We start from the raw sequence: 72,089 nt of genomic DNA on the forward strand, positions 1-72,089 counted from the left end.
TTTAAGAGGAATTGATTCTGATATGAATCAATGAATTTTGATCAGAATATATTCTGATATATTCTTCTAATCTGTCCCCTTGTACGTCATGAAATAAAAGAGATGGACTTTTTAAAGCTAGTTTTAGCTGGTTAAAGCTAAGTTTTTCTAAAGCTATGACAATTGTGTACTTACTACATACATTAACTTAGATCCAAGAAAAAATAAGAAACCCTAAAAGGAGATGCTGCCTGTATTTCAGACTGCTGTATGATCTAAATATCCAAATAATATATAATGTACATTATATATCTATATAATATCTAAACTCCCCATTTGTTGTCTTGGTGAGGAGAATTTAAAAGTCTCAAAACAGCAATTCAGAGAGACTACAAAGATCATTCAGTCCAATTAAAAGCAGAAAGAAAGAAAGGTGTTGATACCAGCCCTAGCCAGATCCTAGATAGAGTTTCTGGTACAGGAAAGCTGTAAAAAGCTCTTTGATCCAGAGGAACCTACAGGCATTTTCTAGAGAATAAATATTTACACATGCAGCTGTAAGTGCCAAAATCCGATTGCCTTTTTCTCTTTCTTCTTATCTTGCCACATTTCTGAACTAACAGTGTTAAAGAAGAAAAAAGATTGTTGAAAAGCAAGATTTCCTACAAGCTGGCAGTAACAGAATAATGAAAAAAATGAGTCTCATTTTGTCAAAGTAGCAAGAACTTGGAAGAATGGATCTGCCATTCAAGAGCAATACATGATACTGGCTTGAGAACCATCTTCAATTTTAAGTAGAAATATCTGGATATCCACATATAATATATGGCTCTTCTCAATTAACGATCCTAAGACTCCTAACCTATGTGTCTCAAAGAACTTGGCAGAAGTTCTTAGAGATTAGCTTTCTGCATCCAGACAGCAGTTAACTCTAAAAGGAAAACATTTCTTTAACAAAAGCACTTTCAGTCTTTGAAAGATATGAAAAAGGAGTTAATTCTATGTTTCGGTAAGTTTTTTTCTTTCCTTTCCTTTTCTTTTTTTTTTTTTTTTTTTTTTCCCTGTTATCTGAGGTGTTCCACCCTCCCGCTCCCCCCTTTGTCCCCCCAAGCTCTGTGATCACGAAGTACATATGGGCTGCAGGTGCTTAGATTTTGTAATTTCTCTAACCTGAGGAAGATCAAAAATGTCCCTGAAATTTAGTTCCAGCTACCTTCTTTTCCTGAGCTTATGATTTGTTTTTTAAAGTCTACTATTTTCATATACTCATGCAATTGGGAAAAAAAATAAGTGGTAGTTTGATAGTTCTGATTCTGCTTGTGCTCTAAACCAGAGCAGTAGTGTTACAAGAGGGCAAGTAAGATTAAACTCAGCATTTCTTATGAATAGGAAGTTAAGAAGTAGTTCAGAATTAACCATAGAAAATGGCTAAATGCTTAGTTCTTTTGGCTATGTAAAATAGAACAGCTACTAGGTTTCTCTTGGTTTTAGTAGAAAGGCATTTGTGTAAAAAATATACATAATCTTCCGAAGGTAAAAGCACTCATTCAGTCCTTAGGGACAAGATTTAAAGCCAACATTTGTCTGTGTTTCTCCACTGGCTCTGTTCCTTACTGGCAACGTAGCTTCTCTTGAGTACTCAGTATTGTTTGATTTGAACTGCATTAATTTCTGGCTTCAGTTTTTGGGTGGAAATGCAGAATTCCTGGAAGGCTTGGAGACCAGCAGCAATAGCAAGCATCACCTGATATGTTATTATGCCAGATACAAATTCCCACTGCAAGCAGTTAGTTTCTAAGAATGCTGATGAGTATAATGAGCATTTGGTGGAAATTGCCTCTTTTTCAGCTAGAACAGCAAAATCAAAAAAATTTAAATGAACTAACAGTGTCTCAAAATATAATCAGAAATTAAACATTTTAAATACCTAGAGAGCTTCCTAGCCCTGTTTTATTTTATTTATATTTTCTGTAGGCTGGTTGAGAGTGAAAAATCCTCCTGAGCATGTCATTGCATTGTAAATTCTATTGCTTAGATTTTCTGATCACAGCTTTCCATTCTTCTCAGCCATGTCACAACCTTGAGAAATTATGGTCATTTAATCAGCATTGAACATTTCCATGTTCAGCCTTCAAGCAGTGATACCAAAATTCCTATTCACAGTGACAGATGAATTCACTTACTCCATTGCCTTCTACATAGTGGTAATTTACAAATCAGCTGAAGTTCACCATTCTCAGCAAAGCAGAATTTATATGCCCGATGATGTTCTAGGCTTTTTTTTTTTTTTTTTTTGGCAGTTTATAACAAACAGTTCAGTATCGCTGTAAAGCTGAAGATCCTGACAGAATAACAAAGGATTAAACTTCAAGATGTGACATAGTTTGCAGAAAACATTTCCCTGTAGAATGTTTAAAGTAGACAATCTGTGATCAGCCTGCACATATGCAGTACAACTTCAGAAGCTACTTAACTATCTGGCCTTTAGCACAATGGGACATTTCCGAGAAAAGCTTCTGTGACATTATGACTTATATAGTGGGGAACTAGCTACGATGCAAGTTTCCATTCTTCCATACTATGTCCCCTTAAAATAAATAAATAAAAGCTAGAAATGTGCTCCTATTATAAAATAGAAAAGAATACATAATCATAGAATGTTTTCGGTTGGAAGGTCCCTTAAGGATCATCTAATTCCAACTCCCTCGCTGTGGGCAGACCAGGTTGCTCGAAGCTCCACCCAACCTGGCCTAAAACACGTCCAGGAATGGGGCATCCACAACTTCTTTGGGCAACCTCAGTCTCTCACCACCCTCACAGTAAAGAATTTCTTCTGAATATCCAATCTAAATTTACCCTTTTTTAATTTAAAACCACTATTCCTTTTCCTATCACTACAATCCATGACAAAGAGTCAGGTTAGAGTATCTATACTGCCATGCAATACCAGTCTTTCAGACGTGGTTGGAAGTCTATCCATACATTACACCCACAATGAAGCATGGCTTTGGTCACTGCATGAAGATGTACTTAGTAAATGTAAGGATTTTTTTTTTCATGTTCTTTTGCATTTACAGAATACTCCTTGCATTCCTTCACACTGGGGCTTTGTGTGCAACTTAGTCATCTCCACCTACTTCTTTCCTTTGGAAATATCATATGATCAACAGAGGCCCTGGCATTACTGGACCAAGAGAAAAATGACAATAAATAAAAAATAAAATTCTGACTGGGCTTGGACTACCTATATGACCATGAATATTTATAGAACTGAATCTTAGGAGTATCCTTTTATAGTCATTGCATGATTCCAAAGGTCTCGTAATGATAAATGTAGGCAGTGTTCAATTGTGTGGGGCCAGAGGAAAGGAGGGTGTCCATTTCCAGTAGCTATGCTGCAAAATACATCCTCTGTTGTCTCATACAGAGAAAAAAATAAAATCAGTTGTTAAACTAAGATCCACAGTAGGCTGAAACATTCCTTGAGAAATTAAAGGTGGTGGTGCCTGACCTTGTAGAGCATAGGATTTAAATAAAGGAGCTTTAAGAGAAATGTCATATTTAACAAATAGAAGTTTAAAAGAAATTTAGTGGAGCATAGCATAAACTTAATCTTGAATGTTTCAGATGAAACAGTTTGTGCAAGGAAATGTTTCATTATACACTCTCTAAATGTAAAAGGGGATGCTTCCCATGCTTCAAATGGGATTTTAGGGTGGGGTAAGAAATGCCATATTTCTTGGTTTTTGATTTTTACCTCTCTGGGGAAAACAAAAAGATTCTGTGAGAAGCAGACTAGTTGGAAAGTGAGTATTTTTCATTTCCTTTTCAATTCTCCTAGTTCTAGAGATCTGTTCTGTTACTTCTGAAAACAACCAGTGAGAGCACTGTCATCTGTTCTACCATCAATACTTGGGGAAGGGGAGGAGTTTTCTATATTTAACTCTCTATTACCACTAATGAGAGCGAGGTGTGTAAATGCTACGCTCATCAAAAGGGAAGAATAGACCTCTTGGGGTATCGTAAAAAAATTAGGGGAAATTATATAATTAGAGTACGCATGCATGCATAATAACTGATGCAAAGGTATTTACTAATGCAGGGTGTATTTACTAATGCAGAGGTAGTTTGTTTTGCATAGGCATATATAACACTGAAGAGAAAATATAAATGTGATTGCATTTAAGACACTTCTCTGGACATTAGACAAGCTGAGATCAGTCCCCACTGTCTTAAAAAGGAGACAACATCACTTCATATAATCTCTTAGTGCGTCAGTCACATACAAATAGATATAATAACCTTTCCTTTCAGTCACACTTCATCTTTCTTGACATTTGAGACTGTCAGCTCTTTGGGATTTTGATATGTTTTAATACATGCAAAAAATAGTATATTTGCAGTCAAATGTAAAATAATCTAAATTAAGTATAAAACAGCTGTACCATTTAGGAATTTAAAATTGTTGAATGAACTTTGTATGTACCAGGACACTTGGTTTGTATTTTGGGGTTTAACTTGCCTAGAGTTTCTTCCAGAATTACTAATTTACATATGAAGTATTTGTCTTGCTAAACTGAACCAGTGGCTCATCAGGTCTCACATATCTTAAGTTATACACATAGGCATTTCCTAAAACAGCTGTCCAACTGAGTTTCACAGAAAAGGAATATGACAGGTTCATAAGAAAGTCCAGGTTGGAAAGGACCCCAGGAAGTCTCTAGTCCAATCCCCTGCTCCAACCAGGTTCATCTGTGAGGTCAGATAAGGGCTCAGGTCTTTGTCTAGTCAGGTCTTGAAAACCCCCAAGGTTTGAGGCTGCACAGCCTCTCTGGGCATCTTGTCCCACTGCCTGACTGTCCTTATGTGGGCAAAGTTTCTTCTTATATCTAGTCTGAGCCTCTGTTATTTCAGCTTGTCTCTTGTCCTCCAACCCTGCACTTCTGTGAAAAGTGTAGCTCTGACTTCTTCATAATCCTTGTCAGTCCTTGTCAACCCCTGTCATCAGTAGGCAGCTGAGAGGTTCCCCTGTGCATCCGTCTCTCATGGCTGAACAAACCCTGGTCCCTCAGCCACACCTGACAGGTCAAGTGCTCCAGCCCCTGTTCATCTTGTGGTCTCTGCTGAATGTGTTGTGGTTCATCATGGTCAATATTTTTTCTTTGTCTTTGCTACTGTACTGGGAAAACTACACAAAAATCAAGTACTGGAAAGTTTGATTATTTTTTCAAAACTTTTACAGGGATTCTCTCTGTTACAGATTCTTTGACAGAGCTAGAGTCTTTTTTTTTTTTTTTTTAAGAATTGTAAGAGAAAAGAAAACTAAGTAAGGTGCTACCACATTCTCAGATTTTAGAATGTGCCAGCCTGATGGAACTCAACAGAGAGAGGTGGCCAGCTGAAAAAAAAAGCAAATGTCTTAGTGGTATAAAGACACCTACATCATTTAAGGAGAGAAAAAAATAATGGGCTAATAATAATGTTACAGAAGCTTTGGAGAGGAAAAGAAAGTTTCTTAAACTTTTTTAGTTATATCTTTAAATTAAATTTTATAATTTGTGTGAAGCCTGTAGCCATGCTATAGTGAGATTAGATTGACTTTACTTTTTAAAAACAAGTTAAATAAGTAATCTCTTACATAACTTACTTTAAAAAATGCGAAATTTATGCAAAACACAGATACCAACAATGATAGTAACAAAAATCTAAGGTGTTAATAATTTTAATGAAATCCTGAATGCCAAGGGACTTCACTTGTATTTGATCAGGGAAAGTATCTGCAAAGCTAGAATTTAGCTGGAAGTGACTCCAAGGTGACCACTGCAACAGTTATGTAGCTATAGCTATGCTTCTATACTGTCTTGTAAGATGAAGAATGACATAAAAACGTATGCATTCACAATATTTACTCAGATTGTCACTTGTCTGTTTAGTGCCAAATCTGTCTATCTTATAGTCAGGATCAGCTGGACTACTTTGAATCTAACATGAGCTATCACTTGCACCAGAGCTTGTGAATGAGCTCAACTTTCAGAAGCACAAGGGAACCTGAAAGCTACTGTAAATATCTATTATTCCAACAGTAATAACATCAAATTCCTGAGTTGAAAAGACTATAATAAAAATAATATTTTTGTTCCAAATCATTGTTTTTAGATTATTCTCAGTCAGAATATTAGACACAGAAAAATCAAACCATCTTAAATTATTATCTATAGGTGAATATGTTAATTTACATGCATAAGTAGTTTATATAGATTTGTGCAATTCCAGAATGTAGTTAAAAAAACATAATTCTCAAAATGAAGCCGTGAGTTGCTCCACCAAGTATTATCTGCTTTGATGGCACTCAAAGTGGTGCTTGCTCCAAGTGGTCATACATAAGGTCATTTAAAGGAAAAAAAAAAAGAAACAAAAAAAAAAGGAAAGGCAAATTATTCTGATTTTTACAAGTGTGTCAAAAACAACAGCAACAACAACAAAAACTAATGAATTATCGAACTGGAACTTAGACCTAATATAATTTGTCTTGTTTTTTGTTCAGTGAGTGTCAGCCAGTTGAAAAAATGTGGAAATTAAAAGAAGTTTAAAGATCAGGATTTTCATTTTGTGTAGATTCTGATTTATTCCAGTAAACAACCCTTGACTAGATGGTTTAATAAACAGCTTCCATGTTATTTACATCTGCCTGCAAACCTTAGCTATCCTATGTTTTATCACTTCTTTCTCTATATAAAACTGCTGCTTCCAGATGACAGTCCAAATTAAGACTTACAGTAACATATAAACAGAGATCACATTAGTTATTAGGTTACATAGTTTCTTTCCTTCCTTTGTAAGATTATATCAGCATTTGTAGGAGAAAGGTGACTCAATTGTATTTAATAATGGCTCAAATATTTCTCCTCTTCCTTATCAACATATTTCTCTCTTCATAAAAACACTTACTTCCACTACTGTGTGTAATCTCCTAAGGCCTTAATTAACTTTCCTTGGCCTTGAAATCATTGGTTTGGTGATTTCAATATTATTTTTCCAAGAAGCTTTTGCCTAAGTGCTGACTATTCTCTAGAAAATAAATATCTCACAGTGCAGTTAACTGAGGGAACATAATGCTGCTGACCAAATGAATTGCTTGGTTAAATTATATTGTTTTTATTGTCAGTCAATTGCATTAACCTCAGATCTTTCCAATATTTAATAGTTAAAAGTGTTGGGATATTCAGTGTCCTTTGATTCTTTTAACAGTTGCTTCATGAAAATGCTTTTCCTTAATAATTTTAGTTTTGTTCTTCAGTTACAATATTCTGGAATTCAGTCTTGTTGTTTCATCTAACACCTATCTAAAGATGCTAGGATTAGGCAATTAGGAATCTTTTCAAACTCCTTTTTCCTGCTGAGATCTTTACTGAACAATTCTGGAGATTCATGTCTACATGAACCAGATAATCAGTTTCATAAATAAAATAAAATAAAGTAAGAATAATGTAGACCTAAAGGGATGAAATTTTAGTGTTCTTCTCTAACAATACTACTTTAACTATCTTTCTACTATTTTTTGAAATAGTTTCAGTAGCCATTAAATACTGGTAGTCAGCTGAGGAATTAAAGCAGCTCAGCTAACTCTACTTGTGTCCAAGCCCTTTTTACATGAAAACATTTTGAATCACAGATATGTTTTGAGTGTTTCATTGATATGTTTTGCATATTTCATTCTATAATAAAATATTTCATTCAATAACAGAATCATACAACATTTCATTCAATCATAGAATATCCTGAGCTGGAAGGGACCCACAAGGATCATTGAGTACAACTCCTGGCTCCATACAGGACCACCTCAAAATCAGACCATATGTCTGAAAGCATTGTCCAAACACTTCTTCAACTATGGCAGGATTGACTAGAGTAATGGCTTGATTGCCAGTAATTTATTGATTTACAACATTGCTACCTAACCCTAGAGGATTAAGGAACTGCTTATGGAAGCTAATCTTGTGATTGCCCAAAAAATTCTAGGGAAGGGTAATCATGCACACAGTTTTAGTATTCTGCAGGTGCAAGACATTAGGAGATGGTATACCTTCCAACAGGTATACAGCTACAAAGAACTCTTGACTTGAATTTAATCGTTGGAAACCTATTCAAGATTTTTACCATATTATTTTCAGATATCGCAACTATTATTTTATCACAGGAGGTAAAGACTGAGATGATGAAAATCTGTTCCCTCAGTGTAATATTTCATATTTGCTGAGGAATTTCTGTTGTCTTCAAACACATTATAAAGAAAAATGAGGTTGCTTCAACTCCGTTAGAATACACTGTATGCTTTCTAAAAGTAAAGGTTGCAAATTATATATAATAAATAAAGTAATTACATGAAGTTGTCTACAGAGGGTGGAAGATCAGGTTCAAGACCATCTAATGAACTGGAAGCTGTACAAGTCCATATGACCTGATGAGGTACATCTGCAGATCCTGAGGGAACTGGTGGATAAAGTTGCTAAGACACTATCCATCACATCTGAGAAGTCATGGAAGTCCGGTGAAGTTCCCACTGACTGCAAAAGGGGAAACATAACCCCATTTTTAAAAAGGGAGAAAAGGAAGATGCAGGGTACTACAGGCTAGTCAATCTCATCTCTGTGCCAGGCAAGATAATGGAGCAGATCCTCCTGGAAACTATTCTAAGGCACAAAGAAAATAATGAGGTGACTGGTGAAAGCCAACATGAGCAAAGGGCGAATCATACCTAGAAAATATGGTGGCCTTCTACATTACACTGTAATGTAGGATTACAGTGTAGGTGGATAGGGGATGAGCAACTGACATCATTTACCTGGACTTGTGCAAAACGTTTGATACTGTCCCATGTGATACCATTGTCTTTAAAATGAAGAGACAGGCATTTAATGTATGGACCTCTCAGAGGATAAGGAATTGACTGGTTGGTCACACTCAAAGAGTTGCAGTCAATGGTTCAATATCTAGGTGGAGACCAATGATAAGGGGTGTCCCTCAAGGGTCTGTATTGGAACCAATATTGTTCAACATCTGCATTGGCAACATGGACAGTGGGATTGAGTAAAACCTCAGCAAAGTTTCCAATGATGCTAAGCTGCATGGTGAGGCTGACACGCTGGAGGGAATGGATGCTATCCAGAGGGACCTTGACAGGCTTGAGAGGTGGGACCATGAAAAACTCATAACGTTCAACAAGGGCAAGCATGAGGCCCAGGCAATCCCAAACACAGATGGAGGCTGGGCAGAGAATGGATTGAGAGCAGCCCTGAGGAGAAGGTCTTGCAAATGTTGGTCAACGAGAAGCTCAACATGAGCAGACAATGTGCACTTGCAGCCCAGAATGCCAGCCATATCCTATACTGCATCAAAAGAAGCGTGGCCAGCAGGTCGAGGAAGGTAATTCTCCCCATCTACTCTGCTCTCTTGAGACCCCACCCAAAGTACTCTGTTCCTCTCTGGGGCCCCCAGAACAAGAGGGAAATGGACCTGTTGGAGCAAGTCCAGAGGAGGACCACAAGAATGATCAGAGGGCTGGAGCACCTCTCATATGAAGACAAGGTGAGGGAGTTCGGGTTGTCCAGCCTGGAGAAGGCTCCAGGGACACCTCATAGCAGCCTTCCAGTACTTAAAGGGGGGATAAAAGAAATCTGCAGAGGGACATTTTACAATGGCATGAGTGATAGGACAAGGCATAACAGCTTTGAACTGAAAGAGAGTAGATTTAGATTAGATATAAGGAAGCAATTCTTGACTATGAGGGTGGTGAGGCACTGGAACAGTTTTCCCAGAGTATTACTGTGGATGCTCCATCCCTGGAATTGTTCAAGACCAGGTTGGATGGGGCTTTGGGAACCCTTGTCTAGTGGAAGTTGTCCCTGCCCATGGAAGAGGGGTTGGAATTAGATGATCTTTAAGGTCCTTTCCAACCCAAACTATTTCTATTATTCCATGATTCTAAGTTACATTACTGTAAAAGAAAGTTAAGGACTGTTTATGAGGCAATCATACGCTACAGACTCTCCCCAACCTTCCTTTTTTTTTTTTTTTTTTTCAACCTTGTGGAAACCACAGGAAGTAACACTGACCAAAATGACTGTTATCCCTGAACTTTCTTATTTCGTACTTAACTGGTTTTCAAAAGAAAAAAATTCCCATAGTAATGTCTAATATACAATACACAATACAACACATCATTTTAGGATTCTTTATTAAAAGGTTAGTTTAATTGGATAAAAAGGGAAAAAAAAAATCACAGCCTCAGTTTAGGATACTTGGACTCTACTCTAAAGTCTGAAATAAATGAATATTTAATTCAGCCCCTCTTCCTTCTGATCCAGACACTTTTTTTTAACAAACTTGTGGTTGATAGGAAAGCTTACATGTCAAGTTGCTAATGGAATTACAGACGCTCTACATAAATACTGAAAATCTCATGGCACTTTTTGTTGGACTTGCACCATTTCCTCTATCTTGTACTGCAGTTGAACATATGAGATGGCTGATGTCCTTCACCTTACAGATGGATGCCTTCCATCATGTTCCTTTTACTTTCTTTATGACTTACTCTTGGTGATGTAACACAAGCTAACCTTTCAGATCAATTTGGCATGATGTCCATAATCTTAATCTTAGTGTTTTCAGCTATGTCAAATACTTCTTAACTGATACATTTGCGCATCTGAACTGAACTCATCCACATGAGGAATCTGGATGTCAACATTCCTAGTGCTGACTGCAGCACTCAATCATGCAGACAATGCCCATTGTAGATTAGAAAAAAAATCAACTGATCTTTGTTTCCTTCCACGTTTTTTTTTTTATTATTATTATTTTTTCCCATTCAGCTTGATAATGTTGTTCAGAGCTGAAGTTTCATGTTCTTTCTTTGGAATAGCCTTTTAAACTGAAAAATATTAAAATTATCTGTTTCAGAGAGAAAACACATGCACAAGTAGGACAGTAAACCAGGATTTTCATCACATAGCTGGATGGAGTTCTGTGTAGCAAAATTGACAAAATAATATTTCTTCAAAAGTGTGTGTTAGCCCTTGGGGTGTTGGTTGTACAATGAGGAAAATGTAACCTCAGGGAGCAGAACTATATTGTACACATATGTAATGCACTAGAAGTGAAACAGCAGAGTGACAGCTCTAATACATGCTGGAGGGCAACATCCTACAATGAGAATGGAATTGCTCTGTGTCTAGAATTCCAAAAAAATCAAATAGCTTACTATTTTGTGACCATGAAAATCTCATCATTTTTGTTGTTTTCCACTCTATCTTTTGCACATATTTTATTAAAAATGATTTACATTCATCCTGGATTAGCCAGAAGCCAGTTAAGCTCTAGACCCAGATAGAAAACTATTGACAGTTCAGCAGAGTACTCTTATAATATAAAGCAGACTAGAATATGGTGTTGTTGCATTGCTGTGCAGTCCTAATGTTTTTCCTTTTCTGTTTCTTCTTACTTTCCTATATACTATATATACCTTTATTTAAATGCTAATCTACTCATGCAAGTGGGCTATGGAGAAGAAACTAAGATATTCAAACTGAAGGAGAATTAACTTTCATACAAGACTAATACTTGGGTAACCATCATTAGAATGAAGATAACACTCCGTTGAGTGGTTTTTGGAATGGCTGTTCCAAATATAATTTAAGTTTTCCTCTTGGAACAATTATTTTGAAACTCTACAATTACAGGAACAGCACTGTAAAATGTGTCAAAGGAATTTCTTTTGAAGCGTACATTTAAGATTGCTATTAATTTCTGTGTTGTATCAACTTTCTATCAGATCTATGTGTGAAGACTTCTGCTCTAAGGATGTGATATCCAAAATGTAAGGCAAAAGACATTAGGGAGATGCTGAAGAGGAAAGGGATGCACAATAAATAGCAAGGAACATCCTTGTAGGTGCTACCTTGCTTAGGTCAGTTTCACACTTGCATTTAAGCAAAAGTCCAGAGTAAGTAATGCCTATCAACTTTACTGCAGTGTGCAAGAGAAATCAGGATCAGAATGTAACTTGATCTTTGAAAAAATTCACCTGCAACTTGATGGATTCTTCTGTTTTTCCTTTACCTACCTTTGTACTAAATATCAAGGATGATAACTGAATAAATACATTAGTTAATTAAAGCTTATTCATGTTAAGAGCAGTTCAGCAGCAAAGGACAGTGTTTCAGGATTCTGACTTCCTGGAAAACAGAAATCTGAAGTTCCCAATTTATTTTCATTGACTCCATATTATTTTTAATAGACTGATAATGTGTTGCTGAATGTTTAAGTGTTCAGAAATGCAAATCGTTATTTGATGTTCATTTGTAATATGATCTCTTGATTCAACATCAACCTATATGGCTGTTAATCTCTATGGACTAAATTCAACACAGCGTATATAGGTCAACAGACAAAACGTCCACTGAAATCAATAACAAAAATAATTTACTATGGTATAACATGTCAGTCTGCATTTCACTTGCTGTTACGTGATTACACATGTACACAGCTGCTAGCCTCATTTACTTGTATTGTTTTTGACTGTGCAATACTTACTTATACATCAGATTTTTGAAGGTGCCTACTTTATCCTAGTGTTAAGTTCCATTCAATATTTATTTGTAAAATATGCTCCAAAGAGTTACACTTCTATGCCAGGCTCGGTTGGTTTCTTTTTTTTTTTCTTTTTTTTTTTTTTAAATATTACAGACCATATCCTTAGGTCTATGAAAGCTGAATCTAGAATAACAGCTATAGGGATGGAGTAGAAGAGAAGCTGGCTCCATTTTCAGGACTTGAATGCCACAGGCAAGATCAAAAGCTTTTCTAAGAATATGGGATCCATTCAGTCCAATCAATCCATTCCATACAGTTCTGTAGATCCAGACTTTGAACACTATGCAGTCCAAGCAGTTTGTCTCTTGGGTCTGAATGAAGGAAAAGTTTGCCATTATGTCTAACACTGCAATAGTTAATCTATATTTTTGTGCTTAGGTCTTAGAGCAGAAATGAAAACTCAGTCAGATCCCTTAGATACCTAAACCAGAACTTATTCTATATCCCAACCTTCTTCTGGAAGGCTGGAGATAACTACCCTGAGGGGTCTCAGAGAGGAAAACAATTTACCACTTCACTGAGAGGGCTGTGGATATAAAACTGCTACACAAAAGTCAGGCACTGCCACTAGCAGCTGTGCATTCATTGGCAATAGCCGTGAGGCACTGGTTTGCTCCAAATTCAGTGAGAGAGTTGTGACCTGTGTTTACGCATACAATTAAGGGATTTGGGTGTCATTCTACCTGCTCTCTAGAGCCCAGTCATGCCTGGATGAAAGAATTGTCTCGTTAGTGTGGTATCGTTCAGACCTTCAGGAGTTAAATGAAACTGGGAAGTGGGTATTGTACAGCAAGTTGCATGTATTACTACGTAATTCCTGGTTTAGGTATTTAAGTTTTGTGGGTTTTTGTTTGTTTGTTTATTTTTGGTTTTGTTTGTTTTATTTTGGTTTTGGTATTGCTACTAGTGTTTGAATTGAGACCATTATTTACAAATAGGAGCAAAATGTATACAAAGATTTAATTTACGTGCACAACATATTTATGGATGTTCTCTTTGGAAGGCATTTTTACTTCTACTCAGTTTATAACCAATCTTTTTTAAGCAATATTCCACTGAAGTTATCAGGAGACTTGTGTGGGGTATATATACTGGTGAGAGAATAAAACAACAGTGAGAAAGTAAATAAAACACTGGAAAGTTGTCTGACCAACTTCAAACCTGGAAACAAAACTTGGATCATAGCTGGTTCTTATTTTGTTCAAATCATTTCACTAATCCCTTTAAAAATATAAATCATTCATACTTAAATATCTAGAGTTTTGTCTGTCTTGCTAATGTGCTCTATCAGGAAACTGTTAAATCATTCTGCTATAATATTGTCCTGGGTAACTTTGAGAGCAATGTGAATTTAAAAGAGGCTGATGGTCAAGGCTGTCTGAAATGCATCCAATAACCACAGAAATGAAATTTAATTGAGGCAAACACTGGAGTAATGTGTTAAATCTGCTAGGCTTCTCATTATAACACCAGGTAAAAATTTTCCCCTGAGCATTACTTGGTATAAGATTTTTCAGGTTTAAGGGAAAGAAAAACATTCAAATGCTCAACATTTTTTGAATCACAAAAAAATTCAAAAAAAAAAAACCTTTTTTTAGCTTACACAAATATTTTTGTTATTATTGTTATTATTAGTATTGTTATAAGAAAGAGCTTCATTTTTTGAAAATAACTTACTGGAAGTAAGTAGTCCTAACCAACCTAAGTTCTGGTCTGGTTGAGGACTGACGTAAGAAGTCAGATCTGAAGAGATGAGGGAAAGTCTGATATTTCAGTTCTGTCCTGGTTTCAGTTAGGACAGAGTTAATTTTCCTCCTAGTAGCTGGCAGGGTGCTATGTTTTGGATTAGGATGAGAACAGCGCTGATAACATGCTGATGTTTTAATTGTTGTAGAGCAGTGCTTACACCAAGCCAAGGACTTTTCAGCCTCTCTCTGTCCTGCTAGCGAGCAGGCTAGGGATGCAGCAGAAGCTGGGAGGGGACAGACCCAGGACAGCTGACCCAAACTGGCCAAAGGGGTATTCCATACCATCTGACGTCATGCTGAACAATATATAGGGGTGGCTAGCCGGGGTGGAGGGGGGGCCGGCTGTTCGGGGATAGGCTGGGCATCGGTCAACGGGTGGTGAGCAATTGCATTGTGCATCACTTATTTCGTACACATTATTACTATTAATACTATTATTATTATTATTATTGTTGTTATTCTTTTCCCTGTCTTAATAAACTGTCTTTATCTCAACTCACAGGCTTCACTTTCCCGTTTCTCTCCCCCATCCCGGAGAGGGAGGGGGGAGGGTGAGCGAACGGCTGTGTGGTGTTTGACTGCCAGCCGGGCTAAACCACAACAAGTTCATATTTATTCAGTCTTTCAGGGTACAGATTGTTTACGATTATATAAGTAAATTCTCCACCAGCATTTGTTTGCTGTCTGCATCTCTTGTTATCAGGAGTAGAAACATTTCAGGAAGAATCATCATCTGACAGTCATAAGCTCACTACTTGATTCTATGTTTTGAGTACAGCTAGCTGAGTCTGTGACCTTTCCTTTCTCCCCAGCTGAAATCCATGTGTTGGTCTGGTCCTCTGCCCAGGTCTTCAGGTGGAAAGTAGCCATGTCCTCTCTTGCCTCTGAAGTGTGCCAAACACTGTAATGGGGTGGAAAACAATCCTTGTGGTCTGAGCAGTAGTGCTTTTAAAACATTCAACTGCTCTGTGGGCTACACAGCTACGGAAATGACTAATGTTACAAATGGCTGTTGCGACAGCACAGAGGGCAGTATATTGCACTTACTGCAACAAGATGAAGTATAAACCACAAACCACAAATCATGCTTATGATTTGAAAGCAGGTGAATATTCTTCTGCTAGAGCCCCAGACAGATATAAAGGATGAAAGGTGGCAAGGTCCTCTATGCTCAGTGAAGAGTTGTCTGGTCTGCAAGCAGAAAATAGAGAATAGAGTTGACTTCATTGTTGTTGTTTTGTGGTTTTGTCCATCCTCCTCCTCCCTTCCCCCCTCCCCCACCGCCCCCCCCCCCAAAAAAAAAAAAAAAGAAAAAAAAAAAAAGCTAGAGGGCAATACTCAGCTGCTTTCTGCAATTTTTGTGGAACTGTAAGCACTTGGCTCCAAGACAGTTCTGGGAAAAGAATTGTTGAAAGAAAGCTTTCTCATATGGTATTTCTCTAACATGGACAGAAGTAGAAACTACTGTAAATTTTATGAGAAAAAATATTCTGTGGTGATTCATACCCCAAAAGTGAAGACCTACATATCAAAAAGAGCCTTTAGGTATTTACTCACTGGGAGCTTGATTCTCAGGCACTCTGGTTTTGCATCTGTCTTCTTGGATAAGGCGTGTGGCAGCTTCCAAAGTGGGAAGTAAGCCAGCAATCCTCAGCACCTGCCACAACAAGATGTTAGGACTCGTTAGGACTCTGAGCAGCTCTAAGTCGTCTCTAATTTATATTCACAGAAAAAGCAGCTCTATACAGTGTGGGAAATGGAGGAACCTACTTTTTTTTTTTTTTTTTTTTTTTTTTTTTTTTTGTTACAAATAAGGATCTGTTCCCTGAATCTGTTGTTCACAGTTCACTTGTCTCTGTAAAAATTTTATGCAACAGGTGAGGAAACTCAGGCAATTAAATGGGAATATTGATAATATTACTAAATGCAGTGCTATCTCCTTTGAAATATTTTGATCCGTTTTTTGTTATCAGATTTCTGCGCTCAAACTCATTTTGGAATTACCAGATAAAAGGATAGTAAAATTTATAAAAGCAGAACAAAAGCACCTGGCAGAAGCTAAAGGATAGGAGATTTATGTTTATATCTAGAAGTGGAGGGAACCAGAGAAACACCAGTGATTTATAAAGCCTACTCAAGTACAAGAAGCAAAGCATATAAAATATCCATGAAAACGTTTATGGGAGACATCAGAAAAACACTGTCAGAGAGCTATGGCTATGAGAGTCAACACATTGGAGAAGTGGGAGCAAGAATGCCACCAACTGTTAAAATAGAATTTGGAAGGAATTACCCATAGTGATTTTTCTAAACAGCAACAAAAATAATCCTATGTTCTTGGTTATTTGTTGATAAAAACATTTTAGAAAATAAGAGTTTAGGAAACCTCCATTACTTATTTGAGATGTTAGCAGAAAGTGAGACGATCTCAAGTGCATAAGATAATTAGTAGGAGCTTCTAGAAGTGAAATGGCAGAAAATACTTCAAGTCCCTCAGCAATACTGCCCTTCATTGAAACTTATGAGGACAACATCATTGTAATAAGATCTGAAATGCAGGAAAGAAGGAAGGGAGCTGCTGAGACAAGGCTACTTGTAAAGGATGGGGAAACCATTTCCTCCTGTCAACAATGTGCTACCTTCAATGGCTCTGCTGACTCCCACTGCAAAGTTGAGAGGTCTTAAACTGAAGACAATCCCTGACTGTTCTATCTGCTGGTAGTCAGCACAGATCACATGCACTGTGAGCACAGATACACGGTATTTTTACTTTCCAAAAGCAATATAGGATAGTGTCCTGAATACTCAGGAAGGTATTCAAAGAACACCCAGCAGAGATGTCTGAAGTAAACAGTTGCAAACAGAGCTGCTTGAAATTTTTCAAAAACATTTTTAAGTAGATGAATATACTTTATGTAACACTGAATATGTTCACAACAAACTACAGTTTTTCATCTTTTTGTGTGTGTGTGTGTGTGTGTGTGTGTGTTTCCTTCTTCTACCCACCAAGTTCTAAAAAGGAAAGTTTATAATAAAGAAAAATTATGAAATCAAAAAAGGAAATGTTCACAAAGTCACTGAAGATTAAGACAAAGATTCGTGAAAAACTAATGAGACAAGATTGGTAACATTTTAAAAATAATTTATTCACAATATTTTTTTACATTTTTAGAAATGTCAAAAACAAACAATGACAACAACAAACAAAAACAAGCAGACAAAAAGTCCAGCTTTTTGCTAAAACATAAATGCCTAAAATATTTTAACTGATATACCAATTGAACATTGATTTCCAAGGTAATGTTGTTACTGTATTTTAGAAATATGTGTCATCCCCTCATAAAAAATATCCAGATAGTTTTGAAATGTTTCCTAAAGAGTGATTCCCACAGTGATACTAGTCACTTGCCTGCAAATAAATATTTCCAAAGCCTTGGGGCTATTCCATGCCACAGTTTGAAGACTCATTCTTTTTCCTGGTCTTTTTGAAAGCAAATCCTTATGTACAGACCTAATGTTTATACACCATGGGTGTCTTTTATAAACACCTATAGGACCAAATTCTACCCCATTTATTTAGTGTCTCTCCATTCCCTCCCCATACTTCCATTATTTTTTCAATCAAAGAGACATTACTGGATGTTAATAAAGGCAGAATCTGGGGCTTTCTTTTCTAACAGTTATGGAAACTGAGCTACTTACTTCAGTGCTAAAGAGTTGTGCTTACTTCAGTGCTAAAGAGCATAAACCTTGAGTTTAGTGTGTGCATCACAGCAGCAAGATTCAGCTCTTATGAACCCACATTACTCTAGGGAGGATAGTAGATCTTAAATCCTCTCTGTAAAAAGCTGGTGTGACAAATATTTTGTCAATTGGTTTAATGTGTATTAAAATAATATTATTGGTTTATAGTAATAAAAATATTAAACCACACTCATCCTTCCCAAGTTCAATTGAATCCCCATAAAGTTGGAAATCTGTCAAACTGAAAATTTGTAAGAAAACACCTTTTACTTTAAATTTATAAAAAATAATCTCCTGCCCTACACATTTGTAAAATTTTAAATGAGTGCAATTTGTATACTTAAAAAAAAAAAAAAGTTAAAATTGAGTGAAATGTACCATGGTTTTCAATTGCTTTCAATTACCATTAAACCTTTCTGAGAACAATTTGCATAATGTTTCATAAACATGTAGGCAGATTAACCTTTTTAGTTAATTTATTCATTAGCAGTAAAAATTCAAAGCACCTCTTATGAGAAAATAATGTCTTGCTGTTAAATTACATGGAAACAAAGCATTTGGGACATAGTTGTCTAAGTTCTCCCTGTGTCAAAGCACAAAATAGTGGAGAGAATAAAGCTTTGCCTGTTAGCAGAGTGTTGATTAAATCGCCTGTTTGTGAACAATTAGCAGTATTACAAGATTATATGAAGTATTAATTAGAGATGGGTTAGAAGACTCCTGCGTGGAGCAGTTATCTGCAAATATGGGGGAGGAAAGAATGAAAAAGGCCATGAATAGACAGAGAGCTGCTTGACCCTTCCCTGCCTTAAACCTTTTATAATCTCTTACATCCTGGCAATGGAAAATGTGGTAATTTAGTACTATTTTTTTTTCTTTCAGTTTGTGGTCCCTTTGCACATTTGTAACTGGCTGCTTAAGATAGAACGGAGTGGCCCACATTCCTTCCTCCCATCCCACCCGCTCCTGCCATGTGGTCTCAGTCTTTCATTTTAAATGTGACTGAATGAATTCTTTAAATGTTACATCATTGTTCATATGTGGGAATGAAATAAGTGGCTGAAGTTTGTACACTTATGTGGCAATTTACTAGCCAGGTTCCTGAGGCATTTTCTGTAACAGGAGATTAAACCCTTCCTGTGAGCTGGAATTGAATCATTTGAAGATTGACCTTAAGTAGTTGGCAAGTCTATCACTTTGGGTAAGATTATACATTTGGTGACACAGGCAAGGACAGTTCTTAGGGGGCAACTGATTAGCTGATGAGGATAGTCAAAGCTTGAATGTGTAATTTGACAGTTTACAATAGCACCTACCCTTATATCTCCTCATTAAGAAATAAAATCAAAAGTTTCTGTACATACAGACTGACCTCAGCCCAATGTGCTCTCTCATATGTAATCCACTGTCTTTACAGTGTATCCAAAGCAAATATGACATTACATTCAGTGCCCCTATCTTTATTTTCTTTGTTTATATACCTAAGTGTCAATATTTAGATAGAAACAGATGTCTCAATCTAGCAAACACAGCTCCGTTAGTGCTACAATAACTTCACATTTTAATTTTCTGCACAATCCAGGTGATATTTTTACACTTTTTCATTATCTCTGTATAGTTTTACATCTGGAAGGCATATACTGATTAAGATTTCAAAGTTTAGGAAATTCCACACACCCTTGTGGTGACTTGTAAATACAGACTATACAGGCAGTATGAGAATGTAAAAACCTTTAAGTGCACAAGTACAAAGAAGTATTAAATTACTTACTACTAATCATTACCCATGATACTCTTACACTGTTGTCATGTGCTGGTAATGGAATGTGGTTGACTTAACTGATGTAAGTCAACCACAAAAGTTGCTACAATCTTAAACAAGTCTCTGGAAAGGGCTCTTGAAAAATAAATAGATTCTCTACAGAAATTTAAAACAGATAAAATAAATAAATAAATAAAATGAGAGAACATATAAATATTATGTTTGCATTTTTTAACACACATTGCTAACTGCTGAAATAAGCTTTCAAATAAACATAATTTGTAGTACTAAGGAGAAGAATCCTGAACACTGTTCATATTTATAAGTGTCTTAGAGTAAAAAACTCTTACCACAATTACTGAAGAGTAGATTCAAATCACAGGTGAGACTCAGCTTAAAACTTATTTAACTTTTATACTTTCTACTTCAGATCAGTTTTGTCCTTATTTAAGCCATGGTCTGAACTCCCATTATTCCTCAGCCCAAAAGGAGAGAAAATACTTTCCCAAGGCAAATCTGTCTTGCATAGGATTTGTGTTCCATTATACCTCTACACTGTAGTGCAATTCAAGGATGGAGCTGAGACTCTGCCTTCATGTTATATCCATGCCTTGGTTGCAGAGTAATGTGCAACTGTTGTTCTTGGATAATAACTGGAGATTGCTGAACAGCCTCCAGTGTAAACTAAGATAGAGACCTACCTGTTCTCATATCACTAACATGTAGCTAACAGGTTGCTCAGAGAGATTGTATAGCCTCCATTCTTGGAGGTTTCTAAGACATTACTAAATAAAGCCCTGAGACACTTGCTTTGATCTTATAGTCAACCTTGTTTGAACTAGAGACATCCAGAGACTTTATGATTCTGTGATCACAAGCCACTTCCAAGAAGGGCAAAAGAGATAACTGACCAGCAAAATAAATCAGGTACTTTCATTTAACAGAATGAGGAGAGCTGTTTCACCAGGTTTAAGACCTCATTAGACTTGATTTTGTTGATGTCTGTGAGAGCTGCACATATGGTTTAAAGAAATCAACCACCACCACCACCAAGAAACAAAAACAAACAAAAATTAAAAAAAAAACACACAAACAAAAACAAAACAATCAAAAGCAAATAAGACTCTTTTCATTTGATACCTCCCTGTGCTTGAACCTTTCCTATCATTTTTGTTTGACATAAGAATGATCATGTTGTTGCTGTTAACTACATATCATTAATAACAATTGAGCCAACCACACTCTGGAATACACCAAGCACAACACAGCTAGCCAGTTGAGGGATAAGATTGTCCCCCTCTACTCTGCATTAGTGTGGTGTCTCCACAAGCAGTGTGGAGTTGTGGGTGCCACAGTACAAGAAGGACATAAAACTATTAAAGAATATCCAAAGGAGGGCAACAAAGGTGGTGAAAGGTCTGGAGGGGAAGACATATAAGGAGTGGCTGAGGTCACCTGGTTTCTTCAGCCTGGAGAAGAGGACACTGAGTGGTGACCTCATTGCAGTCTACAGCTTCTTCACGGAGGGTGAGGGGGGAGGTACTGAAATCGTCTCTCTTGTGACCAACAATAGGACCCGAGGGAACAACATGAAGTTGCAACAGGAGAGGTTCAGACTGGATATCAGGAAAAGGTTCTTCGCCAAGAGGGTGGCCAGGCCCTGGAGCAGGCCCCCCAGGGAAGTGGTCATGACACTGAGCCTGCCGGAGTTCAAGAAGCCTTTGGACAGTGCTCTCAGACATATGGTCTGATTTTGGGGTGGTCCTGTGTGGAGCCAGGATTTGTACTCAATGATCCTTGTGGGTCCCTTCCAACTCGGGACAGTCTATGATTTTATGATTCTATGAGCTAGATTGTGATAGAAGGACATTTATTCCTTTTTTCTTGGTATTTCAAATAGCGTTTTGCCTCCCTATCTTTGATAAAGGTGTACAAGTCACTCAGCTCATGGACAGGTAGCAGAATGGGGGTTTAGTAATAGTATAATTAAAAAAAAAAAAAAAAAAGGTAATACTCTTGCTCCCTGTACAGACTGCCAAAGCCTGGTTTGTGAGAATGATGCAGTTCCAAGCAATGCTAGGGAAGCATACAAGTTTGGACGCTGGCAGAGTTAAATAGAAACCCATCAGGAAAACAGGGGTTTGTATCTTTGATAGATAATGCATTAGGGGAAAAACAAACAAACAAACCAAACCAAACCAAACCAAAACAAAAAACACTATGAGAGACTTGCTCTGTGATTAAGAATTAGCAACCAGTAAATGTAAAAATAAAAATAATCTGCCATATTCAAAATCACTATGCTTATTCTGCAAGAATGTTAATGTAGGATGTGCTTATAAAGAAAATACTGAGCTCTTCTCATATACACCTACGAAGGTGGCCAGACACCCTCTCTAGGCTAAAGGGATATTTCACTGGATGTTTTCACCAGGTAACAGATCTGTGTTCATCTTATATCTATATCAGACACCTCATTCCTGACAAAGTGAAGTAGCTGAAGCAATTACCTCAGACATGATAATAAATTTCAGTGATATGAACCCTGAATATTTAATGAAGGAATAGTTTTATATAAAGCCTGCTTCAGGAATATTTTGCTTTGACTTTCATCAAGAAGTCAGTTTGAAAGATCACAGAATGTTGAGGTCAGCATCAGATGAGGTCCTGATCTTCCTGACAGGATCCTACCCTGATTGTATCATTAAACTCCCCTAAGGAGCAATTCATATTATAACTGTGGCACTTTGTTTTGTTATGGGAATGGAACTGGAGTTAAATGGAAAGCAAAGCTCAGCTGTCATTAATAAAAGGGTTAAATACAGTGTCAAATGGCAGAAAAAATGGCTTAAAACACTAGGGGAAAATTTATTCTAATTTTGAAGAGCCTGCCCTGAACAATTGCATATCCACCTTGACAGGAAAAGCTTCTTTTAATGTCTCCTCTTGGAGTAGCCTCCATTATTCTCCATCCGTTAAGCATAAATTGTAGGAAATTAGACATGTTTCAGGGGTCATAAACTCATTTCCCTCCTTCAGCAAGTATAGTATAAAGAGTTTAAGTGTAGTGTAAACTAGTGTCTATTTAATTCAATGTCAATTTATAAGCATTATAATGAGTCTGTTTATTTCGATGTTCAACTCCAAATGGAGACTCCTCCTGTTCCCCAAAGAAAACACAAATTCAAAAGTATATTTGGATAGGAAATACCAGTATTTAAACAAAGATTTTTTTTACAGACAACACTGGAGAAACATGATGGAAGTACAAGGAAAGAGACGATTCTGCTATCATAGATCATAGAATCATAGAATCATGGGATGGTTTGGGTTGGAAAGGACCTTTTTTCAGAACACATTAGCTTATTAAATTTCAGCAAATATGGCCTTTTTGGTTAAAACAAGATGTATCTTGTGTGCCACAGAATAACTTACAGTTCCATGGCCTGTGCACTCAAAGGGTATGCAAATCATTAAAATTCAGTCTCTTTATTGCCTAAATAAACCCAAAACCTGGACAGGAGTCTCAGTTTTGTGCTCCAAAATGCTCTAACTCTTTTGTTATTCTGGATTGGCATTGTACCCATTGGAGTTGCTCCATGATATATAAATAGGTATGCATTATTAAATATTCATAAGGGAAAGTAATTAAAACTGTCCTCTATATCTTTGATGAGCTTTCCTGTCACTGGACCACAGAGCAGTTATTAATCATGTTGTCCTATGGGGTCATCTTCAACAACAAGTACTCAGGAAGTCTGGCTTTTGTTGTATCCTGGTGGTATAGCATACTCACAGCTAGTGCCAGTAAAACTCAAGCAAGCACAGGTAGGACTTCAGCCCAGACCTTCCCTGAATTTTGTAACTTTATGTTGAACCGGAGTACTAGTATTTAGCTACCTGATAGAGTGGCTGGTACAGGCACCTGTCTTAATGCCTGTGCATCCAGAGCTGGAGAGATGCACTTAACTACATTTCTGTGGAGTGGTAGAATCCCTTGCTTGTACTGGGATTTTCATGAAGTTAGCCAGTGATATAAAACTATACTTTTAAGTGCCTAATTCTCATAGATATCATGTAGACCAGTTCCTTGCCAGACCAATTCTGGAATCCCAAAGATTACTGGGTAAAATGGCTTCCTGCCTTCACAATTTAATAACTGATTAGCAATTAGTTCAGATGTTGCAGTAATATATTTTATTCTTGATAGATTAGACTGCTTTTGGAAAAATATATAAATATATGAAAACTTAAAATTTCCAGAAGGTTCAGCAGACAAAATTATTTCCTTTGAAAATACATGCTATAACATGTTGTTAAGTTTTTTTCCTGTCATACGAAGTTCTTATTTTTTACTCATTATACTTAGAAACATAAGCTCACAGTTCAGGTGCTTAAGCACAGAGATGCTGCTTATAACTGCTTGTTAACAGCACACACATATAGAGTAGTGGCAGACCAATCTGGTGGGCTGCACCATCTTCTTTTGGATTATTTATGTATAATCTGTATTTTGGTCTACCAAAACTGGAGTAAGGAAGTAGAAGGAAAAACATATGCACCAAAACAAACAAACAAACAAAAACACTATTAGGAAGTGCAAGTTGGTGATATTGACACGGTCTAGCATGTGGCTTGTTCAGGGAGTCTTTTAAGCAAAGAGCCCTGTGATTATTATGACGTTCAAGCTTCTCTCTCATTTCTGTCTGCCCTCTCCATCCCTTCTCCCTTCCTCCTGTTCTTTCTTCTTTTCTCCCTTCTTCTCTCTCATCTCTTTCTCCCTCTCTCCATCATGCCATTCTGTCTTTCCATCCCCCATAAACCTTTGAATTGTCCAGATAGGTGACCCACAGGTTTTCAGTGTGAGACATGAATAAAAGGAGAACTGTGAGCAGCCACCAATCTTAAGGATTTCAAAAGCAGTGGAGGATGCTCTCTACCTAGCAACAGACAGCTTGAAAGTTTAAGGCTTCAAACACACAGTTTTAGGGTGTTTTATGTCTGTTTATCTGAGTTTTCTAAATAATGATATATTTAGACGGTACAGTTTGATCAGGCATACCTATCTTTTTATTATGTGGTAGTCACTGTTTCTTGGTGATAGTGTTTTATTTCACTGCTTCCTCTCTGTAGGTAATTCTTGGGTTATTAACAGATGCTATAAAATAGTGTGCGTGTGTGTGTGTGTATTTTACTCTTGCTTTTTAACAGCATTGAGTGAATTCACCTCTAAGGATTTCTAAAGTGGTTTAACATTCCACTTCCATTAGGAATAACAGCATATTTCAACAGGAACACTTAATTATTCTAAAGTTTTATTTGGTTTTATACTCTCTTTATCTGTCATGTAGCTATTTTATGCTTCTTCCACTTATGTGAATTTAGACTGTGTTTCTTTTAAGTTTATATAAGCACAGAATAAAAAAATACTGAAAATAGCCATTAGATTAGAGTGCTACATCAATGTAAAACTTGGTTCAGATGTTACCATAAATGAATAAATGGAATCTGGCACTCGGTGAAGCAAAAGAGATGGAATATAGTAAGTCACTGGATGCTGAGAATCAAAACAGCTCAAGTATTCATAGTACAAATACAAAATTAAGAGTGCTGAGCTCTCTGAGGGAAATGAGAAGGGGGCTAATGTTTTATTCTTCCATTACTGAGTGAAAATTTACATTATTATTAATAGGCCAACTTGAGCATTTGGTTTTAAAAATCCCTCAGGAAGAAAAAAAAAAAAAAAAACCACAACACTTTCTGTAATGGCAGTAAGAAAGAATATCGGGAAAAAGGTAATAGCATGTGGATTCAGTTCTAAATGCTGAAAGCATAATGCTGAGAATAAAAAAATCTTCAGTTATATATAAAATTCTTCAGCTACGTTTAACACCAGAGCCATTTTTAACCATGAGTTCATTATTGTTAAAGAGTACAAGGCCAAAATCTTGCTTGATTGAAACAGTTAAAAAAAAAAAAAAGTGTAAAATAAACAAATAATCCTAGTATCTACTATAGGTATTAATGATCAATATTCTGTTGAACACGGAGACTTGAAGACAGATGAAAAGGACCTAAAAATGAATTTTTCTTTATACCATATAGATATGATTTCTCATATTCAACACTCAGCAACAGAGCCTACATAAACTGCTTTCTTTTACTTTCATTTATGATTGTGTTTTTTTTTCTCACCCTGAAAAATTTACCCAAATTATCCATTCTTTACTTATGTAGGGATGGGTATTGGCTATAGTTCCTTGTGGCAGGATGCATTCTATGGGTAACGTGAAATAAGCAGAGAGACTACAAATTCAAGGCATGATTATGGCTTGCAATTTTCTGATATTTATTTTCTGAATTCAAAGTAGTAGTTTGAGGACCACCAAAGCTTTGCAAACACAGTAGACTAGTGGCCCATATCCCTGGCTTAACAACAATGTGTAACCAAAAGAATGCACTGAAGTTGCTTTCAACCACAGAAATCCCAAGCTAAGCACAACAGAAGCAGGTCTGGTGACATCTGTGACACACTACTGAAGATTAAGAACATATCGTGAGACACTTTCTTATACTGAGGAACGTTTTGAGAGTCACTCTGCCAAAAATAGGAGGAATGCTTATAAAGCAAGTACTGTATCTGAGAATTTAAACTGCTTCCCAGCTCTGTAACATCTGAATACCTTTCACATAAACTAGATCACAAAGGCTGCAGCAATTTGTATGCCCTTTGGCACTTCTTTTTTTGAGTTACAGAAATGCTTCTCTGCATGAAATGTTTTTATAGTTCAGGTACATGGAACATAGCTGGTTTACAGCATGAATATGGTTATATTTCAGATGGAAGTCTTTTGTCAAAGATTTCGCAGTGGTCCCTAAATGTAATGAAACACTAGATTTGTTCTGTATCCTTTGAAAGTTTATTCCACAATCAGTTCCACCAGTACATTATTAACAAGTCTCGGTGCTAAATGCTGAAGCCCCTGTTACAGAATCACAGTAAAAGAACATAAAATCTTGGTGCTGTCCAAAATGGGACTCATTCTCTCCTTCTTATCAAGTATTTCTCAATTCTTCCCTTCTGACAGCAAGAGGTTTTATGTACATACTTGCTCCTTGAATACAATCTGTGAGCCAAAATGGCTAAAAAATAATTTTTGAATCTGTATTTTTATTTTCTTTGGTCAGTTTCTTTTCTAGTTATCTCATACTTGTGAAATATGTGGGTGAAGAGGCACAAACTGTACATTTTCATGGCTATGGAGATTTATGCAGACCTCAAGTGAACATATAACTACAGCCTAAATTAGGCTAGTTTTCACTGAGTTCGTGCTACAGTGGAGGGAGAAAGAGTAGCTCCTGCTGTAATTTACCATCTGCAACAGGTTAACAAGATCTTTGAAGTGCCTTCTGGAGGAACCTAAATTCAAATGCCTAAAGTTAATACTCCTCTTAATGTGAATACTCGCTTTGTTTTCATCTCTCACATTTTAACCAATGCTTTATGATCAATTTGGTATAAATATAGTAGAAGCTAGCCCAGTGTCCCTATGAACCCATGTTGCAGCTTGTAAAGGGCATAACCTGATTATGAATGACATTTCCCTTTCCACATTAGAGGAATACACTTTTTATTTATTTATTTATTTATTCTCATACTAGCATATATGTCAGAAATGTCCTAAGACTCACTTTTCAACATAAAAAACACCCAGATACTGGTAAAAATGACTACACTTCCGTGAAAATATTCATGCCTCTGTAAAGAACCAAACGGGAATTATGAGACACTGTTCTGTATTGTGGTTGAATTATTACAAAAAATCTTCAGTAATATTTAATTTCTTTCTATCAGTGAAAGTCACTGATACTATATTGTAATGTCTTGTCTACTTATTTAATTCTCTCTGTGGGTCAAGAAGGTGACACATATCTTGTGTTGGCATTCACTTTTTGCATTTAAGAACTATCTCACTTTGGATACGTGCAAACTGGGCAAGTTAGGGAAGCTTCTGGGCTCCCAGTCATCAGACATCCTGATTTTCACATTAGGGTAATACTTAGACTTGTATTACTTCCCCCTTCGATGTGCCCTGATTTCTGCAGAAATGAAACCCAGCCGAGAGAACAGGCAGGAGCTACAAAATGCTCCAAACCAGACCCTCAGCCCTGACTGGTATTTCAGCATGTGCTAAACATGCATCCACAGTTCACATTAAAATATGGTCCTTGTATAATGGAAGGTATTTTTTCAACAGGTGCTCTGGTTAATTCTCTTCCCAAGGAGATATGGAGGTTTGTATTAAATGTACCATTTTCTGCCATGAAATTTCAGCTCTCAGTACTCAACAAAAAAGCTTGATGGGTAAACTTGTTGCTTTAATACATAATATTTGCATATTTAGAATTAAATTAATTCAAGCTTCAGTGTAGGTTGGTTTGATTCTATTGATTAATGTTTTTTTTTTTTTTTTTTTTTTTTTACATTTGACCTTAAAAATCATATAAATGAACTACACTTAGGATACTTCTGGTAGGCTGATAATATATGCTGACCTCCTGAGGGTCCCTTCCAACTCAGGATAGTCTAATACATGAATGAATTGCAAAATCTACCCGCTCTCCCCTCACTCTCACTCAAACATAAAGCTTCATACCAGTAACAAAATCTTTGATCAAAGAAGCTGATTTTTCCCTATTTGGTTGCTCTTTATAGAAAAGGAAGCACAGATATTTATAACCCTTCACACCAGACTTTTGCAGAAGGCAGAAGATTTTTCAGGAAGTTGCAGCTTCACAAATTTAAAGGACAATGTAGTTTGAAGTTCAGCAGGAATTTTCCAGAGGATATTATGTTGTCTGTATGCCTGTTATCAAGGAATTGTACAGGATGCATATTCAATAAGTTTCCTGAAGGGAAAAGCAAAAGCAGTTGTGCTGTTTCGGTAGATTTGAGTTATTTACCTGGAGTCAGGATAATATGTCAGCCTTTATGAAAGAAAGACCTTTTTTCATTCCCCAGGAGAAAAAGGAAAGTTTAGCTAAAAGTTTGGCTAAGTTAAAATGTCAGCATCTATGATTTTTGTGTTAGCTGGTAAAAAAAAAAAAAAAAGTATTTTGGAGAGGGAAAGAAAAAAGAATATAAAGAATATATATATATAAAAGACAAATGTGTAAAAATGTTCAGACAGCACATGTTCCTAATGTATTTTAGTTTACATGATATTGTAGGAATATGTAGAAAGAAGAAAATGAAGCTTGTGAACATAACTGCCTTCCTTTTGACTAAATAGAGAAAAATCTGTATGCGTTTTTATATAATGACAGATACAACGGAAACTATTACTCAAATGACAGACCAGCATGACAAGGCCAGAGAAAGACTTAAACTATGTGGACTGGGGAATTTTCCAGGACTTAAAATGCAAAAGCAAGATGCATATTTATTTTATTGTGTAGCCATATGTTTCAGTGAATGAAAAAGACCAGAGAACATTGCTGAAAGCCAAAGAGATAACAGGAAAAATGTTGGTAAGGGATCTTTGAGGTAAAATTAAAATAAAAGTTCTGGAGCAGATGGAAACTGAGAGAAACCAATATGTTCCTTAATATATATCCTCAAACATTTTCACTGGAAAATTCCCAACCACTTCTATTAGATTCTGGCAGCTTAAGGATTTCAAAGCTGTTGGTTCTGCTGGATTTCAGATTCTTTCTGACACTGGAATAGTTTATTGGGAATGGGAAATCTAGTGAGAAACAGCAGCAGCAGGTTCAGGCCTACTTTATGAAACAAAACAAAACAAAACAAAACAAAACAAAACAAAACAGTTCTCATGGAAATATTCTTTAGTAAAAATAAACTAGAAAAGAAAGAAATGTAAAATATGTCAAGATATGTGAGTAGTCTCCACTAAGTTGTATATTAGACACTGTTTCTGTCAAACATTCCAAAATCAATGCAAGAATCTTAAAACTCATTTCTAGATGATCTAATAGACAAGAAAGAAATGTGGATCAAGTCTGCTTTTGTCAAGAGACATGCTAATAATTGTGTCCGTTCTTTTAATGAACTCAGCAATAGCCAAAGGATTGGAAATAGTAATTAAATGTTAGATAACTGCAAATGTATAATTAACACAAATATGTATCTAATTAAATAAAGCCCATCATGTGATAGTAGACTCAACAGATAATAGAAAAATCCAGGTTTGACAATTGATAGGTCTGTTAAATTTCTATTTTTAGTCAGTGGCACAGTAGTCTATGGGGATGGTTTTAGACATCTGCAATGCATCTCTCCTTATCATAAACAGGAGAAAACAGACACTTTTTAGGGATGGTATATTCATCTAACCACATATAGATGAATCACGTCTATAAGGACATGACTCACACTGTAAAAACACTTCTCTCCGCTATGGAAAGGGCAGTTGAAGGGGACCAGAGTAGGCGTGGGTGTTCAGATCTGTGTGGATCAGCCCCAGCCTGACAGTAGCAGGGGTTTTACTTGTAGCAACAGATAAATCTATCACTAACTTCCCAAGATGATGAAAAGCAAAACACTTTTCTAGTGAACTAGAGAATACTGGGAAGTTTCCATAACGCAGAACTAAATATGATCAAATTAAAAGATAGATGAAACAAGAGGATCTACTTTCTAGTAACAAGGAAAAGATTTCAGATCTTTATTTAAACTGGTTTACTGAACAGGTATGGGTTTATGATGTTTATGATGTTATGATGTTATGATGTTTATGATGTTAAGATTGCTTTCCTGTTCCAATTTATATGTGTGTGACTTCCAAAATACATACCTTATTAAAATGAAAATCTTTGATAACCACCAGAATAAAAGTTATAATTTTTTTTTTTTTTTTTTTTAAAAAAAGGAAGTAGATTCCTAGAAAGTTTTTGTTGACTTAGTGTCCAGTCCCACTGAGTTAACTCCTACCCTGACCCGGCTCTTCAGAAGGGTTCTGTCTGTGTATAGGGAGCTTAGAGAGCCTTGGTATCTTTGATGTGTTAAGCCTGATTCAAATAAGCTTTTGTGAAAAAAAAAGAAAAGAAACTTCCCTTGAAAGAGACTTCACTGTACTCCAGATGATTCTTTTAAGAATTTAGGCAGTAAATATTGAGAATTTCAGGAATGTCTTTTGGGGCTCACTGATAATATGAATCCTCATGGCTCTGGCACTCAACTCTTCATACTGTTAGTCATGGCAACAATGTTTCTACTTGCTGACTTTTCCATAGAGATGATAAACATCCTGGGGCATGAACATAGGTATGATGAAATTCTTTAAGTATTGCAACATCTAAAGTAAACAAATATAATCACCTACCTATCTATGGCACATGTAATATTGAAAAGAAAGAAACTAAGTTTGCTTTGTTAGCTAATATAAGTTTGGGTTTTTTTGAACATTAAGTGCATATATATATAATCTTTATAACATTATTTATTTTTAAAGACATTAAACTCAAAGGAAATATATCAAAATAGTGTTTTTATTTATTTATTTATTTTTCAGAGATTCTGAGAATCTCTGTGTTTTGTTTTGTTTTGTTTTGTTTTGTTTTGTTTTCAGAGATTTTTTAGAATCAGAAGAACATTGAGGCAGGAAGGGACCTCAGAAGAGTGTCCAGCCCCATCCTCCTGTTCAAATTAGTATGCTCAGGACTGTGTCCAGGTGGGTTTTGAGTATAACTATGGAGATTGCACAGCTTTTCTGGACAACCTAGTCCAGTACTTGATCACAGTTACAGGAAGAGAAGCTTTTCTTCTTATATTGACATAGAATTTTTCATTATTTCAGTGTATTCCTATTGCCTCTTGTCCTGTCACTAGAAACCACTGAGAAAAGCTTGGCTCCATCTTCTTTACACCCTCCCATCAGATATATATACACATTATTAAGATCCCCCCCTAAGCCTTCCAGCCTTCCATTTGTTTACTTAAATCTGATAGAAATTATCTCATCTAAAACTTTCTTCCTGGCGGAACAATTTATATATTTTTTAAAGAACATTTTCATTGCAAAGCAATGAAAATATTGTTCATAATTAGTCTTTCTGTTAAATATATTAGCTATATGCTAATATCAAAAATGGTATACTATAAAATTTGATTTAAAGCATAGTTTTTCAATATTCAAAAGGCTCTTTTTAAAAAAACATTTTTTGCAAATCTTTCCTGAGTTTTATACATTGTTTCTATCAATTGAAGCATGATTTGCAGGTGCATGAGGTTTACTGAAATGTTTCCAGTATAATATATCAATAAATGGTTTGATTGATCTAAATCTTCACTATTTACTTAGTCAGTTCTTTCATCATTATCTGAACTTGGAATTTATATTTAACTATATGTAATTTTGGAAGTGAACTATAAGGGAGAGCAGCATTTCTCCTGTTGTATGTAATTTATACACAGACATTTTCTAGAGGTTCTACTTGTTCTATGTCCTGCCAGTTCCTCCTCCTTTTCAAGAGTATTTGTAATATTTTTATTATGGCAAGAATCATAGAATCACAGAATGGCTCTGGATGGAAGGGACCTTAATGTTCATCTAGTTCCAACCCCCCTGCCACTGACAGGGATGCCACCTACTGGATCAGGTTGCCCAAGGCCTTGTCCAATGTGTTTTTGAATACCTCCAGGGATGGGGCATCCACAAACTCTCTTTGCAGCCTTTTCCAGTGCCTCACCACCCTTTGAGTGAAACTCTTCTTAACCTGTAAACTAAATCTCCTCTCTTAGTTTAAAACCATTCCCCTTTGTCCTGTCATTATCTGAGAGCAAAAAGTTGCTTTCCATCTTTTTTATAAGCCCCTTTAAGTACTGAAAAGTTGCAATAAGGTCACCCTGGAGACTTCTCTTCTTTAGGCTGAACAGCCCCAACTCTCTCAGCCTTTTTTTGCAAGAGAGGTGCTCCAGCCCTCTGATTGTCTTTGTGGCCCTTCTCTGGACCTGTTCTAACAGATCAACATCATTCTTGTGCTGGGTGCCCCAGACCTGGATACAGTGGACTCCACAGTGGGCCCCACTCCAATTGGGGCCTCCCAAGGGCAGAGTAAAAGGGGATGATCACCTCCCGTGACCTGCTGGCCACTCCTCTGTTGATGCAGCCCAGGATGCGGTTCATGTCAAGCTTTTCATCCACCAGAACTCCCAAGTCTTTTTCTGCAAGGCTCCTCTCAATGAGTTCTTTTCCCAGTTTGTACTCCTGTCTGGGATTGCCCTGACTCAGGTGCAGCACCTTGCACTTAGACTTGATGAACCTCATTAAGGTCACACGAGACCACTTTTCTAGCTTGTCCAGGTCCCTTTGGATGGCATCCCTTCCTTTTGTTGTATCAACTGCACCACTCAGCTTGGTGTCATCTGAAAACTTACTGAGGGTGCACTTGATCCCACTGTCTATGTTGTTGATAAAGGTATTAAACAGTACTGGTCCCAGGACAGACCCCAGAGGGACACCACTTTTCACCAGCCTCCACCTGGACATAGAGCCATTGACCACAAATATCTGGGTGTGATCTTCAAGCCAATTCCTTATCCACTGTATTATCTGCCCTTCAAACCCATCTCTCTCCAATTTGGAGATCAGGATGTCATATGGGACTGTGACAAAGACCTTACAGAAGTCCAGGTAGATGACATCGATCAGTCTTCCCTTGTCAACTGATGCAGTCACTGCATCATAGAAGGCCACCAGATTAGTCAGGCACCCTTAGTGAAGCCATGCTGACTGTCTCAGAACACCTCCTAGTCTTGCTTGTGTCCTGACATTGCTTCCAGGAGGATCTTTTCCCTGATCTTGCCAGGCACAGAGTTGGGAAGTGAGGACATATCAAAGTTAGCTTCAGTGTTTAAGATGCTTCATTAGCTGGAGCTGTAGTTGCAGTTGTAGCAATTATAGAGGAATGCAACTCAGCTTTGGTTACCTTTTTGTTTTTGAGCAAACATTGCTCACAATGAAAGTATGATAATAGAAAACGGTAATATTTAGTTCTGACCTAATACACCATTCTTGCAAACAGCTAAATAAGTCTGTTAAAACACATACATCATATTTTAAGTCAAACAGTTCTAAAACTTGTAAACCCATCTTTCAGCTCACAGGATGCTTACAATATATTTATTTCTAAGCATAGCCATTATTATTCAAAATAAGAACAATAATAGAATTCAGATTCCACAGTCTAATATTAATTTATAAAGTATTTGATAGCTATAATTCAAACTGTGGTGAATGGTTTTGATTGCTTACATAAATCACTTTACTTCTAGCTCAAATATAAGCTAATAAACAGGCCTGCAGTATGCATTCTCATGAAACATATTTTTAAAGTTTATCTTCGGGAAGAGTTTTCAACTTTCCGTGATTGTTTAGGATATCAGATTAATTTTGATTTAATGATTTCAGACAAAAGAAAAATATTCACTTCTTAATCTAAATTATACTTTTTGGCACTATTTGTTCAGGATTCATCTACGTGGCATTTTGAAATGCAGACATTCCTGAGATGAAAAGTGTCGTTGTTGGACAAATACCACAAGTAATACAAAATAACTTAGATCAGAAAGCAGAAATTTATAAAACTGCAATAAAATTTCGTGTGAATGTATCTCAGCAGAGGAAATGCTATTATGAAATTATTATTATTGTTATTAATAATATGGTAACAATAATTTACAGAGTACATCAAGGCAATAGTATTAGTTTTGGTTTTGGTTTTGGTTTTGGTTTTGGTTTTGGTTTTGGTTTATTTATTTATTTGTTTGTTTGTTGTCTACCCCCTACACGCCCCCAAACAGCACAAATGTTTTTTCAAATGCTATTGGGGCTCAAGAATAGATTTCACAAAGTACACTTTGAAAAATATGCACTGTCTGGGAGGAAAAACGTCAATCTTTCAAGTGATCAACACATTTTAAACTGTTCTGATGCTCTGAAAATGCAAGAAGACTAGACACTGAGAACTGATTAACAAAAATCAAGGTGTCAAAGATTTTTGTTTATACAATCCAAGCTTAGCAACCATTCTGCTTGGATGTATATATATGTTTATACATGTGTATATACATATTTCTTAACCAGATTATTCATTTTCAGAGGACAGTGATAACATTTGCTTTCAACCAGTTTCAGAAGCAACTAGCCAGTTCATTGTCAGTCATAAAAATTTTCTTTGTGATTGTTTTACCCTGCAACCCAGCTCTTCCAGCATGTTCTAACACTATGTCTGCTGGGTTCTTTGGATTAGAAAATCACTCATAATCAGCAGGAAATACATTTAGCAAACAAGGAATTAATTTTCTCAAAGAAAATGACTGTATAGTAATTTAACAATCTTCCTGTATGTTGTTATTATTTTGTCTAGGGCTGTAATCATTGATGCCAAAGGAATGGATCAGAGCTGAACGATACCACTAGAAGTTTCCCACTTCTGCAGTCAGGGGTGTTATATAGGCCTGGCTAACATCAAGACTACACATTTGTTGTGCACATTAATAGGAAATGTCAAATAATAACAATGAAATAAAATTCAAAACTTAACTGCATATATATGGGTTATTTTGAATATCATTAATTCTATGCAAGTACTTCTAAAGCATTCTTTTAGAAATGGTGCAGCTGATAGATCTGTTACTGTTTAATTATCAGACAAATTAAATTACTTAATCCAGTTAAAGACAAGAGATAACCAACAGATGCATCTCTTTTAAAAAGAGACTTTTAAACATAAGCATACTTCTGAAATACATTGTATTAAAAATATAAGGGAAACAATCTAATATGTTCTATGATGTCTCAGAAAAGAAGAGAGAAAACATAGCATTTTTATTTCTTTCAATAATCAAACATCCAGCAGGTTCCAACATGATTAAAATAGTAGTCCTGAAGGTTTTTATCCTCTGTTTCACATATGCATAAAAAAAGGACGAGGCAGTGTGTAAAAGTTCATTAGTCTAAACACAACTCTTCAGGTATTATCATATTCACACTCTGTTTTCCTCCCCTTCCCTTTAAAATAAAAATAAAAATATTAAATAAAATCCTCCCCTACCCTTTAAATAAATAAATAAATAAGTAAAATGTTTCTGAGAAAATTATCAAATCCTGGCCAGCTAACACTAGCTCTTAATTCAACTGTGTTTTCTGGGAATATATTTGTTCTTCAGTCATTTCTGTATTCTGGTTGTGGATTGCATGGATATATCTAATTTAGCCTTAAATTGGTCCTAAATTATTTATTTTTCATTTAAAATAAATAAATAAATAAATAAATAAATAATTCCAACAAATGAAATGCCAAGCTGCAGCAGGGCTGTCAGCATTCCAAGGTACAAGGTCTGGAGCCTTGGCCTAGACCGAAGGGCGCAGGGTCAGGGAGTAAACCACACTCAAGTTTTAAACACTCACAAAGTTTGACAGTTTGGCTCAGCAATGCTTCTCATTTCAATATTGAAATATTTCTGAATCTCTTGGAGTTTGGAACAGACTCTAGGAGTGTTAATTGCTTTGGGGTTTTGATTTGCAGTTTTGTTTCAGGATGCAATGGGTTTGAGTAGAGTTTTGAGGTAGGGGCTAATGAAACCCCCCAAACTGCACAAAATCTTACATGTCTTAAGAAACATTAAAGATATTTGGAGGTAATCTGCTATTCTGGGTCATCTTTTCTTGCTGGGAAACAGAATAAATGGGAAACAATATAGAGAAAAACCCAGTAGACATACTGAGTTCTAGATTATTTCCATTTGTTCCTCTCTAGCTGTATAAAAACAACATTTCAATCACCATGCATTTGGACCTCAGATTTCAAAATGGCCATTCCTCATGTACGTTTGTTATGAATATCCCCAAACTAGATGTACATATGCATATTCAAGCAAATAGATCACAAACTTTATTCAGTCAAACCCCAAGCTGTATTTATGAGGTGTTCTGAAATACTTGACTCTCCAGTTGTGGTACTGGAAATGGTCAAAGTGCCAATGCCACTACACATGATGTAGTCCCCTAACATAGGAATAAGTGGTGCCCACAGGTTTTCTGTGTCAATTGCAGGACTTGGACCAATATTTTTGTTGAATTTGGTCCTTTTTCACATTATTTTTCAAGGCTATAATATTTTTTTGGCTAAATTACGTTAACCAACAGTATTTGTGGTTTGAAGAAAAAAGCTTATCGTTCCTTAATGAGAGGGAATTGCTAGCTACAGGTTTTACTTTTTGACTGCCAAAACGTAATCCAAAACTAACTGTGTGATTTATGAAGAAAGCCTTGCTTGCTGGTTCTTTTTCAGGTCAGCCCTTGACCGTCTGAACAAGAACCTCTAAAGCAGTGAAACATTAGAAATTATTTACTTATTCTACTTTTTTTTTTTTTTTTTTTTTTTTGTGATACAGTTATTCTAAAATCCCAGCAAGCCAAACATCTTTAAACTTAATTTGTACAAATAATAGATTCATTTAGTTTGTGTTAAAGTTAGCTGACTCTTATTCCAGAAATACTATCCAGTTATGGCCAGCCTGGAATGCCTATCCTTTTAATAGAAGCCATAAAGACTAGGCACTGAATATTTAGCTGCATTTTTTTTTTCTTTTTCAGAAGAGAACACATTTGCTTTGATTTATTAATGTATAATCCTCTTTTACATGGCCAAAAGTGAAGCCATTAACATAACAGATCACTCTTTAAGTTAATAAATGCTGTCTTTAATGTATTTCTCTCTCGTGTGCATCTAGGCATACAGTTAAAGAATACAGACATACATTTGGTGATGAACCAATCCCTTCCTGACCCTTAAAATGACCTCATGACCAATTAACAGGGAAGTCACGGTGAAGCCATTTTTAAAAGAACATTCTAAAATCTGTAAGACATGAACATTGACCTGTTATAATATTGCCAAGTGAGCTATCAGTCACTTTCAAGGATTTTGTTTTGTATTTTTCATAATGTCATTACAAGCATTTTATTTTGTTTTATTTTATTTTAAAGCATCATGCCATTGATTGCAAATTTACCAGTCTTTTAATTTTTTTTATTAATATTCTGTTATATCTGTGTTGACTGTATATTTTATCACCTATGGATTAAAATTGATTAAATTCCTACAGATATTCTGGGAAACATATTGTCAGGAGTCTGAAATGCCTGTAGAAGATAGTACGACTCAGACAGACATCACTGTCAAAACACAACTTTTCAAGTGTATTCTTCACTGCAGTATTGCCCCATAGTCAGCTTTCAGCTTAGAAGGAATATCATAGACCCGTACTGATTTATATTAAACAAAATTTGGTCCAGAACCATCTAGCTGAAGTCACATTTCATAGAAATGTCTTCCTTCTTCCTTCTTCCTTCTAATTATATTCATTGCAATATAATTATTGGCTGCAATAAGAACTGTTTCAGCTTGGAGCTCTGAAGTACAATATTGCAGAGTAAAATATTCTTAATTTACAATGAGAAAGAATACAGTAATGCAGAAGAACGCACACAAAATATTTTCCAGATATATCTCTCAATGACTCTGCTACAGAATTCCTCCTGGGCAAATGATTCAGTCTTTCTTTGCATCAGCTTTCTACCTGAAAAATGGGAATAGCAATATTTTCCAAATGCCTTCTTCAAATATTGTCTGATTAAAATATTAGCTGTACTGTGCAGCAACAATAATTACATTTTCCTCCATAACCACTTCCCAATTCAGCCAAAAGACTCATAGAAATAAGCCAAACACAAACTTTGGGTCTAAATATATAGCTTTTTCTTACTTTTGAAGCTTTCATGGAAAGAAGGATTCCACTCACTTTTGGAATTCTTTTTCAGAAGATAATTAATGAGCAATTATAATTAGAAAAAAAAAAAAAAAAAAACACATTTACAAGATTCACAGGGGCAGAAAATGGGGGGGAGAGAACTGTCTGATAGGTTCTGGACTTGTCTGTGAAAAACAGGAAGACACAGGTGTCTGTCCATTCACTTTACTAATTAGTTACTTTCACTTTTTCTAGACAAAGAGCAGTGAAGGAATAAACCTACATCTGTTCTTTATGCATAGACAGAAACAGGGCAGAATATATGGGAACGATATGTTAGCTTGAACATTAATCTGCCATATTTATAAAACTATTGCCTTCCCTAACACAGAAGGCATTGCTTTAATACACTACCTTGAGCAGATTTTCTTCATTTAACTCTTCATAATGTAGTATTTGAGGGTACTGTTGCAAACTCTTCATATCTACAAACAACTAAAGCTCTTTGTTTTGTATGCTATTTGTCTGTTCCTCTGATGTGCTGTAATGCATCAATCTATCTACAAAATTAAATAATGCTTTTTTCATAAAATCTTGAATGCTTTAATACTAACCTTCTGAGATTATTCTTCCAACTATGTCTCATTGAAGTTATTTCCTCTACACGTCAATTCATATTTCAGACCAACAGAGTTTTACTGACAGACCAATCTGACTGGGGCATTTGCCATTCCTCTAGGTAACGTCTGTGCATAAATGAAGTTATTCACTTTTCCATAATTATTCCTCTACTGCAAGAAAGAACACTGGAGACAAAAAGTTAAGTAAAAAAACATTCATGCGCTAATGTCCCTGAGTGGATAAGACAAGCATGCATACATTCCGACCTAACACTGACGGTAGTAAATAGTAGACTTGACATCTGTGGAGTATGGACCAAAATTCCCTGTTTTTCTGATTGCCAGTCCTCTCTGGAGTTTCATTCTCCAATTCCTAGTAAGTGTAGATGCATATAAGTAAGTGGAGGCAAGGCCTTGGATATTGCAGAGATGGTTTTAGGGGAGCTTCTCTCCTATTTTCTCTCACTTAGGATAGTTTTTGTCCCTATTTTCATTCTTATATTTAGTCATCAGTCAAAGTTTTAACCACATTCAGAAACAACCTCAGTTTTCTCCACAGTCAGGATGACTGTACATATATAACATGTCCAATATGGTTGCATTCTTCCACATGCAAGTAACTCTTCCAGTAAATATGATCCACAAGTACGAGGAGCTAGAATTTTTGAGCACTCTTTCCCAAACAATTTTCAAAATAAGGAATTTTTTCTCTTTTGGGTGATATATTTATATCAGAACTACAGAACACTTTAGGTTGGAAGGGACCTCTTGAGATCATCGAGTCTAATTATATGCTGAAAGTACAAGAATATATAAGCTCAAGATGAATGCATAATGAATAAATATTTACATAGAATGACCCCAGGGGGAAAAAAAATGTTAGAGAAAGGTGTGATTTTAAGAAACTGAAAACTGAAAATAGGTGCCTATGATGAACCCTTTCTGATGAGGGTGCAGATTACATATGATGAGGGTGCAGAACATATGCCTTAATTACTGAAAACTTACATATTAGCCAAATCTAATGATTTATATTTTGTAAAAAATCCCCCCCAAACAATGCTACATCATTTCAAATTTATCTTATTTTGCCTACTTTTGCTATTTGTTTCATGAATTTGTTACGCTGTAGGAAAGGTTTTGATTTGCATTCAAGTTCTTGAGCCAAGTTTATAGCAAACTGACTCAACATAATCCAGTTCATGGGAACATTCCCTCATGCATCACTGAAGTGCATCTCTGGAGTCAAGTTTGTCAGTTATTTTAACAGCAAACAGCAAAGCTACACAACAATTTAGACAAGAAGTCGTGATAAATTGGATATGGTCTGAGGGTTTATATTGAAAGAAACTCTGTAACTTGAAAACGAGTATAAAATTCAATAAGTAAAATTTGTAAGTAATCTAGCTGGAAAAGAAGAAATAACTTGTGGTTTAGGCCCATTGCAAAAAGAAAAACAAAAGATCTTTTAATCTGATTATAGGGTCATTTTAAACTAGAGAGTTAAAACACTGTAAGTACATGAAAATTCTTCCTTCCTGTATCTTGGATTTTCAGCTTGAATGAACTGCTGAAGTAAACCCTTTAACTCAAAAATTCCTCCCGCTTCTCCACCCCCCCCCCCCCCCCCCTTTTTTTCCAACAGCTGACAAAATAATCATACAAAACCTTGAAACGACATAGATGTCAATTAGAGGAATGGTTTCTTTGAAATGAACATAATTAATGCTTCTCAGGATCCTGACACATGAAAATCTACATTCTGCAAAAACTAGCCTTCTTATCCCTCCATACAGTATTGCTGTCCCCCTATAATGCAAAGCAACATTAACATTGGAAGCTGGCACAGTGAGGAGAGTTCATGAGTAAAATATTAAGAGGCAGAATTAATTAAAAATAATATTAATTTTAGTATTTAAAATTATTTTTTTTAAAGGTTGACAAAGCATTGACATCATATTCCAAGTCAATATATCACAGCACCTAACAATAATCATTAGGTCTGAAGTGAAAAATTAGATCTCTCATAGGGTTCTCTCTCATAATGAGTTAGCTCAGGTATGAGATATCCCAAGGGTAGATTCCTAAAGTCTATCCACTGATAAAGACGCCTTTGGAGATTTGACTGAGGAGAGGGAAAAAACAGTGCAATATTCTCTTTTTATATGAGAAGCCAAGCCAATATGCCAAATTGAGGACTATCCATAGATGAAACATAAATGAAGAACGCCAAAGTAAACATAATTACAACAACTGAGCTAGAAATAACAACAGGATTTATGAAGAACAGCATGAGAGGTTGGGCAGGACAAACTCAAACTCCTATTTAATGTTCTGCTGAAGCATGGGAATTAAGAAGATTTCCTCACATGGATTCTCATTTCAACCAGATATAAGGATGGAGCAGAATTCATACAAATCCCAAGAGTAATCCACAGGGTTTTTGAAACTACACGGGTTTGCTGGTGTTGGAAAAAAAAAAAAAAAAAAAATCCAAGAAAAGTGTTCAGGTATATGCTCAGAATCGAAGTTTTCACTGCAAGAATTAAAATGGCAATAATGCAAACATAAAAGGAAAACTGTAAATGATGGCACTCGTGTTGAAATGGAAGAAATATAAAATAATAAGAGCATTCCACTGAGGTTTTCCCGCTTTACCTTATGTAGCAAGACACTAAAGTGATGAGAAACATAAAAATACTTGGAAAAATAGATTTCATAATACAACAAAGTGTGTCTGTTGAAATTAGAAGATCCTATACTTCAAGCTGCATATAAAAACAAACTCTACTTGCTATTCTTCTGGACAGTACTGTGAAAAAGGACTATAATAAAATACCGTACAAAAATATAAAAACATTTGGAATGAAAGTCTCAAGAGATGGCTTAGGGATGTTCATATTCTGGCATTCTACAGCACAGAAAATCTTCAAGCAAGTGTAAAGTTCTCTAGATTGAAATTAATCCTCAACATTTTGAACCTTCCCCTTCTAAAATTTTGTTTAAAAACAGTGGGAACTCATTTCTTGCCATTTCAAAAAATCAAATTGATGAGGCTCTTTTGTTGCCTGTAGACCAAGCAGCTGTCCTTTTCTGTGTATCATGGAAACTTGATGTCCTGAGGGCTCTTCCTAGAATTCACAGGGAGACGGTTTTCTCAAAGAGGCTGTCTCCTGTCTAGGGAGCAGCACAGGACAGTGCAACACAGGATGCCAAGAAGTGGAAGAGCTGGTAGGACACCAGGTAGGTTTCTACAGAAGAGCTGATGTAACTGATAGATTCTCATAAATCATTTCAGTTTTATCAAGAATAAACATTTTCACAGGAAGAAAATATGTCTATGGTAATGAATTTTGTTTCCATTTTAAAATTCTGCTTTAAGAGTTATTCACTCAAATTCAGTTTCTAAAATTCTTATGGCTTATTGACACTGCAAACTGCCATTTCATTATAAAACTCCTGGCTCATACACCAGAAACTCTCTGCATTAACAGCAAGTTTAGTATATACAGTATATACTAAAATATACAGTATATACAGTATATTTTTGCTGTTTGTTGAGAATATTAATCTGAAATCACAGATATATACTATACAGTCAAACAGTAATGTGTTGTATTTTTCTGACATCCATATATCATCATAAGTATATATTTTTAAATAATCAAAAAGTGTTGAGCTACAAATGAAATTGGGGAATAATATATGATAATCAAACAAAATGGGTCAAGTTCAAATCACATATAATTTCTACTACTTCAGAGGCATTACATCAATAATTAATTTGACCAAGTGTCCTCAGAGCAGCAAACAGAAGTTAACTTTGCAGAGTACTTGTTGGTAGACGCTATGCAAGTGTGAAACACCTAAAAGATCTTCACATTACAGCTATGTAAATTCACTAGGAAATCAAACACTCCCATAGCTGAATTGATCTGTGAAAGAACAGCAGGTTTTCATCCTGTACACTGACTTTGAAAGGTTTCATGTGGATATTTTCTCCTTATTTGGTGTTGCTTTTTTTCCTACTGTTATTGCACTATTCAGACAACGTGAGGACCCCTTTTTGCTCTGCAAAATCAGACACAAAGGAAAATTTCCAAAATGTATACTGGCAGGAACACAGGTAAAAATTTCTACTGAACCGTAAAGGAAAACGTTGCAAAATGGCCTATACTCCTGCTCCAAATTTTGGAAGAGAATTTTTTGCAGTTTTCTTAAGTGCTGCCCTCTCCTCTCTACATTACCAATACACAGCTTTCCAATAAATCGTATGAGTACAGAAATCAGGAGGAATAAGTCTATTTTTTATCTGTAACTGTCTCATTTTCAAGTTAAGTCTGTATAAAACAATATTATTATTTTTTTTTTTAATTTTTTTTTTGTGAAACATAATTTAATATATGTGCCTGAACAAAAGCTTCCAGTTCATTTTGCTGATACATGTGCTTCACAACAAATTGTATGTTGTAAGGAAGTGTCAAGGTTTTTGGCAAGGACTGGAAAAATCTGTTATGTTGCTACTCTACTCTGGTTTGAACGTCACAAGTTGAAAGGTAAGAGAGAGCCGAGAGTTGAGCAGAAAGAAAAAGAAGCAATAGACATGCAAATAAATATATACACAACTGGTGTGTTTCTCTGAACAGCATTACTATAAAAATGGTACAGTTTAAGTTTTGAATAAACAATTTATCAGTTTCAATATTGAAGTAATTTTCTTCAAGGATGTGTTCGTTTTAAATTATGTTTAAATCAGGAGGTAGAAACAGTATTCTAGGAATATAAGTGACCCATGTCAATAAAGAGACATCAATGAAAAACAATCTGTTAGAAAAAGCCAAAAGTAGAAAATTTCAAAAAAAAATTATTCATTTAAGATATTGGATTTATGTCTGATTTTTAAAGAGAAGAATAAAAACTCAGATGACCCAGTGTCTCAGCAGGCACAGACACCAACAGCCAAATAAAAAGAATTATAATAAAAAGAAGTTATCTAAAAGTTATCTAAAGAAGTTATCTAAAAAGAAGTTATGTTTATTTAAAACATCACAATTTTTATAAATTTTAGTGATCCTTGGCTTCTGATTTCTTAATGCTTTAATTATATTACTTTGTTGTTGTTGTTGTTGTTGTTAAAACAGTAATAGCTTGGCTAATCATTAAGATGCAAAACATGAATTTATAAAGAACATGAAAACATATGAATTGGATTATCATCAAATTCAGTAATATGTCTTCTATATATATATGTAATATATTCAATATAATACATTAAAATATATATACATATTATAAGAACAGTGCAAGCATACTGTGATAATCTCCGCAGCGTGACTTCCCAGATTCTAGTAATGAGAAAAAAGTAAAAAGGTATATTTCAGAAAAAAAAAGAAAAAAAAAGAAAAAAAAAAAACATTTACAACATATAACTGAGAAACCAATTTTTGGTGAAGCACCTCAGATAGCAAAACAGTGATTCAAAATCAAAATATATCATTGCTTTATATGAGGACAGTTTATTTACTAAACTGTAATCTATTGCTTGAACCATATGCAGAACATCAACATGTTGAAGTAAAGGGCCTATTCATCCACAAAAGCCAAAAGGCAAGATTTTCCCTGAAGCTTCTAAAGTATCCTCTATTGGGAGTTTTTCTTGCAAAGGGAGTTCAATCTCCATGCTATTGTTAATCCTTGACCTTCCATCTAAGTCTGCCAAGGAAAGTGATACTTAGTGTCAATTAGAATGATGTGTGTTGTGACTTGGACACAGCTCCACTGGGACCTGGACTGCAATCAGCAACAAATTACAGGGAAGGTTTAGAACAGATCAAATCAGATAGTCATGAAATTTTAGCTATTAAACATGATTTAGCCAAATTTAAACTAGTGACTGATAAGATAGTTGTCCCATATCACCACTTTGGTTATTCTACTGACAATTTGCTGTTCCATCCAAGACCTGGCTAGGATCACATCTTAAATATTTTTCTACTTTATAAATGTTTTTTTTTTTTTTTCCATGCCTTTGTAGTCAATGGTCATTTTGTTTAAAAATGTAACTGAATTAAATGGAGATTCAAAGCCTATAAGAAAGCAATATAATTATAAAGGACAACATATTTTAAACACATTGCATATTATTCCCTCCCAGCACCCATACACTTTTATTTAATATTTTTTTTTCTGCTATAGTTCAGTATAAAAGCATCAGTATTATATGTGCTGTTTCTGTTTCCGATATAGTTATCACTGATTTTAATGTGAGTTAACTAGAATTAGAACTCAAGTTCTGTATATGCCATCAGAAATTCTCTAGGCATTACCAGTGGGCAGAAAAATATCTGTCAGCTTAGTTCACACTAGTCTGTGATAACAAACTCAATCTTACTATTAAAATTGAAGAACAAGATATATCTTTATAAATAAATTGGACATACAAGATCTTTTTTTTCTATTTTTTTTTCAAGAAAATAAATTCTTTACTTTAAAGAATTAGAAACATAAGGACCATCTGAGAAGGATTTGCCAATGGTGCCTTAAAACAACACTATGGAGGGTCAGAAAATCTGGAAAATCATTTGAGAGGATAGAAAATGTAGTAGAGTTTTATATATGAATAAGCCAGGAGGAACAGTTCCAGAAATAACTTCTCACCTGTAGGAAAGACTGGATTAAGCACAAAGCTAAATGGGTTCCCACTCCTGCACTGAAGTTCATTATACTTATAAATAAAGTTATAATATGAAGTATGAAAAATAAAAAATGTGTGGATATGTCAGAAATATAAACGTGTATGTGTTTTTTATTTGTAATCAAGACTTGAACCCATATCTAATAAAAGTCCAACTGTCCTTTTCAATATAAAGAAGTATTTAAACTGTGCTTAATTAAATTTTGGGGACAGCATATCATTAATGTTTCTTCTTTTAGTTTGAAGGCATGGCTAATAAGAAGGAGAAGCTTCATAAGGATTGTCACTGCTCACCATGGCTTTCCTTCTGCCCACAAATAGGACTACTAAATGGGTGGTGCCTGTGAAGCTATGACTGCTATTAGACACCTGTCCACCACAATACACAACCTTTGCCTTCCTCACAGGAGAGTGGAAATACCCCTGGTTTCAGCTCTTCGGCTCAGGAGAGAAAGCACTTTGTGGGTGGCATTATCACTGACCTGGTTACTCAGCTAGACACGCCCAGAAAAATCCACTAAATCCTTTCCTTAACAGAGAATAACAAGTGTATTTCAGCACCGTCATGCCATAAATATTTGTGGGAACCAAACATTCTTTTTCTTTAATGACCAGTGAAGCTGAAGCTGAGTGTATGAATAATCTTTTCAGTGATCAAATACTTTTAGTTGCAGTTCAGGAGATGCTTACTTGAAATAAAATATTAGGATGCTCTTTAATATAATGTTTATGTCACTTAAATTCCACTGAAATCTATAAAATTATTCATAATTTATATATGTATAAACAACTTTAAAACAGATCCAAATCTTAGACTCCTGTCAGGCCCATTCTTTTATTTTTTTTTTCCTTCTTTTTTGGATGTGTGTCTATTAAATGACTCTCTGTTATGTAATTATATCTTTAAGTTTTATTTAAAGAATTTTGCACTTTAGTAAAAACTGTAGAAAAGTCATGACTGAGTAGTCAGCATAAAAATTCCCCTTTCTGTCTAAAAAAGAAATTGAATTGTTCTGTCCCTAAAAGAAATTCTGGATGCCCGTCAGATGATAATTCTTAGAGGATTTTTCATTAAAAGAAAGAAGAAAGCAGTATATTTTAATGGGTGCTTCCTGGTGGAGCTAGAGTAGGTTTAATAACCTTCATGATTTTGTATACTTAATGACCATAGCAATAATAAGGTAGCCGTTACAGTATGTTTATCAGTTTCTGAAATAACTGTAGGAGATGTGCAATGAGAGTGTTGTCAGCCTACTGTTACACTCTAAAATGCTTCTAGTTAGTTTAAGAGAGTCTGACAATGAGAGGCAAGTGTGAAAACTGCAACATTTCAGTATCCTTGGGAAAGGAGACAGGACTGAAAATATGTATATTGGATATCGTGTATAAACATTTGATTTTTTCTCCAAGTGTTATATTAATAAATGAAAATTGGAAGAAGAGCACCCTCAGGGTTCTTTTAGATTCCCAGATTATTTATGGTGACTCTTGGGAGCTCAGGGGTCACAAGCATGCTCCAGATGGAAAAATCATATGAAATCCTTCCTGTTGAATCCGTGACATGGAATACACAAAGGCACTTTTTTCTGTTTCTTTTTTTTTTTTTTTTAAACATTTCTAAGCTTATTTATTATAAATGAGATTGAAAAAAATAATTTAGTGAGTAAGCCACCTCTCTTCTGTTTTTTAGAAGTTGATCGAATCTTTACTATGAAATCTATGTCCATAGCCACAGCACCATGGATTTCATTTATGTATTGGCTAATTAATTCACATTTTTTCTGTGTAACTGAGTGAAAGAGGATATTGAAGTTTATACTATGTTCTGCTTTGAAACACATGAAACAGACATCATGTTTGAGAGATTCATATTTAATGATACAGTTCATTAGAATTCATTATTCTCTTAGAGACCTGTGTGCTCTCTTACGTGTACACAGAAATGCATACATGGATGCAGTAGACACTGTCAAATGAAAGAAAAATAAATTACTTTGTTGTCAGTGAAAAAACAAAAACATAACCAAACACATCACTATGCTTTGCATGGCTAACAGTGTGCTGAATTATTATCTCTTCTGTTGACATAAAGGACTGCATACATAAGTGGCAGTGCTTCTCTACACCTGATGCATTTCAACTCCGTAGTGGGATTTGACACAGTAAAGTTACCCCCAAATGAAACACATGGAAAATGCTGGATGGATGGTAACAATGCTAAAAAGGTTGAGAAATATTGATCCAGAGAATCTACGCCAGGTTTAAGTATAGTCAGTGTTCTGCAAGATTTTTCATAGCAAGTGTAATTGGGGGTATGTGAACACTGTTTTGACATTTCAAGTGTTTTGGAATGGTCTTTCTTTTGTGTTTACAACAAATAGGACCTTGCTTTCAAATTGGTAGCTTAATCAGTGATTGTAAATAGTTAATAACACTTTCTGAAATGGTCTTTGTTTCTGTAAATCAGACCTAGAATTGTTCGTTTTGAAAAAAAAAAAAAAAAAAAAAAAAAGTAGAAAAATAACCTGAAAATATTTAAGATGGGTAGCTACACCAGACCTAACCAGATGTGATTAATTTGTTTACATTTTTAGACAACAGCAGGTTAGTTATACATTACAAACAAATGCATTTCTTGGGATGACTACCCATGTGATATTCTTCCATACTGAGAAAAAGTGTATACAACCCCATCTCTATGCAGAATGGCTGCAAAAAAAACAGACACCTTCAGTTCCCAGTCAGACAATTCTGCTGTATTAACACAGATTTCATTATTAACTGAAAGTACACTGAAGTACTTTATTTATTTATTTATTTATTTATTTATTTATTTTTAATGAAGCATTATCAAGTGTTTGTATATAATTTTATGTATCTGTTTTGTTTTTTATAGACTCAACCATTTTTGCTTTGTCAGAATGGTTTCTCTTCACAGGGAAAATTGTGCTATTTCATTCTGGGTTATTCCTTGCTAAGCACAAGGCAGCTTGACCTACTGAAAATATAACTTTCTCATGTCACAATAAAACAGTCAGTGTAATTTCTGACACTACAATACTCTATGGGTTTGATTTAGCCTGTCTTATGTACCTTTGTACAGGGATAAAATAATGTATATTCAGCCAGCAACAACAGTCCCTTTGTAAACAGAAAGTCCCATCAAAGGAACAGCAAGGATGGTATCTGTGACACATATTTGTAATGTGTATATATTTTGTACAACAGTCTTCAGTGGAGGCATACAGGCTCCCTCTAAGCTTCCCATAGGCTGAGTGAGATACATTGCCGCATCTTTACAGTTGGCTCAGGGTTGTTTATTTGTTTTGTTTTGTTTATTTGTTTGTTGTTTTGGTTTTGTTTTGTTTGTTTGTTTTTTTTCTCAGAATAGGAATGTGCAAGGCAGGTTATCTCCCTCTAAATCAAAACCTGTTTCCTAATGGTGCAGCAGTCTCATGGAGTTCAGGTGGAGACAACAGCAAGAAGGAAGGGTTTTGAGAGGTCAGGAGTTCTGTCTGAATATATGGAGATAACATTCCAAACAGAGGTCCTGTAGCTTAGTAATAGATTTCTCAGCCAGTGTTGCCAGTTTAGCCAAAAATAAGCACTAAGTCACTGAGTACCTATCCAGCATCTAGAACAGAAATCACTACCTTTCCTATGCTCGTACTTAAGGCTTGTGAAAAATGACATGTTTTTTGGTACATGGAACTCAGAACTAGGGTCACTCCATCTTATTAGCTGTACCAGTAAGGACTCTTTCTGTAGGTGAAAAATCTCTTCCAACATAGAACATTAAATAAATGGGAAACCCTGTATATATTGATAAACTCATACCAACTAATATTTACTCACATAATTATTTGTATAGTTGCTTGTAACAACTGGAATGAGCTTAGATTCCCCTTCTTCCCGATGACCAAGCCTATATCGAAGAATTAAGTTTAGTGTGTGAGCAAGAACTTAAGATACACAATTGGGCAGTTCTGTTGTCATCTGGGAAGGGAAAATGAGGTAAACATTTGCTTATTTATCATCATCCATTCACGTTTGCTACATTTAGCTAGTAGTTTTTTTGTTTTCTTTTGTTTTGTTTTTGACACTCTGGCATTAGTTATTGGAGATAAGAGCAGGGAAACTGAGTTTAGAAGTGATTAGGTAGCAATAAATTTTAGTCCATACTCCCTGTCAATTTTACTAGCCGTAAGACAAGGAAGGGCTACAGTCATGATTATGGAACTGAAGCATCTCTTCTTCAAGGAAAGGCTGAGAGAGCTAGGCCAGTTTGGCATGGAGAAGAGAGGTCTGAAATGTATTTATCATTGTATTTATCAATGTATTCAAATATCTATCAATGCATTTATACATTTATCAATGTATTCAAGTATCTATCAATGTATTTAAATATCTGTCAAGACCATGGGTCCGGACTCGTTTTGGTGGTGCCCATCAATAGGACCAGAGACAATGAGCACAAACTGAAACACAAGAAGTTCCATCTGAATATGAGGAAAAACTTCTTTACTGTGAGGGTAACAGAACACTGGAACAGGTTGCCCGGAGAGGTTGTTCTTCTCTGGAGATTTTCAAAACTGCCTGGACATGATCCTGTGCAGTGTGCTCTAAGTGACTCTGCTTGAGCAAGGGATTGGACTAGGTGACCTCCAAAGGTCCCTTCCAGCCTCAACCATTCTGTGACTAAATAATAATAATAATAATAATAAATAATAATAATAATAATAATAATAACATTAAAATATATAAATAAAAATATTAAAAAATAAAAATAGTGTTTTTTGTTTTTGCTTTTGTTTTTGTTTTTGTTTTTGTTTTTGTTTTTTTTTCAGTCACAATTACTGATCTATAAGTTGTGGATGAGAAAGTAGTGATGAGGCTTTATGACCCATGTAAGTTTTGATTGTAATGCCACTGCTTTGATAAAAAGCAGTCAGTGTTGACCAATATCATAAAAGGATCAAGCACTCTCCAGTTTTCACTGTTGAAATTCAACATACTTTTCTACTTAAAGTGAAAATGAAAACTAGAGGAGGGCTAATTATTTTCATATACTAACCATTGATTTTTATGAAGTAATAAAATTGCCTGTCATTTTCTCAGGCTGAAGGATATATTGTCTTTATCTAAATATTTTTAACAGGTAATTTTTGACTGAAAAATAACCTGAGTTTGGATATCTTTTCTATTATGCGAAGGGTCTATTCCTGGTCACACACAATAGTGCTGTGATCTTAATTACAAAAAATGATTTACAAAACAATCTATGTTTTCTGAATTCTGGAACAGATCTTGTCATTTCTAATTGCATCTAGAGGAATTACCAGAGAAAGATAGATTTTAGGTAAAGTAAAGAAAGAAAAAGAAAAAATTGCTCTTCAAAATCTGCAGGGATTGTTTCCTTTCATTCTATTTTAGTATGGAAATTCAGATGAAAAATATTTCTTGTGTGGTTAGCTTGGAGTAAAGAATTGCTTTAAAACCTCATCTGTTTCACTATGGTAACTACCCAGACTCTGCACAAGTGTATATTAAAAAGTTATATGCAACTTGACTTTGATATCAGCATCTTATATTTTCACATTTAAACTGAGTGCAAAGATGAATATACTAGAGTCTGTTCAATTGCAGGAGTATGGAAGTGTGGACTTCATCCCTGGGTTTCAGCTAGCTAGGTCAACTAAGCTGACTGTCTGTCTCCAAGACTTATGCTTATATGATCACTATCGACTACAGCTACAAAATGAATTCCCCAGGGATTAGACTAGATACTTCATGGGACAAATCTGAAATGCATAAACCTGTGTAGACTGTTTCAATTGTCTAGTACTACAAAACATATTTTAATCCAGTAGATTCAGTTATTAAACTGTTTTTATCTCAACCCATGAGTTTTACCTTTTTCCAATTCTCTTCCCCAACCCATTGGGGAAAGTGGGATAATTTCTGTGTGGTGCTCAGCTGCCTGCCAGGTTAAAACACAACAAGATATGAATTCAATCCCATTTACCATGAAGTCATGAAATGCTAAAAACACATATATGTCTTCCCAAATAAGCATCCACAGATTTTTTGAGACTGAACTTTTTTTTTTTTTTTTTTTTTTTTTTTTATGAGAACATTTGTTTACATAAATATTTTCAAATTCATAAAATGTCCTGAATGCTTAAATAACATTTCTAGGATCTGGATGGAGAAATAACCAGTGAAAATATACGGACACTCATAGGCCTGACTTTTTCAAACACAGGCATAAAAAGCAAGTCCCATGCCCACTGTTTAGGTTGCAAATTCATTTTCTTGCTACTCCCTTAGCCTTCTTCTCTTTGAATACATCATTTGTGCAGCTACAGTAAAGTTGTTTTGGAACACACAGAGATACACAAAACACAGAGCGAGGTGGTGACCTTTAACCTCGTAACAGGTCACAGGAGACCACCTTGTAAAACACCAGCCTTTCAAACAGCATTAGGAATGCTCATGGGAAAGCCTAATGTCTCTCACTGAAATAAGTCACTGGATTTCTAAATTTTATGACTTTAAAGAAAAGTCTGACAATAGAAAATCTAAAAGAGATCTTTTTTTTTTTTTTTTTTTTTTTTTTTTTTTTTTTTTGGCAAGAGACAAATATCTTGCTGTTCTTAAGTCAAACATGCTGAAAAGGTGCAGAAAGTTGTGTGTGTTATGAATGGGCTCAGGGCAAGGGTGATGTACCAGCTTGGAGAGAGATTTCCTTTTCCTGGGAGCCTTTGAACTGTCTCTGGGATGGCAAATATACTACTTCTCAAGGAGGTGACTATGATGGTGCAATCTATCCTTACAATGTCCCATTAATTGGCTTCAGCTGACCTCACTGTAAGTCAGCTCCCTCTAATAATTAAATATGTGTGAACTTAAGGATCTTCACTGAGGATTAAAGAAACATAACTGTAGAAATGAAGGCTTATTTCAGAAACCATGCATTGACTCAAAGCAGCTTAAAATTTATTCAAAAGGAAAATTGTTACATTTAAACTATTACATATTTTTTTCTACTTAATAGCAAGCAGAACTGAAAGTCTAAAGATAACTTTGAAGTTCAGTTGACAAATTATCTCCAAACTCTGGAAAACTATCATAATACAGCTGGCTGATTCTATATTCAAATTCAATTTGAGACAATAAGAAAATTGTAGCCATCTGCATACTTCTGTGTCTTGTGGTGCATATGTTTATGTGTGTTGCTAATACAAAATTCTCATAGTCTGGAGATTCACTTGATCTGAGCGAAATTCAGACTGATGTTTCTGCCTGGCATGCCACCTACTTGGTCAAATAAAAATAAAACATCTCCTCAGTGAAGGCTGAATATTGTACGATCCACTTTTTCCTCTGCAGGACATTCCCTGGACTACCACAAGATTCTTTGGTATGATTATGACAGGAAGGTTTATGATAGATAAGGAAAAGCTATTTTTATATTTATATTAATGGGTCTCTATGCTTAACTTAAAACAGCATGCACTAAATGCTCGGATTGTGCTTCAAATCTGGCTCGGCTGGTACTAATGTCTCAGCTGAGAATCATATGGCACTATACACCAGGGTATTGCCATGGGGTTTTGAATCTTTCTGTGGTAATTTCTTTATTATCTTCTGAACAATATGGTCACTGTCTAGCTTGACATAAAGAAGACACTCTCTCACCTTTCAAATGTATTTTTGCATTTCTTCTTCCAACTCAAACTGAACTTTGTGGATAAATATGGAAATCATATCACACTAGAAATGAGCGAGGGAGTATAATTCATGACTCAACAGCTTAATCTCTTGTATATAAAAGCTTCTCAGTCAGATGGTCTGTAGAGCACAACAAGCCTCTAAATATATTTCACATAACAGACAAAGGAACAATAAGTTGCTGTAGTAAAATTAACTGTGCCTGTATAGGAAAACAAAATCATCATACTCTCTCTCTGCAAAAAGAAGCAATATGCTTACTCCCTTTGCTGCTACAGGTATGAGAGCTATAAAATATGAAAGTATATTTTTGAATTGAAAGAATCACCTGGAAGATTCAGTCTTGGAGAGTCTTTGGTAGAGGCTATAAAACTTACTAAGAAATTACCTCTTTATAGAAAGCATTTTATTTTATTTTTTTTCCCCAGCATCAGTTGTTACATGCTTTAGGTGTGGATGCATTAACCAGGGCAGCCTGTGTAGATCACCCTCTCCACAGTCTCTATGCACGATCACATCTCTACTGTATAATACCTTCTACTAGAAAATAGTAAATACAATTAAATACCCCTCTTTCATTGTGTGAAACCCCTCTTTTTTCTCTCTCTCTCTTTTTTTTTTTTTTTTTTGTCAGTTATGCTATTTCATAGATTCTGTCAGCTATTGCAGTGTACAGTAGATGACAGGTAGCTTTTGTTTGCTAAATTTTTGTTCGTATATTGATTGGCTGATTCAGACAGGAAACATCCTGTGTTTTCTAGGAATTCTACTTTTTGTTTATGCAACACATCAGGCTCATTGCCAAAGACTTAAACTGCAACCTCAAAACCAACATTATAATAGCAAGAATGTTTTACACGACATTGCACTCAGCCTCAGCAATCAACTTATTCCCTCTAATGGCAATTGCTCATAACAAGACTGAGACAGCATGGGGTGAGCTCATAAGATCATTTACACTGTTAGTTGCCTCAAAGTGTAGTTCCATCAAGTGTCAAGTTCTACAGAAATCCTGCAAAAAGTAATGCCTCTGCTTTCGTCTACACCACTGTGAAATAACTGCAAACAAGAATCTGTCATATAGCAGGTGGCTCCAAGAATATCTGAACTTAAGGAGTGTCCTTTGTGGCCTTCATTATATCTTTTTCCCATGTGGATTCTCTGGTGTCTTCCAATAACATAATTTACCTGAACTTTCCATCAGTGAGAGAGGCAGTGCCTCTTCTTTTATAAAAATATGTAGGAACTCCATTTCCTTGTGACGTATTATTAAGATATGAAATTGTTAGTGAAAGACAGAGAGGTAGAGAGATAGCACAACTGTAGGAGGCACATTTTATGGAGAAATTGTTAAAAATAATCTCAAATCTCTCAAAAATTTTAACTAAAGTAGCCAGGCATCATCATCATCATCACCATCAGTATAAATAATAGGAAGGCTACTAGGCCTCCAAATAAGAGAACAGCAAATATCCTGTCTTTACCTGTGTCTTGTAAAGTTTGATTTGGCTTCCATTAAGCCTGAGGAGCTCTTCAGCAATTCATTCCTACTGTTTGCATTGCAAGAATGACAAGTGCAGCTATGGTTCTCTTCTCCACACTAGTTGCTCAACTTACCACATACAACAATGCTGCAATGTGTTGCGATAGTGTTGTTTACATAGAGCTGTTCAGCTGACTGTGTGGTGACTAAGAGTGATCACAGAAGTGGATGACCAGGAGGACCAGTCCTAAGGTCCGCCAGTCATGAAGAAATATTCTTTTATCTTGCAAAAATGAACTAACCCTTTTTTAAGAATAGTGGAGGCACCTTCTGCTTTTCTAACCTCCCCAAGGGACCCACAGAACATGGGTATGCACCAACTTACACCTGAGCAAGAAGCCAGGGTGGGACTAACTACTTACAAAGGGTTGCCAACCATGCAATACTCCACAGAGTATCTGTACTGCTTTGACTTCAGTGTTACCATTTCAAATCTAATGTCAGGATTAGATTTAATAATTTAATTTATTTAGATATAATATTTACTACAACTGCTGCTCTCAAGCATTGAACATTTCTTGCTCTGGAGAAGATAGGCCAGTGTAAGGCAATGTACTTGTTCTGTCTGGGACAGTTATTTTTCTACATAGAGGCTTGTATGATGCTGTGTTTGGGATTTTTAATGAAAACGGTGAAAACACACTGTTTTAGTTGTTGCTGAGCAGTGCTTTCATGGATTTGATGACTTTTCTACTTCTTGTGCTGCCCTGCTGGTGAGCAGGCTGGGGGTGCACCAGAAGCTGGGAGGGGACACAGCCAGGATAGCTTAGCTAGAATGACCAAAGACATATCCTATACCATATGATGTCGTGATCAGCAATAAAAGCTGGAAAGGAGGAGGAAGAGAGTGATGCTTGGAGTTAGGGCATTTGTCTTTCCAAATAACCATTATGCTTGATAGAAAGCCTTGCTTTCCTGGAAGTGGCTAAACATCCGCCTGCTGATGGGAAGTAGAGAATGAATTCCTTGTTTTGCTTGCACATGTAACTTTTGCTTTAACTAATAAAATGTCCTTATCTTAACCCACGAGTTTTCTCTTTTACCTTTCCAATTATTTCCTCCATCTTTAGGGAAGTGAATGAACAGCTGCATAGGGCCTAGCTGCCTTCAGAGGTTAAACCACAACAGGCGATCTATAGCATTTATGAGTCTCTTCTCACCTCAACAACTATATATTTTAATTCTAGAAATAGATTTTCAGCATTTCTTATGTACTTCTAGAAATATATGTATTGAGAGGCTCTGGTCTTTCTTTAAAGTTCTTTCACAGATGAAGTCTGTTGAAGTAGTTTCTGTGCTTTAATATGTATTCTGATGAAAGCTGACTACATGCTATATGTTTGAGATACTACACTCACAAAGTAATTACATCCATGTCAAAGAATTTAGATTTTTCTCTTAAATCAGCTCTATTATCAAATAATTTGCATTCCAATTATAAAATGGTTTAAGAGTATGCCTGTTAAATAACTTCAGAACTCAAGCTGTAGCGTGTTCTATGTCTCTACATATGGTGAAACTTTAAACAAATACTCTGTAGAATAATAACTCACAAAGGAGTTAAGTGTCCTGGTTGTACATTTTTTCCTTATGCAAACTGTTAAAGTTCTATAATTATTTTTTTCTTCACAAAGGCATGTCATTTTGCTAATGGATTTAACACCACCATTTGGTCTAATTTCCTCATGTCTGCTCCAATCAGCGCACAAACTGCTACACAGAAGGAAAAGTGTAGAGATTCATCTCCTTCATTTCAGGGCCCTCAAGGAGGCAATCTGTTATTTCTTTTCCTTTGACAAACTGTATTTAGTGATGGGTGAAGAGACTGAGGAACACTGTGCAGTGCGATATTCCCAGGAGCAGAGCTGACTGTACAGGCATTGAGACATATGCAATTTCCATACAAACTACAGAAAAATATAGACTTTTTTTTTTTTTTTAGTTTTGTATCAAAGTTTTCTCTTTATTGCTATTTACTTCCATGTTTCTTTGAACTTAGGTACTTCTAGAAATTAATTATAAATGCAATTTTCACTCTCACAGTTTTGGCTGTCTTTTTCTGGCTTAATTGAGACTTGTTTCTGGAAAACGTTTTTGTGAATGTGAGATGTATATTACTTTTTGTTCATTAATTTTCTCTCCTTGTGGAGTGCTCTTTCCAAAGCAGGTAAGTGAACTACATAATGCTCCATATAGAAAACTTGGTTAGAACACAGTAATAAAAGGTGCAGTCCTCACCTTTATATTCCATGTTTCTATCATAATCAACTCAAGGCTTTATCACTGCAAAATATGCTGAAAAAATGTATGCTGGAAAAGTGTAGTGGTTGAATTAATCTGTTGATCTAATACCAGACAGAAAACATAAAATAAAAATAATTAAAAATATATAACAAAAAAGACCACCAAACCAAGTTGAGCAAAACAGATCAGTGGAAAATTTTTCTTCCTAACTTTGACTGGTGCTTGTCTTACATCCTGAAGTGTGAGGACTGATCAATAGATTATATCCTTATTTTCATTAATAGCGCACCTTCATATCCTGTTTTCATGTATAAATTTTTATTCCTTACTTTAACTTGTTCTAGTGATTTCCTTTGATTATGACTTCCACAAGCACATGCTGACAAAGATCAGCTAATAACTAAAGTTCTTTGGGAATTTATTGACAACATTTTGTTGTCGGAAAGCGTTGATTCCTCTAAGCCACATTTCTTTGCAGGAAATTCCATGACCATTCTGAAAGGTATGGATTTTTTTCCCTAAGATTTATAGAAAAACATAATCCAGTCCAGAATTGACAGTTAAGTCACTAGCCTGGAAATGGATAACTTTTCTGAAAACTCTGCCTTATCTAACTTAACAAGGAATTATCTTCCCATACCACATATAGGTTTTTAATGTTCTTTAGGAGACAGCCTCTTTTTCTTTCTCTTGAAATTTGTCCCTATATTAATAAGGAGAGAAATATGAACCTAAATCTCTAGTGATTCTCTTGTTGCTATTCTGGAATATACCAATTTTTCCTTCTGTTTCTAGAAAATATTTTTCATGATGGAAATATGAATTCTTGCAAAAATATCTAGTGTAACTCACTATTCACTGCTTTCTGAGACATTTCTTATGTGTCTTGTACTATTAGGAGAGGTGTGTTAAATTTTTACTTTCTCCTGCTCTGCTCCATTAACACTGAAGTCTACAAGCACTTACATGGCCTACACTATTCATTACTTTTATAGAGTTTGCACTACTCAAAAGAGGTTTTTAAGTGGTTTTCTTTAGTGATACTCTCATCCTTTGGGCTTTCATTTTCTGTTTAATTTGAATTGTATTGGCTGCAATGCTTCTGGAACACAACTTTCAGATCCCTGTCAGGGAGTAATCACAGAAGCCAAGTAGTGACAGTAGAAGACTTGTATGTATCAAAACACAGAAAAGAAATAAGACTATATGACTTCTCTGGCCAATCTCAGTTTAATAGAATATGGATACTGACTCTTTCTGAAAATAAAAAATAAAGCAAAAATGTATTTTTTTTTTCATTGTCAAAACATTTGAAACTGAATGACTAAGAGGAAATTGTTATTTTTCCATAAATAAGAGTGGAAGATGATAAACAGCAGAATATTATTGGAACATGTTTCACTAATGTGAATGCTTACTTAATAGAATAATAGAATAATAGAATAATAGAATACTAGAATAATAGAATAATAGAATAATAATACATTAAAAAAAAGTTTTCATAATTTCTCACTTTAGATTCAGTTTTATGTTATATAGGTGAAGAATTTTAATGCCAAAACCCCATACTATTTTAAAGGGGAAAAGAAGCTAAAGACTGTATTCGTTTACATACACTAAATCACTTCAGAAAGCTATTTTCATTTATGAACACTGAATAGATGCAAACTTCATATAAAAAGGAACTTTCAAAAGAATATTCAGTTTTGATTATGTGATATCATTGTGATCTAATGTGACCCTAATGTGAGATCGTTGTGACCCCAGTCAAAGGAATATACAATAGCACTTGATTTTGTTATCTTTAATTAACTGCCTGGGTATTTGGAATGGTTTTGGCTGAGGTAGAGATAATTTTTTGTGTAGAGGCTTGTATGATGGCTTGTTTGGGGTTTTTGATAGAAATAGTGGTGATGACAAATCAACATTTTCAGTTCTTGTACAACAGTGCTTACACAGAGACAAGGACTTTTCTACTTATGTTGTCCTGCCAGCAGGGAGGCTGGGGGTGCACAAGAAGCTGGGAGAGAACACAGCCAGGACAGGTCATGCAGACTGAAGAGATATTGCATACCACATGGTGCCATGCTCAGCAATAAAACCTGGGGTAAAGAAGGAGGAAGGGGGTGGGGGTGGGGTGGGGGGTAGGGGGTTGGCATTTGGAGTGATGGTATTTTTCTTCCCAGGAAACCGTTATGCATGATGAGCCCTGCTTTCCTGGGGCTCATGGTTAAACACCTGCCTGATGAGAAGTAGTGAATGAATTCCTTGGTTTGCTTTGTTTGTACATGTGGCTTTTGCTTTACCTAGTAAAATGTCCTTTCCTCAACCCATGAGTTCTCGCACATTTACCTTTCTGTTTCTCTCCCACCTGGGGAGAGTGAGTGAGTGGCTGTGCAGTACTGGGACTGCCTGCTGGGATTAAATGACAACAAAGACTGAGCAATAGTTGGCACTCACACAAGTGCCAGTTTGTCCTGCCAAAGAAGTTCTATGAAATGCAGCGTTCCATGAGACCAGAAGTTGAGCTAAATATTTTAAGTATTTTAGCTCCTCCTGATGGAAAGGGAAATTATCAGGGTCACTTTTCATTCTTTTCATTGTTACTCTCATCCTCTAACTTCTCTCAGTTCTTCAGACTGTATGCATTAATGAAAGAAATATTCAGAACTATTTACTAGAAATATTCAGAACTATTGAACTATTTCCTTTTTTTTTTTTTTTTTTTTTTTTTTTTTTTTTTTTTTTAAAGCATAAGTGCCATATTTTTCAAAGGAACTCTCAAGGGATTGGGCAGTAGATTGATCACATAATTTCTAAGTCAAGACTCTTTGGTGGGTGACATTACTAACCTGAGGTTGTTGCATGGTCTATTTAAGCTGATTGACGAGCCTACTTCTGTTCATTCTAAATGGTGTGGACATCACAAAGGTACTTTGACATCCTTAAGAAAGGTCAGGAGTTATAGAACTATACTATTTTGTCAGTGGTGGAAGTGACAAGTCATGGATTTATAGAGACAGGTAAGGGGACATTAGTCTCCCATGCTGCAGTCTAATTATGGTGTGTATGGTCTCAATCATGTGATAGCAACAGTGCATTTGGTATAATCAGCCCATCCCTGCCTGGCTTTTGTTTAACCATTCAGCTGAGGGAGGCTAATGAATGCTTGGATGCAACTCCAAGCATTCCAACTTTCTCTTGAAGTAGATTGCAGATGTAAGACAGCTTTCTTTACACAAACTTTTTAAAAACTTTTTTTTTCTTGTGAAATGAAGATTAGAGCTCATATTGTTGGTCCCCTGAGAAACATCTCTAGCAAGCAATGTTAGGAAGTAAAGAAATGAATAATACTGTCCATGAATATATTTAGACTGAAAACTGTCTCTGTGGTGATGTTCTAAACAGTTTTCTAATAAGGGAATGGTATAAAATAAGCAAGCTATTTTCAAGATAGACCTTGATTCATATAAGAATTTGCAAGTATTCTGAATGCAGTATCCAGGGAGATCCTACCTGTATCCTTTTAGTGGGAGATTGGATCTCAGGAATTAAAATTGCCAGTTTGTTTTATACCTTACTTCTGCAGTCATTACTATTTTTTCCTTAATCATAAGCATAATTTTAAAGCATCTTGGATGATCTTTATCTGCCTTTGATCAGAGTGAGTTACTTCATCATTCATAACTTTATGTCAAAACTTTGTAAAAACAAATTTCAACTTTTGTTTTGCCCATAAATGATTTAAATATTGTTTGTGGTGTCTCACTGTTAGAACAGAGAACTGTGTCACCCCAGTAATATGTTTTTTGTTCCATGGATAAATGATCTCCAAATGCACACATAAATTCTATTTTATAGATCAAATGTTTCTGGTATGAACATGCCTGTAAATATTTTACATATAAAAGTGAATAAAAGTTTTCAAGTAAATGAAAGTTCTATTCAAAAAAATACTTGGTTTTATTTAATACTTTAATACTTTACTTAATGGTTTTATTTAATACTTTCTACAAATTAGACTTTAATTTCAGATGGTAGCTTTTCATGTACTTTTTGATTAATCTTCTTTTCTCTACTTCAGATCGATTTATTTATTTATTTTTGTTTCCTTTCCTTGCAATAAGATGTAAATATTGTAATATCTTTCATGTTGTACCAGACCTTTTTCTTAATTAGACTTGGAATCTGATCAGGAGGTGTATAAAATTTGAAGTAGCAAGAAAACATTAGGTGGAAAAAAAAAAAAAAAAGATCAATAATAATAACTCTGTGGGTCAAGGTAAAAGACTCTCTTTCAACAGATAGCTATCTTTTCATATGCCCAAGAAGATGAGAAATTAGATTAGAAGAATAATGGAAGTAATATCTGCATACTCATGTTTTACAGCCAGGTAGTAAATCCTTCAGAAAAAGGTTTCCCTATCCCCGCTGCTCAATGCTGTCTTTAAGGGATTTGATCACTTATTTAAACTACCTTTTCCCCTTTTTGTTGATAGGTCAAATGCCACAGGACATTGTTGTGTTCAGAGAAGTTATATTTATATAATTTCACTTATATTTATGCCATTGAGACTGTGTGATATTCTTTTTTCTTAAATGGTAATAAGTTTTAGTAAGCTTCCACAGATATAAATATTCCATGTAAGAGTTTAATTTCTTTAGAAGTCACAGTAGTCTCTTCTCATTGTTTTAACTTGTATCTGTGTATCATTGCTTGTCGTCTGTTGATGTTGCAGACAAACTAATCCCATCCTTTTACTTCAAGTGTTTTACAAAACGTAAATCATAGCGAGTGCACAAAAATAAAATTTGAAGCCTTGAAAGCAAAATTTGAACATGTAACCTTGCCTTTTAGGAGATGAAGCTTCTATCTCAAAAATTCACCACCCATATGAAGGGAAAGACTTTAAAGCCTGCTCTTGATCCAGGTAGATGACTCAAAAATTCTCTGCAGCCAACAACTGCTGCTCTGGAATTTAGTCAGGATTCAAAACTCTCCATGGAAAATTAAAGGCCAGATTTTATCACGTCCTCATAGGTAGAGTCCATGGATTTTAATGACCTTGTCGTTACAACTACTGTTTAGAAAGCTCATATCTTGTCTGAATGAACTTGGCAGCGTATGGCGTGCAAAGGTTCTTGCTAACAGCAGATGGGGGAGGTTAGCATTCATCTCCCAGGAGTTCAATTAATACCTGTTTTTGTTTTCAAGTTAGAAATTCCTTTAATAGTTGATAACATATTTTACAAATATCCAGGAACATAACTCCATCTGATTTGGCATCCACGATGAATAAGTAAATAAGTGATGGGGCTGAGGCACAGGAAGGCCCAATAACTTAATACTGGAGTATCATAGAATCATAGAATCATTAAGGTAGGAAGAGACCTTCGAGATCATCTGGTCCAACCATCCCCCTACTAAATATTAATACTTTTACATCAGATGCCTGTTTCAAAGTCAAATTGGTAGAAAAGAGAAGGCTGATATCATTTAATGTTGCTTGGTAGAAAATGAGTTGCAGGTATCTGCATTCAATATCAACAGCTGTCTAGACCACTGCATCCAGAGCTGCAAGTGGTACTTTTCATACATGGTCAGGAAATATCACCTGTTTTGCAAAAAGATAGGAATACAGACTAAATTTCCATTTCAATTTTAGAGGAACTCTTTCTAAAATCTAGCAGGTCAGGACATGGAAAACTTGCCTTGTCATTTCCCATTTTGTTCATGAGTGAGAAGTATTCAGTTTTCTTAAATAAAATTATCTTTTAATCTGAACTATCTAAAGTATAGGTATCTAGTCTAAGAAAACATTATAGTTTCCTGTACTGTTGAAAGATCTCCATACAAAGGAAAATTCATCTAGTTTTAAAAAGAAGTAATTAATTGAAACAATTTGCTCTTTATGTTTTTTGGTTTTATTTTTTTTATATATAATTTTTTTCTTCTTCTTCTGTTTCCAGCCCCTATTTACAGCACCTAGAGTTCTGGAATAGATAATGAAACAAACTTGTAAATAGACAAAGTTAAGCAGGAGGAATACAAAGCTGTATAGTCTGTATCTTTTAAATGAAACTTAATTTCAACTTTCTCCCCCTGAATAATATTCTTTGTATTAGCTGTATTGTGGAAATATAAATATGTTCTTCATAGAAAGTACAGACACATTATGAAAAATAACAAAAGAAGACTGAGGGAATGCATATGCTCAGTAACAAAAAAACTGAGTCTCACTATCTGTCAGTTTTCTTCTAGAGGGAGAATACATATATACATAGGCATGTCTAGCTAATCTAATGTAAGACTTCTTTGCATCACAGCCTCAAGCAAAATGAGAAAGATAATAGACCAGAGCAAGTGGTGGTTTAACTCTCTATAATAAGCTGTGTGTAATTTGAACCCTTGTTTCCTTCAGCAATTATACCAATAATGACAAAAATCAGAGCTTGGACTGAAATATATGTTACTAAGTTGGTAGCTTGCCATTCTTCACATTCCCCCATAAAAAATATAGTTGCAAGTCAACTGTTCAGAAACAGAAGATATCATCCCAGAATAACTGTCTGGAGATAGACCAATTATTATCTCAGCAGATGTTAATGCAACTATATATAAAATTAAAAGCCAGAAACAACAACAGACGGAAGGAATGCAGTCAGCAGAAGAAAAAAAAAAAAGAAAAAAAACTGTTTAACTGTAGTTTTGTGCCTTTCCCAATGGTCCTCTTCCATCTTACACTATATCAACCATTTGGCTCACAGACTATTCCGTACGCAGTGGAGATAAGCTGCACATGCTGCTGTGTGTATTTGGCAAGTGGTGGGACACACTGCCTGGCTGTTTGGATAGTTTGCAGTTGACTGAGAAATTCATAACTCTCCCCCACTTTCAGGCTTCCCTGGTCATTAAGATGCCTTCAATGCCCTTCATGATGTTTAATTTCAGCCAGAACCTCTCCTGAATGTAGAGCCAAGAATTTTCTTGAGTAATTTTTTAAATGATTATAAAAGGAACAGTAACATTATTTAGTCCTTATAAATTTGTGTCATATTAAATAAAAGGTAAAACACAGTAGTTGTTTTTCCATTGTTATTTAGGGAGATCAATATCTTCAGGAAAGTAGTAACATATTTTATTAGACTAACTGATAAATGAAGGAAAAGGTGATCTTGTCCCAAGTGATCTTACTTTCCTCAGAGAAAAACAGAAAAATAAAATATATACTTTAATGATTTCTGACAATGCAATGGTTGGGTGTGAAAGGAGGGAGGTTTACAGTTGTAGTTTTTTTTCTTTTCTAGAAAATCTGAAATAAAGATACTTTCAAAGTTATTTAGATAGAGAGTTTGTTTTTGAAAAGCAAAAGCAGACTCAGACCAAATTCTTTTTAGATTTCTAAAGGATTTTGGAAGAAATAGATTGTTAAACAATTTTATCCTTCCTTCCTTCCTTCCTTCCTTCCTTCCTTCCTTCCTTCATTTCCCAAAATAAATAATTCAAAATCAGGACTATCTGAAATAGCCAGGATTTGGACTGTGGATCCTGTGTGAAAGCAAATCATCTCACATAATTTCTTTCTCTTTTGAACCAAGAAGTTACAAGAGTAGCTTATGGAATGTTGTGTTTGATGATCGTCTCTTTCCCTGGCTTACTTCTAACTGACACCTTATCTGGAACGACACTTCCTCATTGTTTTCAGATAGAAAAAAAGAAGAGGAAGAAGGGGAAGGGGCAGGGGAGGGGAGGGGAGGGAAGAGAAAGCAAGGGAAGGGATTATGGAATTCTGATTCCACTAAGAGATAATTTTACCAAAAAATGTATTCACTTATAACACAAGAGAAGTGTTATAGTTAAGTGAGGCATGCAATTCATTACTGTTTGTTAGAGGCATTCAGAAAGAAAGCCATTTTCTCTTAACTCCAGAAAAATATATTGTAGGCATTAGTAACCTAGACAGAAACATACAAATGAGTGATAGGTGGAAGTCTATTGTGTGCTGGAAAAATGCACTGACAAATGCACTAGGAAGGATAAAATAACATTTATTTGAAGGTGAAAAAAATAGAAAAAAAACAATGATCATGTAGGAATGATGATAAAATAGAAGGTATCTTGGCAGAACAGGACTCAATCCACAATCTAAATTTGTTCCATGGATGGTGAGGAGTAAAATCCTGGTGCTGTCATCAGACAGGTTCTGGCCTTCAGGTACTATTTCTTCCCACAGATTTAGCACATAATGGCTATAAACAAGTGTAGATGAGGATGAAGGTGTTCTTAGAATTAATGATAACATTTACAAAGGTGTAAATACTCACTAAACTTATGTGAGTACACAAAGACTGTAGATACCAAATAAAAGAGAATTTGATTTTTAAAATCTTGGATTAGAGGTTTAGTAAAAGATTGGCCTCACTATTCTAACCTATTATGCAAAAACTGATGACTAACTAAAAGACTGAATGATGCATGCTTTCATCTGCATTTTCCAGTTTTTAAGCCTTGCACACACTAAATTCATAATGCAGAAACTGGAACACACATGCATCTCATAACAAAGAATATGAGATTGCTGCACTGTACAGGCAGGCAGAGCCGGCTAAAAACCCATTAGCAGAAACATGTTTTTCATTTACATGGGAAAGAGTGTTGTCAAACTTCCTTCTACTCCTACTACAAACCAACAACAAATTAAAACCATGCATGAATCTTAAAAGGAAATTGCCCTTCATAATCAGTATGTAGTATTAGCAAGGCTTTTTTCTCATCATTCATTTTTGTGCAAGGATTGCTATAACTATGCATTGTGCTCCGATGTGTGGTTCTTTACACTTGGCATAGATCTAACCTTGGTAATGATGAATTTTCCTGGCAGAGGAATATTTGGTCAGATCATGGAAATAATCTCTTTTGGACTGAGGTTTGCATGGAATTGCACTGGTATGCCTGCACTGACCCCAGGTTGAAAGAATGTTTCATTTCAACTATTTGAGTGAAAGCTGATAGTTTCTGTTGTTTTCAGAGCTGTACAGCCATGAGAAAAGTTGTGGGTTTTTTTCTTGTCGTTTTGTTTTGTTTTTAATTACTTCTGTTTTGCTGTAGAGTTCAAGGGACTTCACAATACTTTTCTAAGAAAGAAAATCAGGAGGGGAAAAGTGCAAACACAACTTTTATATAATGTTTAACAGGATTAAATACAAATGCTACCGATGCAGAGGATTTTACCCTAGTCTCTTACAGCACTATGTTTTCTCAGCTTCTCATGGCATAGTAATTCACAATGAAAAGAAATGTGAAGTTGCAAAACATAATCTTTTTAAGTTACCCCAAAAGCACATATGGTGGTGGCAAGAGTAAGTACTTTACCAGTTCAGGCTTCTACAAGAAAATATATCAGCAAATAGAAACATCTACCCTAGAAAAAGGTGGAGCCTGAAGATTTTGGTTGAAGATGAAGATGTGAGGTTAACCGGTGTTAAGATAAGAGGAATTTTATTAGCTGCCTTGAATTCAACATAAAGCCTTCCTGACAGTTTATCCTTGCTTGTAGAGATGCTTAGCAGGACACATTTATAAATCTCACACTAACATGAACAACAAGCTGAACTAAAAGTGATGAATAAATCAGATCAACGAATTTAGTCACTTTTACTATTTGCTTTGCAACCGGATTAAACCGTGTAGCTGGGGAAGGGGGAAGGCGGGGGGTCAATAAATAAATAAATGCTGGAATTTTGGAACAAACTTCATTTTCCTTTGCTTATGTGTAATGAAACAAGTTTCAGGAGTCTGTGGTACAAAACAAGAGAATAAGTTATTCATTATCAAGTTACTACTAAACGTAACATCATTCAGTTTTTATGCTCTTATGAGCATTACCTTAAAAAATAAAATAAAATAAAATAAAATAAAATAAAATAAAATAAAATAAAATAAAATAAAAGACTTACTCCTGCATGCTCCTTTTCTCTCTTAAAGCAGCAACATGTCATATCATCTAGTCACATGGTGGAGGTATAGGGAATATAGGTAGTAACTTTTTCATTTCATCTAATGTTACTCTGGATCTAGAAAAGAAGAAATGGTTGCAGACAAAACAAACAAAAAATATGTTAATAATTTAAATAATGATTAAACATTATATTTTCTGTTTGGAAATGAAAATTGGTTTGTCTGTTGTTTGCTCTGAGGTATTTATTGATACAGTTTTCTATATGGAGAACCTTTTCTTTAATTGTGCTAGGTGTTGGCCAGACTTTTTCTTTCCAGAATGATTCTTCAACTTCAGAACATTCAAAAGCAATAACTTATTTTCTGGTTACCTTATCATAAAAGTAACGCTTCTGTAAGTACACATGCTAAGTACACATGTAAGTACATGTGGGCTGCTCTAGGAGCTGATCCTACTGTGAGACTGAGACAGCATACCACTGATATCAGGAAGTCTGTGATCACAGGGATACTCTGGCTTCTACCTAATTGTGGTCAGATGACACCCTTGATACTTTTAGATAAAGCAATTCCAATTTAATGAGGAATATGAGCTGAATTAATGAAAGGGATAAGAGCTAGTTAATTTAATTTCAAAATGTGATAATAATTACTGATATTTTTTTTATGTGGACAATTAAGGGCAAAAAGAGTTATTTGTATATGTTGAAAATAAAAAATCTTGTTTGTTTTTGTGCTCTACAAAATTACTTCCACAGAAGTAATTGAGGATTCATAATGCTAATTTTAGACCAATTTTCCAGTAGCTTTACTTGCTTGAAAGAATTTGTGAAGAGTCCGTCTAAGGGTTATCCTTCTTCACAAACAATAAAGACATGGTTCACCTTCTCTAGGTGACTGAGAAATGGTGGTTAGGAGAATGAAAACTGAAATATGACACTGACATATAGTATGTCTGTGGCCTAATTGACAACCCTGAAAATGTCTTCGTAGCAATACAAGTGAGGTAAGAAAAAATTCTTGGCCACAGGCTCATTGCAGTGCTGCTTGTTATTTAGAGCTTAAAATGAATCTGATGATCTGATGTTTTTCTTTACACTTTTGGATTTTGCAATAAGGTATATTTCCCCTCCCCTCCTCCCCCCACCCCCACCCCCACCCCCTTTTTTTTTGAGGGGGGAGGAGGGAATCACTAAAAATTAGGATTTTGAAGATTCAAAACACCAAAATGCATACACACACACACACACAAAAAAAAAAAAAAAAAAAAAAAGCTACCGTTATCTAAAAGTGCGGTAATTTTAAGTTTGTATCATTTGTATCATTTGTATCATAACCCTCTAAGTCATATCCTTAATATTTTCAATCCTTAATATTAACGTTATTTTTCTCTAGCAGAATTGATGATACATACTATAATCAAAGTAACAATGCAAGATATGCTATTCGCCTTTAAAAAAAAATACCAGAAAATTATATCACATTACGAAAAAACCTTACCAGTAGTTCTGTGCCCTAGACTGACTATACAGAAAATATATTGTTTACAATAAACAAATTACGTAAAATCAGATGTTAATTAAAGCATTAATAATGACATAAAGTGTTATTTAATTTGGACTTTTTTCCAGCTCTGTATAAAGAGAATAAGTTTGTTGTTCATGTATTAACAGGGTAGATTAGACCGCTCTTTAAAGTAATTAATAATTCTTATCCACCTGCCCCAAATCATAAAAGATCCTTGAGATCTGTTTTATTTCAGCAGAATCTTGCCTTCCCCAAAATCTCTAAAGGCATATCCTGAAGATTAAATGTTTGTTTTTTACTCGCTTTCTGCTATCCTCCTTGGGTATATGGAGAAGATGGAAGACAAGGTGTGGGAGAAACTATGATTCTCTTAGGATGGGAGAATGATCTTAGTTCCTATCTTAGTTTCCACTTTGGAGGGAGTATCTCATGAGGCATTCTTTCCTGAGTAACCAGAGTCATTCACTGCATATTAACAGTCACAGCTGCTTCTGACCCTCTCACTTAGTTGATTGCCAGGTGACAATGGTTCTTCAGGACGTTATCCAAATTCTTTGTCCAGAAGCGGAAAATTGTGGTGATTGTCTGACCAGAGAATTGGCCTCCCATATGACTTATACCAGTTCCCAGAAGCTCACTGAATACACACGTAAGTACTCTGAGGTCATATTCCTATCAGTGGACGCAGACATTGGCCCTAAGGAATTTTTTTGCAAGTGAATTCCACTGCTGAATCCCTGCTAACTGTTCTTACTTACCACAATGGCTTACAGGCTTTCAGGCGAGACCAGACTAAAAATGGGGCCAAGTAGCCTATCCACACCTCTGAGTTTGTGAACTCTAGAAAAAAGGACAAAACTTTCCTCTTGAACTTCACCAGCAGTGTAGTTTTAAATTTCCTGACATAAGGAATATTAACTCCTCAGACAGCACTGCCCTGTAGCCTCTCAGGGATAAAACTAAATTGTGCCTCAAAGATAACCTTTGGAGAGCCTGGCTGACCCAGAACCATCCAAGGGTGTACCATCTCCTGATGACAACACCACAACAGCAACTGTAGAAGAATCTGGGGCAGCTTAAGGGTCCTAAGTCATTGGCATATTTTAAAAAGAAGATATTCTGTCTCAATATGAATTCTTTTCCCCTATATAAGCTAGGAAAAAAAAAAAAAAAAGTTAAGTCATTGTTTAGAGAGACATATCTAATATTGTTTAAAAAGAAAAAGAAAAATGAAACAAAACAAACAAAAAACACCAGGCTCTCACAAATACGAAATTTTTAAGTCATCAAAAATTTAAATAAATAAATTATTCAGATTCATGTTTCTGGTGTATAAGAAATTTCATGCAATTTTACAAAACTAACTGCTTAAATTTTAGATCATGTGACTAAATGCAAAGTTCAAATGCTTCTTAAACTCCAACAGGCTTGCTGCAGTGACTACTTCCCTAAGGAGCCATGTACCAGCGTGCGACAACCCTCTCAGTGAAGAGCCTCTTCCTGATGTCTTGCCTAAACCTCCCCTGCCTACCAGCTTGACACCATTCCTGCAGGTTTTCTTAACAGATAGAATTTATTGAGATCACTTTGTATGCTACATCTTCAATAGTCCATTAAAAAGGAAAAAATAGAAGAGAGGCCTGCAAGCTATAAGCTTCTGGTAAGGTCCCTTTCTACCAGCTCAGTTATATCATCTTGTTTTAGAAAAGATCTTTATAATGTATAAATAAACAACAAATATATGTCATTGTTGCTTTTCCCTCAAACTGCATTTAGTTTTTAGTGCTTCTAATGCTATAAAATATCTCTATAAATTTTGTGTGCAAAGGCTATATTGAGTTATATTTAAATTAGGGTGCAGAGACAACATGTTGAAAGGCAATGCTGGATACAAAAACACTGACAGTTGTGCTAAAGTTTTGTGCTTTTAGGAAACAAATAGATTTGATTACACTTTGTGAAACAGTTCCATAAAGTTATGACCAAAATGAAATATTTTAATAGAAATACCTATGTGTAACAAATTTTTATTTACAAAATAAAAAAAAAAATCTTAAAAGATCCAAAATGAGCAATGAAAATACAGATATCTGAATTATTCTTAGGATAAGATTATTTGATTTTTCATTTTAATCTCCTCTCCTCTCCTCTCCTCTCCTCTCCTCTCCTCTCCTCTCCTCTCCTCTCTTGTCCTATCCTTTACACATCAGGGTGAAAGATAGATGAAAATGAAAGATGAAAATTAGATAAATATGACACATTAAGCAATCCCTAAACACCAGTAAATTAATTAAATGGTGGAAAAACAAACAAACAAACAGTATGGAAAATAGAAAAGTGGAAATATATCCCTGAGCAAATAAAAAAGGATACAGACCAGTATTACACAGATTAAGAGCACAGTAACTCACTATTAATACAAGAGAGAAGAAGTTTCAAACAGAAAAAAAGCTTAACAAGCAGAAAAAGCAAACCAAGCAAACCAAGGAATTCATTCACATTCCTTGTGAATTCCTTCAAATTCATTTGAATTCCTGTGAACATTCAGGTAGGTGTTTAACCATGAACCCAGGGAAAGCAGAGTTCACCACATGGAATGATTTCTTGGGAAGATAAATGTCATCACTCCGAACATCCCCTCCTTCCTCCTTTACTCCAGTTTTATTGCTGATCATGGTGCCATATGGTATGGGATATCCTGCTGTTCAGTCTGGGCCAGCTGTCCTGGCTGTGTCCTCTCCCAGCTCCTGGTGCACCCCCAGTCTCCTCACTGACAGGGCAGCAAGAGAAGCAGAAAAGTCCTTGGCTCTGTGTAAGCACTGCTCTGCAACAGCTAAAAACATCGGTATATTATAACTGGTATTTACACCAAAAGTCCAAAACACAGCATCATATGAGCCTCTACAAAGACAATTAACTCTCTCCCAGCAAAACCATGACGTCCCATCCACGAAGTGATAGAAGCAATAGATAAATAGTAGCGTAAATAAAACATAAATAGGCTAGATACATTAAGCAATGGCTATGATTAAATTTATTCTCGAGGTCTTATGGGACCATAAAAATGGCTGTTTTTATTGGTGTGTTGCAAAGGCCTTCTCTGTATT

General features: G+C 35.4%; 2 long non-coding RNA genes across 8 annotated transcripts; one reads left to right on the forward strand and one right to left on the reverse strand.

The window, feature by feature from the left end:
* Nucleotides 1-14,981: 14,981 nt before the first annotated feature.
* Nucleotides 14,982-55,363, reverse strand: LOC121071292. 4 transcript variants are annotated; one of them, XR_005820506.1, is made up of 3 exons: nt 55,195-55,363; nt 15,932-16,035; nt 14,982-15,569 (listed from the first exon to the last, which is right to left on the reverse strand). It is a non-coding gene; the product is annotated as an uncharacterized LOC121071292 (long non-coding RNA). The 4 variants fall into 4 exon arrangements; XR_005820507.1 differs by lacking the exon at nt 55,195-55,363 and adding an exon at nt 20,235-20,427; XR_005820508.1 differs by lacking the exon at nt 55,195-55,363 and adding an exon at nt 17,018-17,121.
* LOC121071293 lies at nt 30,326-46,868 on the forward strand. Of its 4 annotated transcripts, none has more exons than XR_005820513.1 (4): nt 30,326-30,597; nt 31,476-31,577; nt 35,275-39,481; nt 46,216-46,868. It is a non-coding gene; the product is annotated as an uncharacterized LOC121071293 (long non-coding RNA). The 4 variants fall into 4 exon arrangements; XR_005820512.1 differs by lacking the exon at nt 31,476-31,577 and adding an exon at nt 34,376-34,449; XR_005820510.1 differs by lacking the exon at nt 31,476-31,577.
* Nucleotides 55,364-72,089: the final 16,726 nt, after the last annotated feature.

This window comes from Cygnus olor, chromosome 5 (assembly GCF_009769625.2).
Source record: "Cygnus olor isolate bCygOlo1 chromosome 5, bCygOlo1.pri.v2, whole genome shotgun sequence".
Lineage (NCBI taxonomy): Eukaryota > Metazoa > Chordata > Aves > Anseriformes > Anatidae > Cygnus > Cygnus olor.